The following is a 72,089-nucleotide window of genomic DNA, read 5'->3' as shown; positions in this document are numbered from 1 at the left end:
ACCCCGATTCTTACCCAGAGACATAAAAAAGCCAGGCTGGAGTTTGCCAAAACTTACCTGAGAAAGCCTAAAATGTTTTGGAAGAATGTTCTCTGGTCAGATGAGACAAAAGTAGAGCTTTTTGGGAAAAAGCATCAACATAGAGTGTACAGGGAAAAAAAAGAGGCATTCAAAGAAAAGAAAACTGTCCCTACAGTCAAACATGGCGGAGGTTCCCTGATGTTTTAGGGTTGCTTTGCTGCCTCTGGCACTGGACTGCTTGACTGTGTGCATGGCATTATGAAGTCTGAAGACTACCAACAAATTTTGCAGCATAATGTAGGGCCCAGTGTGAGAAAGCTGGGTCTCCCTCAGAGGTCATGGGTCTTCCAGCAGGACAATGACCCAAAACACACTTCCAAAAGCACTATAAAATGGTTTGAGAGAAAGCACTGGAGACTTCTAAGGTGGCCAGCAATGAGTCCAGACCTGAATCCCATAGAACACCTGTGGAGAGATCTCAAAATGGCAGTTTGGAGAAGGCACCCTTCAAATATCAGGGACCTGGAGCAGTTTGCCAAAGAAGAATGGTCTACAATTCCAGCAGAGCATTGTAAGAAACTCATTGATGGTTACCGGAAGCGGTTGTTCGCAGTTATTTTGGCTAAAGGTTGTGCAACCAGGTATTAGGCTGAGGGTGCCAATACTTTTGTCTGGCCCATTTTTGGAGTTTTGTGTGAAATGATTAATGATTTGATTTTTGCTTCATTCTCTTTTGTGTTTTTTTCCTTTCAAGCAAATTAAATGAAAATAATAATACCAAAGAATTTGTGATTGCAATCATTTTCAGGAAGAAACTGAGTATTATCTGACAGAATTGCAGGGGTGCCAATACTTTTGGCCACCACTGTATGTAAATGCTGCAATTAAACTTTTTTTTTTTTTTTTATGGGTATAAACTTCTTAACAAATAAAAATGTTTGTTTAATAGAAATCTAAAGGGTAACGTTTCTCCTTGTGGCAGTGACATACCCGCTCTGGCATGTCAAGATAAGGAGGCTTATTCGCCGTGCAATGCTCCTCTGGGGAAAGATTCTGATTTAGCTTTTATCCTAAGTCATATTGCACGAAACGTTAAAGGATTGATTGTGACTAGTGTTGAGCGATACCTTCCGATATCGAGAAATATCGGATCGGATTGGATCGGACCGATACCCCAAAAAAAATCGGATATCGCCGATTCCGATACCGGAAACCAATGCAAGTCAATGGGACAGAAATATTGGAATGAAAATAAACCCTTTCTTTCCTTGTAAGTTAATTCTACATGAAGGAAAACAACTAAGAATAATATAGAATGTATTGGGGGAGGTGGGGGAGACAATAAAGGCATAGAGGTTTAGCCCAATCAAATGGAATAGCAGGAATTAATATATTTTTTTAAGACGTTCTGAGCTACGGAAATATTGACTGTTAAGTTTTTTTATATTTTGTCAGATATTTATGTTTCACTACTTCCATGCTCTTCACCTTCTTTTTTACTTTTCCCACACTTTCTCCTTCATCATCCTCAGCATCTTTTTCATCAACTTCTTCTTCACCTTCTTCTTCTTCACCTTCTTCGTATTATTCTTTTTTTTTACATTCTTCATATTCAACTATTATTCTTCTTCATATTCTACTTCTTCATCTTCTTCTTCTTCATCATATTCTTATTTGTGACAGGCATTCCTGTAGTTGTTATCTATAAAAGTTTGAAGATTACACCTTTCGTTCTGCCTGTCACAAAAGATTTACAACAGGATTTGTCCGCATTCAGTTTGGCCTGCAGCAGCAGGTCTTTTCCAGGGGCACCATGAGGAGGAACGGACTCACCCCCATACACTGCTTAGTCTTCTTCTGCTTATAATTTAGATAATATCTTTTGCTCTGATTTTTAGTCTTATGCTTAATGTTCTTCCGCTTTTTGTTCTGCAGCTTCTTGTTCTTCTGCTTCTTGGTTTTCTGTCTCTTGTTCTTCTGTATCTTGGTGGTTGTCTTCTTGTTCTTTGTCCTCCTGGTCATCTTCTTCAGGGTCATCTTCTTGGTCTTCTTCGGGGTGGTCTTCAGGGTCGTTGTCTTCGGGGTCCTTGTCTTCTTTGCGGTGGTCTTCAGGGTCCTCGTCTTCAGGGTTGTCATCTTTGGGGTCCTCGTCTTCTTCGGGGTGGTCTTCAGGGTCGTCATCTTCGGGGTCCTCGTCTTCTTCGGGGTGGTCTTCAGGGTCGTCGTCTTCGGGGTCCTCGTCTTCTTCGGTGTGGTCTTCAGGGTCCTTCTCTTCAGGGTCGTCGTCAGGGAGATCCAGAGTGATTACCAAGAAGCATTTCAAAAAGCTTGAACTTAGAAATGTAGCAGAAGGTACAAGAAGGCTGAGGAACTGCCGAGAACCAGCTGACGGTACTGGAACTCGAATGGGTAGCAGAAGGTACAAGAGCCAATGGAACTACCGAGGACCAGCTGACGGTTCTGGAACTCGGTTACTAAGCAGGAGGTACCTGTGCCAGAAAGCACTACCAAGGACCAGCAGACGTTGGTGGAACTTGGATACCGAGAAGGAGGCACCTAAGCTAAAGGCACTGCCGAGAACCAGCTGACAGTACTGGAACTCGGATGGGTAGCAGAAGGTACCCATGAAAAAAAAAGTTGCAAGGCCGCGAGCCGGCCGCAGTTACCGAAACCCACAGTCCTACAGGGGGTGCTTGTCCTATAGGCACTATGGAACCAGCCTTCATTGCCAGATCCCGCAGCCCACATAGGAGTCACCTAAACTGCAGGCACCATAGAGTCGGCTAACCCGACCGCAACACGACAGGACAACGTATTGGAGGCAAAGTGACGTTGACACTACCCGGAAACAGCTGGCATGCTGGAACCAGGCTGGGCAGGAGGGAGTACCCGTGCCAAAGACACTGCCGGGAAACAGCTGACGGTACTGGAACCCAGATGGGTAGCAGGAGGTACAAGAGCAAATGGAACTACCGAGAACCAGCTGACGGTACTGGAACCCGGATGGGTAGCAGAAGGTACAAGAGCCAATGGAACTACCGAGGACCCGCTGATGGTATTGGAACTCGGTTACTAAGCAGGAGGTACCTGTGCCAGAAAGCACTACCAAGGACCAGCAGACGTTGGTGGAACTTGGATAACGAGAAGGAGGCACCTAAGCAAAAGGCACTGCCGAGTATCAGCTGACGTTACTAAACCCCAATAGCACTGGACCAAGTGTTAACTGTGCAGACAGCACTTCTGAGCAGCAACTGGCGGTGTTGGAGCTCAGGGTAAATACTGAAAACAGAGGAGCCAGAGGTGTAATGGGAGCAAGTTTTAAATCTGTAGTACAGTGGATGTGGACAGAGCAGGAGAATTTGCCGGACACACAGCAGGGGATCAGCTGACGATACTGAACCCCAATAACACGGCAGCAAGTGTTGACTGTGCAGACGGCACTTCTGAGCGTCAGCTGACGGTGTTGGAGCTCAGGGATAATACTGAAAACAGAGGAGCCAGAAGCCTAATTGGAGCAACTTTAAAATCTGTAGTAGTGTGAATGTGGACAGAGCAGGAGAAATTGCCGCACACACAGCAGGGGAACAGCTGACGTTACTGAACCCCAATAACACTGGACCAAGCGTTGACTGTGCAGACGGCACTTCTGAGCAGCAACTAGCAGTGTTGGAGCTCAGGGTAAATATTGAAAACAGAGGAGCCAGAGGTGTACTCGGAGCAAGTTTTAAATCTGTAGTAGTAGTGAGAATGTGGACAGAGCAGGAGAATTTGCCGGACACACAGCTGGGGATCAGCTGACGTTACTGAACCCCAATAACACGGGAGCAAATGTTGACTGTGCAGACGGCACTTCTGAGTGGCAACTGGCGGTGTTGGAGCTCAGGGTAAATACTGAAAACAGAGGAGCCAGAGGCCTAATTGGAGCAACTTTAAAATCTGTAGTAGTGTGAATGTGGACAGAGCAGGAGAAATTGCCGTACACACAGCAGGGGAACAGCTGACGTTACTGAACCCCAATAACACGGCAGCAAGCGTTGACTGTGAAGACGGCACTTCTGAGCAGCAACTGGCGGTGTTGGAGCTCAGGGATTACAGTTCAGGTGGTAAAAACAAGAACACAACAGGAGACCTGGATACTGTTGCCAACCAATTATTTATTCTGGAAGAGGACTGGCAAATTCACGTGAGATCCAGGCCTTGTTCATTTTCAGAAAAGTAAGCCGGTCAACGTTATCGGAGGATAGGCGCATGCGACGGTCTGCTAGTACACCACCTGCTGCACTAAAGATGCGTTCCGATAATACACTAGCAGCAGGGCAAGCCGGCACCTCAAATACATAATGGCTAAGCTCTGGCCATGTATCCAGCTTAGAGACCCAAAACTTGAAGGGGGAAGAGCCGTCTGGGAGTACACTGAGAGGGCAAAACATGTAGTCTGTCACCATCTGATGGAAACGTTGCCTCCTGCTGACTGGAGCCATCTGTGATGGTGTAGATATTTGTGGCGGCGGGGACACAAAACTTTGCCACATTTGGGCCATACTGGTCTTGCCTTGTGCTGAGGCGCTGCTTCTGCTCCCTCTTTGTGCAGAGCTTCCTCCACTGCCTCGACGCACTGAGCTGCTTTGTAAAGCACTAGCAGCACTGCTCTCGGTTGGAATGGAGAACATGATGGAATGCACCAGTGCGTCTTGGTACTCCCGCATTTTACGCTCCCGGTTCAATGGTGTTATGAGGCTTTGTAAGTTGTCCAGGTAGCGAGGATCTAGGAGGGTGGACACCCAATAATCAGCCATGTTGAGAATGTGGGCAATGCGGCGGTCATTTCTCAGGTACTGCAGCATGAAATCAACCATGTGCTTCAGACTGCCAACTGGCCAAGAAACACTATCCCGTGCTTGAGGCGTGATCTCTGTCTGCTCTGCATCACCCCACCCTCGCTCTAGAAACTGACTACTAGAGCATTGTGTACCTCCCTCCTCTGCACAGATGTCTTCCTCCTCCACTGACTCCTCCTCATCCTCCTCACAAAGTGTCCCCTGCCTAGGCCTTTGTGAGGAACCATGTTGCGCAGACTGTAGAGAAGCAGATGGCATTTGTGACTCCTCATCCTCCACCTCTTCAAAAACCTCCTCCCTTAGGAGCAGGCAGATAAGGGGGATAGTCATGCTGACTAGTGCATCATATGCACTAGCCATCCGCGTGGAATAATCGAAGGCACGCAAAACGTGGCAAATGTCCTTCATGGAGGCCCACTCTGGGGTGGTGAAGTGTGAACGGCGTGCACTGCGACTTGTTTGCACCTCCTGCAGCTGGTACTGAATTACTGCTGCCTGCTGCTCACACAACCTCTCCAACATATGTAACGTTGAATTCCACCTGGTGGGTAGGTCACATATGATGCGATGTTCCGGAAGACGTAATCGGCGCTGCAGAGCTGCAATGCGCGATCTTGCATTGCTGGAACGCCGCAAGTGAGCGCACTCTATGCAGACCTTGTGCAGCAGTGCATCAAGATCCGGATAGTCCCTCAAAAAACTCTGCACGACCAAGTTGAGCACATGTGCCAGACATGGGATGTGAGTGAGGTTGCCTAGGCCCAGACCTGCCACCAGATTTCGGACATTGTCACACATTACCATGCCTGGCTGGAGATTCGCTGGCACAAACCACACATTGCTCTGCTGCTTGATGGCATTCCAGAGCTCCTGCACTGTGTGGCTTCCATTCCCCAAAGAAATTAATTTTAATATTGCCTGTTGACGTTTGGCCACGGCTGTGGTCATATCGGTCATCATACCAGGTAACCGTTCATGGGTCGATGTGGAGATAGACCGTGACGGCTCCTGCAGCACTGATTCAGAGGAACTGGAGTATGAGGAGGAGTCAATGTGTACAGACTGGATTCCTGCAATCCTTGGAGTTGGCAGAACACGTACAGCGCCACTCTCAAGATCTGTTCCTGGCTCCACAATATTTACCCAATGGGCAGTGAGGGAAAGGTATCGTCCCTGTCCATGCTTACTGGTCCACGCATCGGTGGTCAGGTGGACCTTGCTACTGACAGCGTTTTGTAGCGCATGTTTAATTTCCCTCCACATGCTGTTGCAGGGCAGGGACAGCTTGCCTGCTGAAATAAAAGCAGCTGGGCACGTTGTATTGTGGGACTGCCAATGCCATAAAGTTGCAGAAGGTGTCAGTCTCCACCAGCCTGAATGATAGCATTTCAAGGGCCAGTAGTTTTGAAATGCCAGCATTCAGAGCCTGTGCTCGGGGGTGGTTTGCCGAGTATGGGCGCCTTTTCTCCCATGCCTGTGCTAACGATGGCTGTAGACTGGCCTGGGAGTGTGAGGATGACAGGGAACGTAGTGCTGTGGGTGGAATTACACTGTGTCTCTGTACAAGTGCCAGAGGTTCTTCCATGGCGATCCTGTGAGGTAGCCGAACTAGCTGTGTGTGAGCTGGAGGAAGAGGCTACAACACGAGCTGAAGAGGTGGTAGGTGGTGCTGTAGGTTGGCCTAGGTCTTCAGTGTGTTTTTGTAACTCCACCACGTGCTTGGTCCGCACATGTTTCCACATATTTGTGGTATTGAGGTTGCTGACACTTTTCCCTCTTTTCACCTTCTGATTACACAGCTTGCATTTGACAAAGCAAATGTCATCTGCAACTGTGTCAAAAAAGGACCAGGCACTGCAAGTCTTGGGAGCGCCCGCTTTGGATTTTGGAAGAGCCATGCTCCTAATGGGTGCCGAAGTGGAGGCTACAGGCAACCAAGTCTGCCCCCTACCTCTCCCTCCTTTTTGGGCTGTTCGGGGAATCTCTTCCTCAGAGCTGCTCCCACCACCTTCCTGTCCCTCACGCCATGATGGGTCAAGGACCTCATCATCTACACCACCCTCTTCAAACAACTGCTTCTCCTGGGTAGTCTCGACAGCACAGTACGCACCAGAAAGTGGCACCTGAGTCTCATCGTCAGATGCGTACTGAGATGTGCTGCTGACCATAGGCACTGGCCCACCCGCCTATTCAGATTCAGAGAGACAAAACGGTTGCGCATCACTGCATACTACCTCTTTTTCAAATTCTCGAATTCTGCTTGGCAGGCCACCTCTTTCCAAGCCAAGAGAATCAGAGAACAGAAGTAGAAAAGGCTCCTGTCCAGGGCTCTCTGACTGCCTGGGCAATTTGGCAGGTGGTGAAGAGACAGATGGGTGCTATTCAGTGCTCAGGACCTGAGAGGATCTGGAACTAATTGAAGTCGATGCGTTAGCTGCCATCCATCCGACAACAGCTTTAATTTGGTCCTCCCGCACCAGTGGGGTACGACTAGCTCCTACAAAGCTGGGCATAAAGGACTGTTCCCTGGTAAAACTGGGGGATGCTGAGTAGAGATGAGCGGTGTTCGACTCGAACTGTTCGCCAATCTCAAATTCAAGCTGTTTTGGGCGGTGTTAGAGCCGTTCGGTGAACACGAACAATTTGAAAAAAATTCAACTGTTCGAGGTTATGTTCGATAACTGTTCATGCACCAAAATCATAACTGGAATTTTTCTCAGTAATGCTGAAAATTAATGTTAATACGCAGTTTGAGTGTACAGCGGGGCGGGGGGAGGGGCAGGGGATGGATCTCTGCATAAATAATGAAGATCTCCATTTTTTTTTTCTCTTTCCTGCATTTACAGTGGGGAGGTGCAATCTGTCAGCCTATCAGCAGCGCACACACGGAGCGAACTGCTTTTTTTTCACACAAGCAAGGGCATGTGTCATTGGCAGTGTATGTCACATGTCCTTGCCCTATAAGACCCATCCATTTTCCCCATCGCCACCATTTTCTCACTGCTGCAGCTGCGTGTTAGACGGCACAGCTGTTGCTGTGTGCGCTATACTTTGTTAATTTAAAGCCAATTTTCGCACAAATCTACAGATAGCTTGGGAGTAGGGAATAGTTGTGATTGTAGTCCTTTTAAGGACTAGGTTACATCATTTCCTACGACTTTTATCAGTCAGGTCTGTGCTCTTAAATAGATTAATTGTAATTGCAGTCCTTTTCAGGGCTAGGTTACATCAGTTCCTATCACTTTTTGCCAGGCAGGTCTGTGCCAGTGCTGTGCAAGTATTTTTCACAGCATTTGGCTAAATCTAGCAAAGCAAATCCTTTTTGGCCTCTTGCAGTGTGTGTTAGTCAGTGGAGTAGCCTATCTGTGTTGCAAGCTACACCACCTGTGTATAGAATACAATTTTTTTTACTGCACCTAGTGAAGTAAAACCTTTTGGGCATAGCATCATTCTATTAGTCCATCTATACTAACCTCCACCAGGTTGCAAATTCAAAATAATTTTTATCTGCATCTAGCTCTGAAAAAATATTTCGGCTTGTAGAAGTGTGTGGGACTTGTTCTATTAGACTATCTATACTAACTTCCACCAGGTTGCAAATTCAAAATAATTTTTATCTGCATCTAGCTCTGAAAAAATATTTTGGCTTGTAGCAGTGTGTGGGACTTGTTCTATTAGTCCATCTATACTAACCTCCACCAGGTTGCAAATTCAAAATAATTTTTATCTGCATCTAGCTCTGAAAAAATATTTCGGCTTGTAGCAGTGTGTGGGACTTGTTCTATTAGTCCATCTATACTAACATCCACCAGGTTGCAAATTCAAAATAATTTTTATCTGCATCTAGCTCTGAAAAAATATTTCGGCTTGTAGCAGTGTGTGGGACTTGTTCTATTAGTCCATCTATACTAACCTCCACCAGGTTGCAAATTCAAAATAATTTTTATCTGCATTTAACCCAGCCAATACTTTTGGGCTAATACCACAGTTTGGCAACTCAACTCTGCTCGGTTCCCATCCATTGTTTTTTGTGCAAACAACTCCAGAGTTGTGAATTAGTTAACCACCAAAATGAGTGGAAAAAGGCCTGCTGCTGGTGGAAAGGGGAATAGGCGTGTTGGGAAGGGAAAAAAAGGTTGTGTCCGTGGGGTAGGTGTTAAAGCAACAGTAACATCTGCAGAAGAAAGACCATCTTCCAGCCAAACTAAGATGTCTACTTCTTTTAGCGGACAATGTGATAAGATTCCTTTCTTACGGCCACGCCAATCGCTACAAATTCCAGATGAGGCACAAAAACAGCAGGTGCTTCAACGGATATCAAGTGCTCCTTTAAGTGGGCTCTCCTCCACCTCAACTTCAACATCACAAATACTCCAGTCCTCAGGTGTCACCCCAATAGCACTTGCTTCCTCACAGCTCCCAAGTCTCCAGCTGCCCGTCTGAGTATGGGGTAGAACAGATGGTTGAGTCTGCAGAGCTGTTTACTCATACTATCGCCTGGGAATCAGAGGTCGGCTCCAGAGCTTCTGTGAATCCAGACGAGGAAATGATCTGCACTGATGCCCAGAATCTTTGAGTCGGATCCAGGACCAGACGCAGAAGGTTCTGACCATAATGTAGACCCTCATTCCCAAACTGTAACTCCTGTTGGTGGAGACAATGAGGAAGACGATGATGAGACTCAAATACCTGATTGGAGCGACAACTTGAGTTTTTTGTCAGGGCAGGAAGAGGTTGGCTCTGAGGACGACGGGTGTGATAATACACAGGGTGATGATGACGAGGTTGGAGATCCCACTTACTGTCAACCCACAGTCAGCCAGTCGATGAGGTCAGCAGAGGAGGTGGAGCAGGATGCTAGTGACGACGAGGTCAGGTTGCGCCTTCCTGGACAGAGGCGTAGTACTGGAAGCACGTCAACAACTGCATCCTCAAACAAAACTCTGCCTCTGACCACAAGTCGTGGTGGCTCTTCAGGTCGCATGGGTGCTAAGCCTTGCATAGCCTGGGCATTTTTTCAGATCGATAAAGATGACCCAACTCGTGTTATCTGTAACATTTGTCAGCAAAAGCTAAGTAGAGGCCAAAAAATACATAGTTTGAGTATTTCATGCATGAACCGGCACATGGATATGAAACATAAGTTGCAGTGGGAAGCTCACTGTGCTACAATGCGGCCTAGCCGGCCGGGCCAACCACCGTCTGCCACATCTTGTGCATCCGCGGCCTCTTCATCCCCTGTGACTGGGGGGACAGCAGTCACACCTGTTTTGGGACGCAGACCTGCCACCTCTTTACCCGCAACAGCCAGCGTGATTGGCAGGTCATCATTTTCTTTGGAAGTGGAAACACCAGCTGGTGTTCAGCGCTGTCCGACATTGATAGCACCACCTTTGGAACAAGGCAACCTAACATGTCTGCCTGTATCTCCCTCACAGACCGTCAGTTTGCCGGGGACACCCTTTTCAACCACGTCTAAGCACAACAGCCAGCCCTTGGTCCCTCAGATGTGGACAAGTAAAGACCATTTCCTCCTAGCCATGAGAAAGCTAAGAGGTTGAATTTCACCATCTGCAAGCTCTTGGCTACAGAAATGCTGCCTTTCCGCCTGGTGGACACAGAGGATTTTCGAGACCTTATGTCCGTCGCAGTGCCCCAGTACCAGATGCCCAGTCGGCACTACTTCTCAAAGAAAGGTGTGCCTGCGCTCCACCAGCATGTCGCACACAACATCACCACTTCTTTGAGAAACTCTGTGTGTGACAGGGTGCATTTCACCACAGACACTTGGACAAGTAGGCATGGACAGGGGCGTTACATGTCGCTGACTGGGCACTGGTTAACTATGGTGACAACAGGACAAGGGGTTGCTGTCCAAGTCTTGCCGTCCCCACGAGTTGTGCGTCAATCCTCTTTATCTCGAAGTTCCTCCACTGCTTCTGCCTCCTCAACCTCCTCTTGGTCCTCCACCTGCACCCAAAGCCTGTCTGGTCATGCCACAAGCTTTCTAACTGCGCAGAAGGGATCCTGCACACCTCCTTACTATGCTGGCAGCAGGGCTCAACGTCATCAGGCAGTTTTTACTTTGAAATGTCTCGGAAATGTGAGTCACACAGCTGAGGAGTTGTGGTCAGCTCTGGAGAACCAGTTTCATGAATGGTTGTCTCCACTGGACCTGAAACCAGGGAAGTCCGTGTGCGACAATGCTGCAAACCTGGGTGCGGCCCTTCGCCGGGGCAATGTCACACATGTGCCTTGTATGGCTCACGTGTTGAACCTGGTTGTCCAGCAATTTTTAGCCCACTATCCCGGACTAGATGGCCTTCTGCAGAGGGCACAGTCGCTGTGTGCTCACTTCCGCCGTTCGCATCCCGCAGCTCAGCAACTTACATCTCTACAGAAGTCGTTGGGCCTGCCACTTCACCGGCTAAAATGCGATGTGCCTACCCGGTGGAATTCAACTCTGCACATGTTGCAGCGACTGTGGCAGCACCGACAAGCCCTGGTGCAATACGTTCTGACGTATTGCCTGGGCCAACGAGATCCAGAGGTGGGACAAATCACGCTGGAGGAGTGGTCTCAGATCAGGGACCTATGCACCCTTCTGCACAGTTTTAAAATGGCGACGAAGATGTTTAGTGCTGACGATGCCATTATCAGCATGACTATTCCGGTGATTTACATGCTGGAGCACATGTTAAACAGAATTCGGAGTCAGGTGGTGGCACAAGAGGAGGTGGAGGAAGTAGAGGAGGAGGAGTTGTATGCGGAAGGGCTAACATCTGCAAGGTCCAGACGGTCGGCAGCACCAAGGCGGCAGGCATGTGAGGGTGGGGGAGATGGTTTTATCAGGGCGCATGGTAGCAGCCAAACTAGTGAGGAAGGTGCAGGAGCCCAGGAAGAAGTGGAGGACGAACTGATGGAAGACTCAGAAGATGAGGGAGACCTTGATCACATTTCTGTTGTGCGAGGTTGGGGGGAGAGGGCAGAGGAAGGAAGCACGATTGTTACCTCGCCACCAACACAACAGGGACTTGGTGCTCCGGGATGCGCAAGACGCATGAGTGCCTTCTTGCTGCACTACCTGCAACATGACAACCGAATTGTGAGAATTAGAAATAATCCTGACTACTGGGTTGCCACACTGTTAGATCCCCGGTACAAAAGTAAATTTTCAGAAATTATTCCTGCCATAGAAAGAGATGCACGCATGCAGGAGTATCAGGAGAGACTGTTGCAGAATCTTACATGTGCTTTTCCACAAAACACTAGTGGTGCACGTAGTGAATCTCAGTTCCAACTTGCCAACCGTGGGACCGTCAAGTGTTCAGCACTCAAAACATAACAGAAACACAGTATCTGCTGGTAACATCAATTTTGCGGAATCATTTCACCACTTTTTTAGCCCATCCTTTGCAATGCCACAGGAGACAAGAAGTCTGACACATAGTCAACGCCTAGAGACGATGGTACAGGAGTATCTCCAAGTAAACATTGAAGCCATGACTGTGTCACTGGACCCTTGCTCTTTTTGGGCTTCCAATCTGGATAAATGGCCGGAGCTCGCAACTTACGCCTTGGAGATCTTGTCATGCCCCGCATGTAGACAGACTCACGTTCATAAAGATGAACAAATCATGGATCCGAAATGACTTTTCTACCCCTGTGTCATCCTGGGGAGAGTAAAAGCTTGATGATTTGTTAAAATCACCTCACCAACCGTTTTAAGCTTTCAAATTACTAATCATGTTCATCTGTATCTTGGCTGGAAAATAATTTGGGCCTTGTAGCAGTGTGCAGTACTGATTCTATTAGGCCATCTAAACTAAACTCCACCAGATTTAAAATTACTAATCATTTTTATTTGTATCTTGGCTGGAAAATAATTTGGGCCTTGTAGCAGTGTGCAGTACTGATTCTATTAGGCCATCTAAACTAAACTCCACCAGATTTTAAATTACTAATCATGTTTATCTGTATCTTGGCTGGAAAATAATTTGGGCCTTGTAGCAGTTTGCAGTACTGATTCTATTAGGCCATCTACACTAAACTCCACCAGATTTAAAATTACTAATCATGTTTATCTGTATCTTGGCTGGAAAATAATTTGGGCCTTGTAGCAGTTTGCAGTACTGATTCTATTAGGCCATCTATACTAAACTCCACCAGATTTAAAATTACTAATCATGTTTATCTGTATCTTGGCTGGAAAATAATTTGGGCCTTGTAGCAGTTTGCAGTACTGATTCTATTAGGCCATCTACACTAAACTCCACCAGATTTAAAATTACTAATCATGTTTATCTGTATCTTGGCTGGAAAATAATTTGGGCCTTGTAGCAGTTTGCAGTACTGATTCTATTAGGCCATCTATACTAAGCTCCACCAGCTTTCAAATTAATAATAATTTTTAGCTGCATCTAGCCCGGAAAATAATTTTGGGGCTCCTAGATGTGCAAGACACATGAGTGCCTTCTTGCTGCACTACCTGCAACATGACCCTCAGATTGTCAGAATTCGAAATAATCCTGAATACTGGGTTGCCACACTCTTAGATCCCCCACACTCTTCGATCAACCTTTTCATTTTAATAAAGAACAAAAAAATGGTTTGAAATTATAAGCAATAGCAGGTTATTAGAAACTGAAATCAAACAGTTTTCAACTCAAAACTTTATTCTAGGTGATGTTACATTTGCACATAGGACCCCTTGTTCGAAAGGAGCTTCTGAACTCTCTCGTCCATTGAATTTGTCAGGTTTCGGATGGTTTCTGCTTCAATTGTTTTGCATGAGGACAGAATACCCTCCCAGAGCTGTTGCTTAGATGTGAACTGCCTCCCGCCATCATAGACACTCCTTTTGATGATGCTCCAGAGGTTCTCAATGGGGTTGAGGTCAGGGGAGCATGGGGGTCACACCATAAGTTTGTCCCCTTTTATGCCCATATCAGCCAGATATGCAGATGTGTTATGTGCAGCATGAGACGGTGCATTATCATGCATGAAAATGATCTTGCTGCGGAATACACGGTTCTTCTTCTTGAACCATGGCAGGAAGAGCTGTTTGAGAAACTCCACATACATTATGGAGTTCATCTTTACCCCTTCAGGGATCCTAAAGGGGCCGACAATCTCTCTCCCCATGATTCCAGCCCAAAACATTACTCCACCTCCTCCTTGTTGGCGCCGTAGCCGTGTTTGCATGGGGTGTCCATCAACCAGCCATCCTCCACTCCATCCATCTGGACCATCGAGCGTTGCACAGCACTCATCGGTGAACAAAACAGTTTTGAAGTCAGTCTTCATGTATTGTTTGGCCCACTGGAGCCATTTCTGCTTGTGTACAGTGGATAGAGGTCGACAGGATGGCTTACGCACAGCTGCAAACCTCTGAAGGACCCTGCATCTTGTTGTTCGGGGGACGTTGGAGGCACCAGCAGCTTCAAAAACTTGTCTGCTGCTATGACAAGGCTTTTTTGCCGCTGCTCTTTTAACCTGACGTAATTGCTTATAGGAAAGAGTCCTCAATTTTCCCTTATCAGCACGCACACATGTGTACTGTGAATCAGCTACATACTTCTTGATTGTGCGATGATCAGGATGAAGTGTCTTGGCAATGTTGATTGTAGTCATGTCTTGACCTAAACACTCCACAATTTGTTGCTTCTCAGCAGCCGACACATCCTTTTTCTTTCCCATTTTGGCAGAAAATGTAGGCTGCTTAATAATGTGGGACAGCCTTCTTAAGTAGTCTCGCCTTTCATTGGACACACCTGCCAAACTAATTAGCACAGGTGTCTGCAATTGCTTACAGTGATATAAAGAGCCCTGACACACATCACCATCAATGAGTTTAACTGACAAACCAAAAAATTCTTACCTTATCACTCCTAAACACTTTTTGCATAATAATTTGGAACACAGTGTACATGTGCTTTTCTACAAAACACCAGTGGTTCAAGTAGTGAATCTTACAGTTCTAACTTGCCAACCGTGGTCTGTATGGAGTTTGGGGAGGGAGACATTGAGGGCCTCAGACTTCGCTGCATTGATTTTAAAATTTGACCATGTAACAAAGTGATCTATTTCAGCCATAACAGCAGGGATGGATATATGTGATTGAGTGATATATACTAGGACATCATCAGCAAATGCAGAGCAGCACTTGTAATCGGTGCCTCCCACCTCAATCCACCTAATATTGGGGTTATGGCGAATTGATGAGAGCAGGTGCTCCGTCACTAGGATGTATAAGAGAGGGGACAGAGGACATCCCTGCCTTGTCCCATTGGTGATTATGAAAGGTGATGAAAATATTCCATTTATCTTCAGCCTAGGTGACGTATTGCGATACAGGGCTGTGATTTTGGCTATAAAAGGGTCCCCTAGACCCCTACCCCAAGCTTTTTAAGAGAATAATATATGGCGTGCCAGGAGACTCTATGGAATGCTTTCTCAGCATCCAACGAGAGTATCTAATTACAAATTTTTAACTGCATCTAGCCCAGGAAATACTTTGTGCCTAGTAGCAGTGTCTGCTAGTCAGTGGATTATCCCAGCTGTTAAGCAAGCTACACCACCTGTAGTTTGGACACTTAATTTTTTCAAAGGAAATGGTTCGGGCCCCCGGGACACTCAGTGAAGAGCATCGGGGAGGCACCCCAAGGCACAGGGGCTGGGACTGGCGGTAGGACGCCTTGCGGTGGACCGCCAAGCTCGATCCTTATAAAAGCTTTTTAACTGCAGCAGCTTTAGTGGACGCTACTGGAGCTGGAATTACCGCGGCTGCTGGCATGAGACTTGCCCTTCAATAGATCCTTGTAAAAGGATTTAAAGTGTACTCATTCAAATTAGAGAGACAATTTAAATTAAAAAGATTAGACCTGCCTCAACCCACCAGTGGACAGGCACCAGTATTGGGAGAGGGGGGCTGGCCGTCAGGGTCCACCTCGGCTCTGGCACGAACCCGGCGACACGGAGTTCGCACGGGCAGGAACGGACTGGCCGTGTCGGCTTCGCACTTTTTTGGTTTTAGAAGGGCATGACATGCCTATATCTGTGTCTCCCCCTCCTTTTACTCCTCCACCTCTTTTCTTTTCGCATGACTATATGTACTTGTCACTTTTCCATGTGTTGGTTGTGTCTTCTGAGCAGTTTGTCAGCTTTTGGACACCTTTGAAGGTGTTTTCTATGTGTTTCTGTGTGTTTTAGTTTGCCTGCCATTGGTTTTAACGGTGTTCGAAGGTGTTCGACGAACAGTTCGGCGAACATACGGGTGTTCGACGAACCAAACCGAACTTGAACACTACGGGGGTGGCTCAACACTAATGCTGAGTCACTGGTGCCAGCAGCAGGCACAGAATCCCCACGTCCTCTCACTGCAGGCACAGAATCCTCACGTCCTCTCCCTGCAGAAACTCCACACCCACGACCACGACCACATGCCTTACTCCCTGCCTTCTTCATCTTGGTAGACTGATAAAGATAGGCAGAAAAGTACTAAGGGCTTAGTGTGCTTATTCCTGAACAGCTGCTAACAGGTATAAGAAACACTAATTTTATAAAGTGTGGACTAGACTTTAATATGAGCTAATGTGGCCTACACAACTGTAAAGTGGAGTGTTTGGTGAACTTTATTTAGTTTTTTTTTGTCACAAAAAGACACTGGATGTGCCCAAAAATGTAATACCGATAGTATCACAAACTTTTTGTAGCTATTACAATGCAGGAAGGTAACCTACAATGCAATAGATGAGGCTACAAAAAATAGGCTAATACTAATCTGGCTGGGGCTGCAGGGCCCAATGCTGCAGAAAGGCTCCTCTATCTACTCCTATATAGTGTGTTTGGAACCAATGTAACTGGATAGGGATGGAACCACCACACTAATAGGAGAAATCAGGAAAAATTATCAATTAGCAAAAAAGGACAATGTATGAGGCAGTGACGCATGCTGAGCGCACTACAACCAGACGTGGCTGAAGCACACACTACAGGGTGAGCTGCACTCACACACAGAGACCTTGCAGTAGGCGGTGAACAGCACAGAGAACTGTGCACTAGCGCTGCAAGGCACAGCGATTTATAAAGTAGCTTGGGTAAAGCAGAATAGAGCAAATAGATAGCTAAAACTGTCCCTCAGAACAACAGCGTCCTATCCCTAACTGAATTCACAGCAGAGTGAGCTCAAAATGGCGGCGGCTTTTATAGTGCATCATGACATCATTTCAGCAGCCAATCACAGCCATGCCATTAGTCAACATGCCTAACAGGGTGTGCCCACACTTCTTAGGATCCTCATTGGCTGAATAAAATGAAACTGGCTCATTGCATTATGGGAACTTCCGATTCCGGTATCCGATATTCTAAAAGTATCGGAATTCTGATACCGCGAATATCGGCCAATACCCAATTTTTCAGTATCGGAATGCTCAACACTAATTGTGACTTGTAGGATTACTGCTTCCAATAGGTGGCGCTATAGAGTTCAAGTCCTCTTTTTCTCTGAAGATGCAATTTGCATGTTTAATAGAAAGTAATTTTTCATTTAAGCTCTGGAGTATTACTGTACATTTATAGGAAATTCCAAATACAAGACATTTTATTATGACGCTCTTCTATATGTTTCTTGAAGAGCAGAACTTCTTATTTTCAATCTAAGGATGTATAAAAAAAATTGCATTTGAATATTACAAATTGTAAATTCGCTTTTATCAAATTAAATAGTTTTTTAATTAATAAATTAACTTTTCACTCTTTCTTTGTAAACATTAGCGCAGGTATGAATAATTCACTTTCCAGCATATCTTAATGACTGAAGCCCCCATACATATCAGACTCATGTTACTCACAATGACCGATATCAAAAGACTCGGCCGAAACTCTAAGATATATGGGGGCACCGGCCAAATAAACTTTGGGGGAGGAATGTCGATCAGGCACGTACGATTTCGGACTGCCAATGGCTTTCTTCTACTGGATATTTCCCATTGGTAGAGACGTCTTTTGGAGACTTTCTCTTGGAGAACACAAGAATGCTCGGCCAAACAAGCACTTGTTTGCATAGGAAAGACAGCCAACATGGCTATTTTCCATATTATTGGCCAAGGCATTGTTCGGCAGACAGCTATCTTATATATATATGGAGGCCTTTAGGGTTCTATGATATCTGTTTTTGGTCACATCAAGTGAAAGTAGACCAATTTCCACCCTACAATCGACTGTCGTTTATTTTCGTGAAAATAACGTTTGTTTTGAACAAACAAATCACCGACAAATGATTGTTCAAAACAAAGATCTGGAAGGTTGGAATTTTTGGGGGCTGATGATGAGCACTGGCTGCGTCACTTATCGAAAATTGTTCAGTCTTGCAGCTCTGGGGTCCTGGGTTCAAATCCCAGCAAGGACAACATCTGCAAGGTGTTTGTATGTTCTCCCCATGTTTGCGTGGGTTTCCTCCGGGTTCTCCGGTTTCCTCCCACACTCCAAAGACTGATAGGGAATGTAGATTGTGAGCCCCGATGGGGACAGTGCCCATAATGTCTGTAAAGCGCTGTGGAATTAATGGCGGTATATAAGTGAGTAAAATAAATAAATAACACAGCTGAGGTGAATGTTTTCTATCACCGATGAACAATGAGGAATGATCATTTAGCAGCTCGCATTTGTCTGATGTGTATGGGGCACTCTATAGTGGTCAAGCCAATAGCAATAATGTTGAAAATTTGTCGTAATGGATGACAAACACAAGCCGGCCGTAATCTCCTTTGCTATACAATTTAATTTTAATAATAATAACTTATACCAAGTGCATAAGTAATGTCCTATAACAATGGTGGAGGGCAGAATCCATGAAGTTTATCAACTTATTCCAGGGAAAGATGAATATCTGAATATTTTCTTGCAAATGGGAAACCACGAGACAAAACAATAAATTCAAGTTTCCAAAGATCGGTGTAGGGGTTCAGTCTTTAGGAACATTTCCCCCCCCAGATACTACCCATAGCAAATTAGTCTACTGTAGGGTTCGGGGTAACCATTCACATAGTCAATGAGTCTATTCCATCGCTGTATAAAAATGAATAAATATTAGATAGGATAGAAATATGGGAAGTGCTTTAGTGGTTTATGATGTCTTCTTTTCCCTTTATTTTATTCTGTAAGTAAATATCTTTAATAAACCGTACAAAAAAGCCCTGGAGGAAAATTCAATAAATGACGATAAGATCAAGGAAAAAGTAACAAGTGTAAAAAAATATATAATCTCATCCAAATTCATTGAATAATGGGTTAAAGTGGAAAAGCCACAACCGACATTGTGGAATATAACATATTACTGAATTATTCATTAAAATATATATTTAAGAGAAATGATTGGTAATTTGGTCTGTAAGTGACTTTATTTATACAAACTCACAAAGTGTAAAATCTTTAGTAAAAGGCACAAACTGTTGTCCCTATGGGCTGTTTATTTCTTTCTTGGCCTCAGCATTACCTATGCGACTGATAATTGCTCATGCATAAGGGGCCGCATGGTATACACTCAAAATATACACAATATACACATGATATATACATGACAAAACACATTTTAAGGATGGATCACACCAAAGGACTGAAACTTTGTGTATTCATACTGCTATTGTCTTTATGGATCAAGGCCTTTCAATAACAGTTGATTGGTTACCATCAATGGGCTCCATCATGTTTTGGGGGTATTAACATGACAAAGCCTGAGGTGGAGGGATCACTTCCCTGGCCCATGGTCACATCAGATCTAATATTGGCATCTGTGAAGACATCTTTGAGACATGAACTCAAATCTCCAACCTTGGGAAACCACCAATATGCCAAAACCCAACGTGTTCAGTATTGACCATATGCTACAGGCGGCTAACAAAGCAACCTGGGCTTCCATAACCCCTCAGCAGGGCCACAGGCTGATCGCCTCCATGCCACATTGCCGCATTGATGCAGTAATTGATGCAAAAGGAGTCCGACCAAGTATTGAGGCATTTACTGAACGTACATTTCAGTAGGACAACATTACGGATTTTAAAAACAATTTTCAAGCTGTTGTTATAAAGTATTCTAATTTACTGAGATAATGACTTTTGTGTTTTCATTGGCTGTAAGCCATAATCATCAACATTAACAGAAATAAACACGTGAAATAGATCACTCTGTGTGTAATGAGTCTATATAAAGATCCCTCTGTGTGTAATGACTCTATATAATAGATCCCTCTGTGTGTAATGACTCTATATAATAGATCCCTCTGTGTGTAATGACTCTATATAATAGATCCCTCTGTGTGTAATGACTCTATATAATACATCCCTGTGTGTAATGACTCTATATAATAGATCACTCTGTGTGTAATGACTCTATATAGTAGATCCCTCTGTGTGTAATGACTCTATATAATAGATCACTCTGTGTGTAATGAGTCTATATAATAGATCCCTCTGTGTGTAATGACTCTATATAATAGATCCCTCTGTGTGTAATGACTCTATATAATAGATCCCTGTGTGTAATGACTCTATATAATAGATCCCTCTGTGTGTAATGACTCTATATAATACATCCCTCTGTGTGTAATAATGACTCTATATAATAGATCCCTCTGTGTGCAATGACTCTATATAATAGATCCCTCTGTGTGCAATGACTCTATATAATAGATCCCTCTGTGTGCAATGACTCTATATAATACATCCCTCTGTGTGTAATGACTCTATATAATAGATCACTCTGTGTGTAATGACTCTATATAATAGATCACTCTGTGTGTAATGACTCTATATAATAGATCACTCTGTGGGTAATGACTCTATATAATAGATCCCTCTGTGTGTAATGACTCTATATAATAGATCCCTCTGTGTGTAATGACTCTATATAATAGATCACTCTGTGTGTAATGACTCTATATAATAGATCAGTTTCACTTTTTGTATTGAAGTACTAAAATAAATTAACTTTTTGATGATATTCTAATTTAGTGAGAAGCACTTGTATACATTGTCTTGAAATACCACAAACAAAAATCAGAAATAGCCGGGCCTCTGCTGAAGGTCTTTGTCACCGCCATGTTGGTACTCCTGTGCAGCCCAGTGACAGGTTGGGCTTTGTACGAGAGTAATTCTTACAATCTACCACAATTCTGAAGTATTACATAATATAGAATAAGTGATCAAACAATGGCGGGATTATGTGCCCCAAGGGGACTAAAAAACTCAATGCAAAGTAAGAAAAAAATATATTAATGCTAAAAAATTAAAAAGGAAAAAAAACGTAACATTTAGAAAAAGCTCCACTTTTCCACATTCCAACATGAATGAAAAAGATAAAAAGTAACCATAATTAGTACTTCTGTGTTGAGAAGAAGTTCAGCCCATCACTAATCAAGATATTAAACTATATAACCCATAAGTTAAAAGAAAAAATTGAATCCCCAGATTTGCAATTTTTCAGTTGCTGCACCTCCCCTAAGCCTGGGTTCACAATTTACAACTATTGTCAGTGGCTCCATCAAGACTTAGGTCTGAACCCCTGCAAAACTGGATTCAGGCCGTTGACTATAATGATGCAGATGAAGTCATAATGGGCTCTATCGTGTATCAATTTCGGCCGTATACGCCTAATGGATCCGGGCAGCAAGTCTTAGTCCACGTGCAGTGTGTGTAATTGCCTGAACTAATTATACAAATATTCCCCCAAACTGTGACACCGAAACGGGAAACAAGATCTAAACTACAGAACTGTCAATTTTTGGTCACTGCAGAAAGTGTTTAAAATCTTGCATGTGCTCCAAAGTGGTGTCAGTAGATACATAATTTTGATATTTAAATTTTTTTCCTTAAACTGCTCCATCAACATGTAATGTACGCCGTAAGAACAAAACCCAAACTACAACTTGTATCAAACGAGCCTCATTCGCTACGACAACATATAAATGAAAAAAAATTATGGCTCGAGAGAAGGAAAAAGCACATTGGAAAAAGGAAAACCAATCTCTCAGGGCTTAAATAGTTAGTTGGGGTTGAAAACACTAAAATAAAGATTAAGATAAAATATGTTTAGCCTCTTAACTAGTGTTGAGCGAATTAGTTCGGCATTTCAAATTCGGGGTTCTGGCTTGTTCGCGCCACCAAAAAAATCGGCTCCGCCCACGAACATACCTGATTTGTCAACCATTAAGAACCTCTTTATTTACCTTTTTATTAAATACAAACAAGCTTAAATAGATTACCGTATTTTTCGCTTGATAAGATGCACTCCCCCCCCCCCCCCCCCCCCCCCCAGATTTGGGGGGTAAATAGGGGTGCATCTTACAAAGTGAAATCACCTTACCGGCTGCGGTGGAGCGGGGTCCCGGAGATGCTGTGGAGGCAGGAGATGCTGGGGGAAATGAGATCTTGGCGCCGAAATCTCAATCTGAGCATGCGATCGCTCCGGCGGCCATTTTCCCGGAGTCCACTGTATAGGAAAGTATGGAAGGTGCGGGGATCCGGTTGCCACAAAATGTCAGTGAAGCCCCCGCACCACCGAACACCTCCAGCAGAACATGGCAGACAGCATGGAGCCCGCAGCCATCTCCCACCTCCAAACACCCCGTCCTGCCTCTGCAGCATCTCCGGGACCCCGCAGCATCTCCTGCCTTTGCCAGCGGCAACCCTGGGACCCCGCTCTACCAACGTCGCCCCCAGGTAAGCTGATTATTATATGCACCGGATTATTAAAAAACATTTTTTTTCTATTTTCCTCCCCAAAATTTGGGGTGCGTCTTAAAAACCGATGCGTCTTATAATCTGCAAAATCCAGTATATATTTAATGATTTTTTCAGCCATTCTCTGTAATTCTTTAGTTCATTTATTAAATGACCTGCAGCTTCTCATCTCCATTCTATGATTCACTGTAACAATCATCTATGAAGAAGCATTTTACACCTCCAATATTAGATCAGATGAAAATGATATAAACATAAGACAACGCCAAAAAGTAATCTGTAATTGTAATAAGTTTTGTAGATTTATAAGATGATGGAAACATGGCTGGTGACTTATTCCTGCACTTTGTAATACTATGTAAATCTTCTGTTCCTCAGGAGCAGAAACATCGGGTGGGGAAGGTGTTACATGACAACAAGTCTTCTATTCTCAGCAGAGTCTGAGGGATCAGGAATATGGAGCCTCCTGCGGTGAGAAATCAGTGGAACAAGGGGGTCTTCATAGGGAGAGATTTGGGTCAATCACATTGTAACTGATGTAAATACACAGCAGCCGGAGCAGAAGACGACCGGAGCCGGACAGGGAGATCTTACACAGAAAATAATCACAGCTTTACTGTTACCATTGTCATATAGAGTTGAAAATTCTACATTAGTTGTAAAAACAAATTAGAGGTTCTGGTGAAGCTGCAGAGAAATTATCATTCAAGGCCATTTTCTGCACAGGACAATAACCATTTTGAAAAAAAAGTATTAGCGCAAGCAAAGTTTCCCAATGACTGTTGCAAAAGTGCAAATATCAAAAGATCAGTGAGAATTCGCACATTTCTCTGATTATATTATTTAAATCTACTCCAGTAAATCACAGAAAAAAATGGAAAAACAAATTCTCAAAAATTACTGTTTTATAAGTTCATATATTTTAAAGAGTAAAATTTGCTAAATTGTCAATTAACATTTTTACAAATTGATATTAACTAATGAATGAGACAAGGTCTATTTTTATATATTGTTTTCTGAATTTTATATGTAAATATTGGATTTAACTTTTTAAATGTTTTTTAAGGGTATAAACTTCTTACGTTTTTTTTAATAAGTAATTTTTCATTTAAGCTCTGGAGTATTACTGTACATGTATAGGAAATACCAAATACAAGACATTATATTATTACGCTCTTCTATATATTTCCTGAAGAACAGAACTTCTTATTTTCAAACTAAAGATGTATAAAAAAATTAGAATTTTAAAATTACAAATTGTAATTTTTTTTTTAAATAAAATAGTTTTTAAATTGGAAAATGAACTTTTCACTCTGTCCTTGTAAACATTAGAGCAGGTATGAATATTTCACTTTCCAGCATATCTTAATATGATGCCCCCCGTACATATCACACTCATGTTACCCACAATCACCAATATCAAAAGATTTGGCCGACACTCTTAGATATATGGGGGCACCAGCCAAATAAACTTTGGGGGAGGAATGTCGACAGACATCTCTTGTGTCTGTAGGCCTTTAGGGTCGTATATGTTTTTGGTCACATGAGGTGAAAGCAGAACAACATGAACATTTTTCACCCTACAATCGATCGTTTTTTTTTCAGTGAAAATAACGATTGTTTTCACCAAACAAATCACTGACTAATGATTGTTCAAAACAAAGATCTGTCCTATAACAATGGTGGAGGGCAGAATCCATGAAGTTTATCAACTTATTCCAGGAAAAGATGAAGAATATCTAAATATTTTCTTGCAAATGGAGAACCACAAGACAAAACAATAAATGAACCTCATGAATTCAAGTTACCAAAGACCGGTGAAGGGGTTCAGTCTTTAGGAACCTTCCCCCCGTATACTACCTATAGCAAATGAATCCGCTGTAGGGTCCGGGGTGACCATTCACATAGTTAATGACTCTATTCCATCGCTGTATAAAAATGAGTAAGTGTGTGCCGCTAAATAATACGGAGTTCTACTTATGTGTGAACAAGGGACTTACAAAATAAAATACAAGGAAAAGGAAGACATTATAAATCACGAAAGATAGGAAAAGAAAGGCATCGTAACCACTAAAGCACTTCCCATATTTATATCCTATATTTTATTTTGTAAGGAAATATCTTTATTGATACATGAAAAGTATGAACCATAAAAAACAAAACAAACCACAAACTATATGTTAGCCCATGGATGCCAGACGTAGTAATCCTGTATCCAAACTCCCCCACTGTGGAAACCCACTAACAATCTAATACCACCTTAATATTAATTTAGATAGAAGCAGGACGAAAACTCAATAAATGATAATGAGATCAAGGACAAAAAATATATATTATACTCATCCAAATACACTGAATAATGGGTTGGAGTGTAAAAGCCATAACCATCAATGTGGAATATATTAGTTTACTAGATTAATAATTAAAATATATATTTAAGAGAAATGATTGGTAATTTGGTCTGTAAGTGACTTTAGTTATACAAACTCACAAAATGTAAGATCTTCAGTCAAGGCTCAAAATGTTGATTATTTCCTTCTTGGCCTCAGCTTTACCTATGAGGTTGATAATTGTTAACAAACAAGGAGCCACATGGTATACACATGATAGACATGACCAAGGATGTTTTAAGGATGGATCACACCAAAGGACTGAAACTCTGTGTATTCATACTGCTATTGTCTTTATGGCTAAAGGTCTTTCAATAACAGTTGAGGTGTAACCAGCAATGGGCTCCATCTTGTTTTGGGGGTATTAACATAACAAAGCCTGAGGTGGGGTGATCAGCACTTATCAAGGCTACTTCCCTGGTCCAGGGTCACATCAGATCTAATATTGTGAAGACATCTGTGAGACATGAACTCAAATCTCCAACCCTGGGAAACCATCAATATGCCAAGTATTGAGAAGATACTGCAGATGGACTCCAACATGGACGGTGGTCCAGGAGAGGATACAAGTGCACAGGATGACCTAATGATGACACCAGGCCAGGAGGAGAAAACTGGGGAAAAGAAGAAGAATTACCAGCGATACCCCAAACCTCCATATTCTTACGTGGCCATGATTGCGCTGGTGATACAGTGTGTCCCAGACAAGAAGCTGAAGCTGTCGCAGGTAAGAGAAGGATGTTATAAAGGAATAAGATAGTTGGATATTGACTTAGGACTCCTAGAGTAGATCAACAAATCTTTTAAGCCCGAACTTCTGCTAAGTGGATACATTTTTACTTTTGCTAAAAATTTTTCTTAAGTCATGTACACAGATAAAAAACACAAAAATATTCATAAGACTTTCCCGCATTGTGGAAATATACTGTTACATGTTATAACAGCCAGAAATATCCAGGTAAAAAGAATTAGAAACTTCTTGCTGGTTCTCTACCCTCCATATAAATCGTAATTTTTAATAAATACTTATTAGGAACATTGAATTCACAATTTAGGATAAAAGACTTCACTGATATTAACTAATTTACAGAACTGAATGTTTTTTTGCCTTTAGATTTTAGAAAAGATCAGCAACTTCTTCCCCATCTTCAATGGACGATACCAAGGATGGAAAGACTCTGTCAGACACAATCTGTCCTCTAACGACTGCTTCAGAAAGGTGAGGACTCCGTGAGGTCATTTAGTGGGGGGATTCTCTTCTAATGGACATTGCTGGTTTTTATATATAAGGGGAGATTTATTAATATTGTAAAATGCATCATTATATGAGATGGTAGAAATGGTGGAAATCGTGAAAAATCATCAAAATGGTCCACGGGGTAAGTTACATCTCTAATGACTCTCGTCCTATTTTGAGCCTCAAATACGTCATGTTTCTAATACAAGATCTAAAAAAATTGGTACATTTTACAATTGTCTCTTAGACCAGATCTCACTTTCTGGACACTTTTTAAGTCTGGTGCGAAAAGTAATGTCAACATAATAACGTTAGCAGATTCCAGGTTCTCCTCCATAAACCTCATCACACACAGCGCTGTATTTCTCCTCTAGTGAGACAGGACTTTTCTTCATCTCACTAAATATTTATACGCTCACAGAAATAATTTTATATTTCATAAATCTCATCTGCTTAATTTTAAGTGTCTTTTTTATTACATTTAAATCAAGGATTTGACATTTTATAGAAGGTATCACTTTGTTGCATTTTCAGAAAAAATGTATTTCCCAATTCTAATATTATTGATACATTTTCTCTCCTAAACCCCCTATAAACAAACTTAAAGATCCCAGAGTTTTCAACAAAAGTTATTGTCACATAATCATTTCTTCTCTGTGACCTCTATATACAGTAGTGACTTTATATTGCAGAAATTACAATTTTATTTGAACTTTTATCTGAATTTATTTCATCTTTATTTCAGGTGCTCAAGGATCCTCACAGGCCTCAGGACAAAGGAAACTTCTGGACAGTGGATGTGAGTCGCATTCCTCCAGAGGCCATGAAGCTTCAGAATACGGCGGTCAGCAGGGAGGACATGTACCACCTTGACCTGGCCCCCTTCATTATCAATGGACATCCCTACAGGCCTTTAAATGACCATCATCCTCCTCTTACAAATGGCAAAGATCCCGTCATACCAGAAGCTGCAGCTCCATCCAATCCTCCAGACCCCGCATCGTCTTTCCCAATGATTCTATGGAATCTTCCCACGTCTAATTCAAGCTTTGTTCCTCCTAATGTAGTTGCCCCTCCCAGTATACACCCGCTTGTGCTTTACCCAAATTTCCCACCTATACCCCAGTTTAACTATCCATCACCATCTAACTTTTATTCACCCTTCCCATCTTAATCTTAACACCCATTACCAAAACCCCTCTACCCTACGACCACAATTACCCCTGGAAATGAATCACCCTCCTGTCCCCCTTCTCAATATTAGTGTTTGACATCCCAGGATGCTCCACAGATTCTGGGAACCAGCCCCACCAAGGTCCATACAGGGACCACCAAGGACACATCAAGCTTCCTGGGCTTTTGTAAATAGTTGTTCGTTATTTTCTTGCGTTTGTTGATTTATTCTTAATAAACTGCTTTTCACTATAAACAGTTATTATCCTGGTTCTTTATATGTAAATGTGACCCTAAAGCTTCCCGTGAAAATGAACGTTTTAGTCACCAACTATCTCTGTAAGATTCCGGCCTTAGTCATTTAGGTCAATATCTCCAGACAAATTCTCGTGAAGAGATTCTGTATGTCTCCAAATATAGAGGCGCAGAGGATCAGTATGGGGGCTCGTCTCTCCACATGTAGAACTGATATTTGGCTCAATAGTAATAATATTTCTGCAGAATACATGAAATTAGCAGATTACAAAAATGTAGAAAAAAACATAAAACAATACTGACCGGGAGTTTTCACGATGTGCTAGATCAAATTTTCATTAATGAATAGCTCACTTTGTTATATCGGTCGGTATATTTATTCTGATGCCAAATATAAACAATTTTATGTTTTACTACTTAAAAAGATAAACTATATCTATATACAGTGCCTTGCAAAGTTTATGGGGTATGAATACTTTTTCAATATTTTCTCACGTTACACCCACAAACTTAAATGTATTTTATTGATATTTTATTTGATGCCAACACAAAAAGTAACAGGTATTTGTGAAGTGTAAAGGAAACGATATGAGGTTTTCTAAATATTTTATACACTTTTGGCCATGACTGTGTTTGTGCGTATGTATGTGTATATAAATATATATACTAGCTATTGAGCCCGTTCTATGCCCGGGTGGCGAGCATTTTTATTGGTATATGGTCTCCCATGCTGGTATGTGCTGCCCCCCCTCCTGGTATTTGTGCTGCCCCGATCCTCGTATTTGTGCTGCCCCCATTCTGGTATTTGTGCTCCTCAATCCTGTTATGTGCTGCCCTCATCCCTATCCTGGTATGGATGGCACGCCTCATCCCTATCCTGGTATGCATGGTACCCCTCATCCCAAATCCTGGTATGCATGGCACCCCCCATCCCGAATCCTGGTATGCATGGCACCCCTCATCCCCCAATCCTTGTATGTATGGTATCCCTCATCCCCCAATCCTGGTATGTGTGGCCCCTTCATCCCCCAATCCTGGTATGCATGGTACCCCTCATCCCCCAATCCTGGTATGTGTGGCCTCATCATCCCCCAATCCTGGTAAGTGTGGCCCCCTCTTCCCCCAATCCTGGTATGTGTGACCCCCTCATCCCCCAATCCTGGTATGTGTGGCCCCCTCACCCTCCAATCCTGGTATGTGTGGCCCACTCACCCTCCAATCCTGGTATGTGTGGCCCACTCATCCCCTAATCCTGGTATGTGTGGCCCCCCATCCCCCAATCCTGGTATGTGTGGCCCCCTCATCCCCCAATTCTGGTATGTGTGGCCCCTTCAACCACCAATCCTGGTATGTGTAGCCCCCTCACCCACCAATCCTGGAATGTGTGGGAACCCTCATCCCCCAATCTTGGTATGTGTGGACCCCTCACCTACCAATCCTGGTATGCGTGGCACCCCTCATCCACATTCCTGGTATGCATGGCACCCCTCATTCCGAATCCTGGTATGCATGGCACCCCTCATCCCTAATCCTGGCTTGCATGGTCCCCTCACCCCCCAATTCTGGTATGCATGGTACCCCTTATCCCCCCATCCTGGTATGCATGGTACCCCTCATCCCCCAATCCTGGTATGCAAGGCACCCCTCATCCCCAATTCTGGTATGTGTGGCCCCCTCATCCCCCAATCCTGGTATATGTGGCCCCCTCATCCCTTTCATGCTGCACACATACTAAAAAAAAACTTATACTCATCTTTCTTCCCTGTTCTCCAGCGCTGCTGTATCCTGTTCTGCCGGAGGGGAGGAGTACGTGCGTGCCCATACCGCGCTGTCCGGCGCAATTTTGCTGAAGACACCATGCAAATGTGTCTTCAGCAAAATGGTGTCGGATAGCGCTATGCACATGCGCCGATTCCGATGGCACATTCATCTCCCGGCTACCGGCCCGAAGACAAAGCGCGGACTCCTGGCTAGGTTAGTTGTTAGGGGGCCGGAGATCGCGGTATACGTTCAGTGCTTACGCATACCACAATCTCCGGGGCCACAATCCTCATCCTAAACTCCTCTTTTAGGATGTGGTTGCATTCCTCTGTGGGGTCCAGACTGCAGGCGCGTAGCGCTTGCGCAGTCTATAGAGGCTTCAGACAGAAGGACGCTTCTACGATTATATTATTGATATACAGGTGCATCTCACTAAATTAGAATATCACCAAAAAGTTAATTTATTTCAGTTCTTCAATACAAAAAGTGAAACTCCTATATTATATAGAGTCATTACACACAGAGGGATCTATTATATAGAGTCATTACACACAGAGGGATCTATTATATAGAGTCATTACACACAGAGGGATCTATTATATAGAGTCATTACACACAGAGGGATCTATTATATAGAGTCATTACACACAGAGTGATCTATTTCAAGTGTTTATTTCTGTTAATGTTGATAATTATGGCTTACAGCCAATGAGAACACAAAAGTCATTATCTCAGTAAATTAGAATACTTTATAACAACAGCGAGCAAAATCGCTTGTCCTTAACCCTATAGAGAATCTATTATAGAGAATCTATGGGGTATTGTCAAGAGGAAGATGAGAGACCCCAGACCCAACAATGCAGATGAGCTGAAGGCTGCTATCAAAGCCACCTGGGCTTCCATAACCCCTCAGCAGGGCCACAGACTGATCCCTCCATGCCACACTGCCATATTGATGCAGTAATTGATGCAAAAGGAGCCGACCAAGTATTGAGGCCATTTACTGAACAGACATTTCAGTAGGACATTTTGGATTTTAAAATAATTTTTCAAGCTGTTGTTATAAAGTATTCTAATTTACTGAGATAATGACTTCTGTGTTCTCATTGGCTGTAAGCCATAATCATCAACATTAACAGAAATAAACACTTGAAATAGATCCCTCTGTGTGTAATGACTCTATATAATAGATCCCTCTGTGTGTAATCACTCTATATAATAGATCCCTCTGTGTGTAATGATTCTATATAATAGATCCCTCTATATATGACTCTATATAATAGATCCCTCTGTGTGTAATGACTCCACATAATAGATCCCTCTGTGTGTAATGACTCTATATAATAGATCCCTCTGTGTGTAATGACTCTATATAATAGATCACTCTGTGTGTAATGACTCTATATAATAGATCCCTCTGTGTAATGACTCTATATAATAGATCCCTCTGTGTGTAATGACTCTATATAATAGATCCCTCTGTGTGTAATGACTCTATATAATAGATCCCTCTGTGTGTAATGACTCTATATAATAGATCCCTCTGTGTGTAATGATTCTATATAATAGATCCCTCTGTGTGTAATGACTCTATATAATAGATCCCTCTGTGTGTAATGATTCTATATAATAGATCCCTCTGTGTGTAATGACTCTATATAATAGATCCCTCTGTGTGTAATGATTCTATATAATAGATCGCTCTGTGTGTAATGACTCTATATAATAGATCCCTCTGTGTGTAATGACTCTATATAATAGATCCCTCTGTGTGTAATGACTCCATATAATAGATCCCTCTGTGTGTAATGACTCTATAGAATAGATCCCTATGTGTGTAATGACTCTCTATAATAGATCACTCTGTGTGTAATGACTCTATATAATAGATCCCTCTGTGTAATGACTCTATATAATAGATCCCTCTGTGTGTAATGACTCTATATAATAGATCCCCCTGTGTGTAATGACTCTATATAATAGATCCCTCTGTGTGTAATGACTATATAATAGATCCCTCTGTGTGTAATGACTCTATATAATAGATCCCTCTGTGTGTAATGATTCTATATAATAGATCACTCTGTGTGTAATGACTCTATATAATAGATCCCTCTGTGTGTAATGATTCTATATAATAGATCCCTCTGTGTGTAATGACTCTATATAATAGATCCCTCTGTGTGTAATGATTCTATATAATAGATCGCTCTGTGTGTAATGACTCTATATAATAGATCCCTCTGTGTGTAATGACTCTATATAATAGATCCCTCTGTGTGTAATGACTCCATATAATAGATCCCTCTGTATGTAATGACTCTATAGAATAGATCCCTATGTGTGTAATGACTCTCTATAATAGATCACTCTGTGTGTAATGACTCTATATAATAGATCCCTCTGCGTGTAATGACTCTATATAATAGATCCCTCTGTGTGTAATGACTCTATAATAGATCCCTCTGTGTGTAATGACTCTATATAATAGATCGCTCTGTGTGTAATGACTCTATATAATAGATCCCTCTGTGTGTAATGACTCTATATAATAGATCCCTCTGTGTGTAATGACTCTATATAATAGATCGCTCTGTGTGTAATGACTCTATATAATAGATCCCTCTGTGTGTAATGACTCTATATAATAGATCCCTCTGTGTGTAATGACTCTATATAATAGATCACTCTGTGTGTAATGACTCTATATAATAGATTACTCTGTGTGTAATGACTCTATATAATAGATCCCTCTGTGTGTAATGACTCTATATAATAGATCACTCTGTGTGTAATGACTCTATATAATAGATCACTCTGTGTGTAATGACTCTATATAATAGATCACTCTGTGTGTAATGACTCTATATAATAGATCGCTCTGTGTGTAATGACTCTATATAATAGATCCCTCTGTGTAATGACTCTATATAATAGATCCCTCTGTGTGTAATGACTCTATATAATAGATCACTCTGTGTGTAATGACTCTATATAATAGATCACTCTGTGTGTAATGACTCTATATAATAGATCCCTCTGCGTGTAATGACTATATAATATATCACTATGTGTGTAATGACTCTATATAATAGATCCCTCTGTGTGTAATGACTCTATATAATAGATCCCTCTGTGTGTAATGACTCTATATAATAGATCCCTCTGTGTGTAATGACTCTATATAATATAGGAGTTTCACTTTTTGTATTAAAGAAGTAAAATAAATAAAATTTTTGATGATATTCTAATTTAGTGAGATGCACCTGTAAATCTGATAATTGTGATGTGCATTTGTATTCAGCCCCCCGAGTCAGTACTTTATATATACAAGGGTTGCCAATGTCCTAATAAACCATAAGGGGAAACACTTTATCAAACATATAAGAGTGAGACACCCAAAGGACACTAACTGCTAGGAACACAGCTGAAGAGACGGAGAAGGAGCAGAAAAGATGGTGATAACAAATATAATCATTTATTGAAAAATATCACAAGAACAAAATGATAATGGACAAGCAAAGGGAGGTTCACCAAAGAAGCTTAAATGTACAGAATAAACCACAGAGTAACAGAATAACATGTCAATATATAATTCATATACCTCTGCTCCATGTTGTACCTATTGAAGCTAATTTTGCAATATGGCCTCAGATTATCACATCAATATCTAAATATGCCCATTAACCTCATGGCCTCAGATACCAACGATATATATCTTCAATATATGATTTAATGGTAAGCCCAGTGGCAATTAATCCCAAATAAGGGCTAGAAAATGGGCCAGGGGAAAGGGGACAGGTGGAGAAGAGGCAGATTCTTACCAAATGTATGCACCAAGGTGAGGGCGAGAGAATGGAAGACAGACAGATTCAATAGCCCGACGCACGTTTCATGTTGTTGTAGTCTGGTTTTTCAAGGGCCAGGACATGGGGGCAACAGACATGGGGACCATGGACCAGAGACATGGGGGCTAGGGACCAGAAACATAGGCACCAGAGAAATAGGGCTCAGGGACAAGCGACATGAGGGCCAGGGACTTGGGGGCTAGAGACATGGGGGGCTAGGGACATGGGGGCCAAGGTCCAGAGACATGGGGGCCAGGGAAATGGGGCACAGGGACTAGAGATATGGGGGACAGGGACTAGAGATATGGGGGTCAGGGACAAGAGACTTGGGAGCCACGGACATGAGGACCAGAGACATGGAGGCCATGGATATGGGGCCAGAAACCAGGGACATGGGGGCCAGGGACCAGAGACATGGCGGACAAGGACATGTCTCTGGTACCTGACCCCCAAGTCTCTGGTCCCTTGCCCCTATGCCTGTGGCCCCTATGTCTCTGGTCCCTGGCCCCCATGTCTCTGGTCCCTGGGCCGCCATGTCTCTGGTCCCTGGCCCCCCATGTCTGGGGCCAGGGACATGGGGGCGAGGGACATGGGGGCGAGGGACATGGGAGCCAGGAACATGGGGCCCAAGACAGGGAACATTATTAATTAAAGGGGCCAGGTTGAGGAACTTAATTACTGTATGGAGGCCAAAATGAGGAACATACATTATTAGTTTATGGTGGCAAGTGGTGGACATTATTACTGTAGGGGCCAATTAGGGGACATTAATACTACAGTAATATAATTTACGTTTTAGAATACTGTTTTCCATGGGGGGGACAAAAGGGAGCCCCTGTTACTGTGCAGGGCGGCACTATGTCACCTTTTTTCTTCCACTGGCGTAGTGTATAAGTAAGGGAAAAATTGGGGAATGTGCTCTGGAAGCGGTGCTCTAGATAACTATTATTTTCTGCAGAGACAAGTCCTGGCTGGAAGAAGAGATGGCGGTCTGTGCCAGATGAAGAAGAAAAGCGATGAAAGACTTCAACTATAGACGTCACTGGTGAGTCAGTGTGTTACCTGTACATTTACACTATATACAGGGCTCCTGTGTATAATGTCACTGGTGATCACTGTATTACCTGTATAATGACACTATATAAAGAGCTCCTGTGTATAATGTCACTGGTGATCTTTGTATTACCTGTACACTATATACAGAGCTCCTGTGTATAATGTCATCAATGATCCCTGTATTACCTGTACACTATAAACTATATATAGAGTTCCTGTGTCTGTCTCTGATGATCCCTGTATTACCTGTACACTATATACAGGGCTCCTGTTTATAATGTCACTGATGATCACTGTATTACCTCTACACTGACACTATATAAAGAGCTCCTGTGTATAATGCCATTGGTGATCCCTGAATCACCTGTACACTATATACAGAGATGCTGTGTATAATGTCACCGGTGATCCCTGTATTACCTGTATACTATACACTATATACAGGGCTCCTGTGTATTTCATCGGTGATCCCTGTATTACCTGTACACTATATACAGAGCTCCTGTGTATAATGCCATTGGTGATCAATGTATTACCTGTACACTGACACTATATACAAAGCTCCTGTGTATAATGTCACTGGTGATCCCTGTATTACCTGTACACTATACACTATATATGGAGCTCCTGTGTATAATTTAACCATTGGTAATAGCAGTGTTGTTAGTATTGTGGTTTATATTAATGATCAGTATTGTAATATTCTGTCACTATGTCATAATATGTGGTCTGGTCATGGTGTGGTGGTATTTATCCCTTGTATGTGGAATTATTTGGTCGCTATATGCTGGTAATGTCTGGTCACGGTGTGGTGGTATTTCTCCCTTGTGCAGTATGTATTATTTGATCACTATGTGGTGGTAATATGAGGCCTGGTCAAGGGTGGCGAAGTATATCTCCCTTGTATGTAGTATTATTCAGGCACGATGTGGTCTGAACATGGTATGGTGGTATTTATCCCTTGTATGTGGAATTATTTGGTCGCTATATGCTAGTAGTATTTGGTCTGGTCACGGTGTGGCGGTATATCTCCCTTGTGCAGTATGTGGTATGATTTGGTCACTATGTGGCGGTAATATGTCATCTGGTCATGGGTGTTAAGTTATTTCTCCCTTGTACGTAGTATTATTCAGTCACTGTGGTCTGGTCATGGTGTGGCGGTATTTGTCCTTTGTATGTGGTATTATTGGTCTTTGAAATAGTGGACTGTGTTGTGTATGGCGGTTATTTGTTCTTTCTGATATTAATTAGGAGAAGATTCTTTTTTTTCCATTAGTGATTAAATACTTGGAACAAGATGCACTTACAGGGGTTCTCTGGTGAAAAAAGTAATCCTTATCCTCTCTACAGGATAAGTGATAACTTATTGATTGGTGGGGGACTGACTGCTGGGAACCACACCGATCGGCAAAATGAGGAGCTTTTATCCTCATTAGACTGGAGCGGCATGTGCAACTTGACCACGGATCCATTCATTCCCTCAGTGGCTGTGAACGTTGTTCTTGTTTTTTTTCTGGAAGCCCCAAAGAGAATGAATGGAGCTACGGTCAGACGTCCCACCTGCCACTCCATTTTAAAATGAGGGTAAAAGTGTCCTGACAGCGATAAAACTTCCCCATTCTTCCGATCGGTGCATTTTCCAGTGGTCAGACCCAAACAGTCATCCTCTATCCTGTGGAGCCCATGGATCGGTGATAACTTGTTTTAACCACAGAAGCCCTTTAATGCAAACTACCGTAATTGTACATCCTAGTTATGGTGGGTACATAGTAGATGTGCAGGAGCCGCCTGTGTTTTACAGTCCACGATTCACTATAATAGGGATATCAGCTAGCAGATATTTGCATATAGCTGTAGGGTGGGCCCCTGGAGCTCATTCCTCCTATGGACCCCAGACACCCCAGTCCCACACTGGCTGCCATTACTGCTGCAGTCTTTTGGCGTCTGTCTCTTCTAGCTTTGCACCTCTAGAGTTGACATTTTGCCCCTTCTTCCCTGCGCTCTCACTCAGTGAGATTGGATGGAGACGTCTGTGATCAGCAGTTTTCACGTCTTGTTACAGATTCTCTGGGATTTGGGTCTGGACTGTGACTGCGCCGTTCACACTCAGGAATATGCTCTGATCTAAACCCTCCATTGTAGCTCTGGCAGGAGGTTTATGGTCGTTGTCCTGCTGGAAGGTGAACCTACGCCCCGGTCTCAAGTCTTCTGCAGCCTTTAACAGGTTTTCCTCCAGGACTGTCCTGTATTTAGCTCCATCCATCTTCTCATCAGCTCTGACCAGCTTCTCTGTCCTTGCTGTTGAAATGCAAACATTATATACACATTGCCTTGAAAAACCACAAACATAATAAACAGAAAAAGCGTCTGCTGAAGGTCTTTGTCACCGCCATATTGGCACTCCTGTGCAGCCCAGCCACAGGTTGGGCTTCGTACGAGACTGAGTTTTACAATCTACCACAATTCTGAAGTATTACATAATATAGAATAAGTGATCAAACAATGGCGGGATTATGTGCCCCAAGGGGACTAAAACATTCAGTGCAAAGTAAGAAAATATATATTTAATGCTAAAAAAAGATACAAAAACCATAAAAATTAGAAACAGTTCTGCTTTTCCCCGTTCAAACATGAATGAAATAGATAAATAACCATATTTGGTATTTCTGTGTTGAGAAGTTGTATCTATCAATATATAAAACTATATAACCCAGAAGTTGAATGCCGAAATGGAAAAAAGAAATTAAATCCCCAGATTTGCAATTTTTTAGTTGCTGCACTTACCCCAGTGTCACTTTATGTGGTAATAACCCTGGAACACTTCAAAGTATCCCAGTGATTTTGAGAAGGCTTTTCTTGCAACAGATTGCACTTTATGTTAGTGATAAACTTAGGTCGATATTTTATTAACTATTTTGTGTGATAAAACTCTCTGATCTAAGGGCATAAAAGTATAAGTTTGAAAATTGCTAAATTTTTGCCAAAATTCAGATTTTTTTCACAAATAAATGTATAACATTTATCACATGTCTACTTTATATCAGTAGATTTTTTGAAACATAATTATTTTTTTTTAACTTAGAAGGGTTAAAAGTTCAGCAATTTTCCAACAAAATTAGGGGCCTATACGACAGAAAATACCCAAAAGTGACACTATTTTAAAAAAGGCACCCTTTAAAGTGTTTAAAACCACATTCAAGAAGTTTATTAACCCTTCAGGTGCTTCACAGGAACTAAAGCAATGTGGAAGAAAAAAAGTGAAATTTTTACTGTTTCCTGCAAAAATGTTCATTTAGCCCCAAATTTTGCATTTTCACAAGGGTAACAGAAGAAAATGGACAGTATAATTTGTTGTGCAATTGTTTTCTGAGTATGCCAATACACCATATGTTGTGGTGAACTACTTTTTTGGCACAAGGCAGGGCTTGGAAGGGAAGGAGCACCAACTGAATTCTGGAGCCCAATTTTGGCTGGAATAGATTGCGGATACCATATCCCATTTGAAGAGCCCCTGACATGCCAAGACAGCAGAAACCCCCACAAGTGACTCCATTTTGGAAACGACTAGTGATGAGCGAGTATGTTCTGTTAACCCTTTCGGCGAGTATGCTCGGGCGAGCACTGAGTAGTTACAGCTGCTCGGTGTTATGTTTGAATCGCTCCCATATGCATGATTTGCGACTGTTTGACAGCTTTAGTACATGTAAGGAATGTCTATTTTTTACACATTCCTCACATGTATTAAAGCTGTCAAACAGTCGCAAATCATGCACACGGGAGCGATTCAACCATATCACCGAGCAGCTGTAACTACTCAGTGCTCGCCCGAGCATACTCGCCGAAAGGGTTAACAGAACATACTGCTCATCACTAGAAAAGACACCTCTCGATAAATTCATCTAGGGGTGTAGTGAGCATTTTTAACATTCAGGCAATTCACAGAATTGTATAACAGTAGAAAACCTACAAAGCTAAAGGACCTCCAGCAATGCAGTGCACCCCTGGGTGGTGCATCTTAGATCCAGTCTCCCTCAGTGTTTTTTCATTTTCTGTCTGCTGCTATTGGCATATCTGCATTTTAAGTGAATTTTATCCCTTGTTATGTCAATAAAATGTACTAATTTAATCTTTTTTCTTTGTAGATTTTCTTTATGATTTTTGGCCTTCTAGGTACTGTCTAGGGCATCATAGGTTTTTATAACATTAGGTTGAGCAAATGGAAAATTATAATTTTTCCAATAAAATGTTGCTTTAGCCTCAAGTTTTTTTTTTAAAAGGGCTGGTGAGAGAAAAAGAACAATACAATTTGTTACACAATTTCTCCTGAGTACGCCAGTACCCCATATGTCATCGAAAACTACTTTTCAGGCGCAGTGCAAAGCTCAGAAGGGAAGGAGCGCCATATTGGAGTTCAGATTTTGTTGGAATGGTTTGGGGGTGCCATGTCACATTGTCAGAACCCCTGAGGGGCCAAAAAAACTATTTTTTTACATTCAAATGTAAGGCTGTTCTTAATAAAATAGGCTTTGTAAATTTGTTGGAAAAATTAAAAATTGCAGCTAAACTTTTCACCCTTCTACATTCCTAAAAAAAATATGTCTGAAAAATAATGCTGATGTAAAGCAGACACGTGAAAGAAGAAAGAAAGATGTTTCTGTTTAGTGGTAATGCCATCAGTTTTAAAGGCAAAACAATTCAATGTTCGAATATTGCAGAGTTTTGAAAATTTTCATTAAATTTCAAAAATGAAATCACAAATCACATAAAGTGATACTGACCAAAATTAGAAAGAGAGAATAACACACTGGCGCTCACAAAGTACTGGCATAGTGAAGCTGCTGGTAGTAGGACCGGCTCTGCGTGTTAGTCGGTCAGTAAAGTGGATGAGGTGGTGACAAAATATATTAATGCGCTACTAGAAAAGATAGTGCACATGAGATAAGGAGCAGAGTAAAATTAAAATAAATCAGATCTGTGAATATACCACATAGGATTGTGCTGGACATATACTGGTGAGCCACCAAGGACTCGGGTGTGCTCAGTATCCCTATGCTGTGGGGTAGCACAATCCAGTGGCTTTAGATATCGCCACTTATTAAAAAGTAATATATGCCCAAAGTAGATAAAATTTATTCATTGATTTTAGGGGATCAAAGGTGCATGAAGGTGTCCCCTGATCAGCCGCAGGGACAATGCTTCGGTGCGGCTCTAGACAGTGAATATAGCACAGTTACGGTGACTGTTGTGAGTGGGGACTTACTGGTAACAGTCATGCAGCTCCCAAATCGGCGAAGTGCTGACGGCAAGGTTCTGTTAAGTGAAAGTCCCATGGATGTCCCTCTCTGTGTTTGTCAGGAGATGTTCAAATGGTGGCGCGCTCCGGACAGAAACGCTGCTGACAGACTGCGGCACGAGTGGGGGGCATGTCTGGTGTGACATCACTGCCAAAAAGGCTGCGGGACCTCAGTGCGGCCACAAACCGACGAGCTTCAAGGGAGACATAGTCCTTCTTCCTCAGGGTGTCCTAATAATTAGTGGACATATCTACAGCATGGCATAGGTATACTGAGCACACCCGTGTCCATGGTGGCTCACCAGTTTATGTCCAGCACAATCCTATGCGGTATATTCACATAACTTTACTCTGCTCCATACCTTATGTGCATTATCTTTTCTAGGAGCGCGGTAGTATATTTTGTTATCAACTCTCAGGTCAGGAAGGTGAAAGCTTCAGTGTTAAGGTCTTAAATGGGAAAAGCGAGGTTAAAATAAATGATTACTTTAATTTTTTTCCCCCTTGGAGACTTGAACCTACGATGATTCGATCGATTTCTCTGCATACTGCAATAGTTCACCAAGCAATGAACAAGGAGCAATGGACGTCTGAATGGCCCCATCTTGTTGATGACACTTAACTGCCACGGTCATTGACAGTTCAAGAGTTATGAGCAGCGATCGGACCTGGCTCTGATCGGACCTGGCTCTGATCGGACCTGGTTCTGATCGGACAAAGCTCTGATCGGACCTGGCTCTGATCGCTGCGGTTAGAAGCAGGTGTCAGTTATATAACGCAGACAGTACCAGCGCCTGAGCCCTCAACATACCCGCATCATGACATAATAATATATCACAGGGCACAAAGGGGTTAATATCTATAATTCTGGATTACACAGGAATTTACAAATTAAAAATATCTGGAGGAAATCGAGCAATAGGGAGAGATTTAGGATTGTTCTGTGGTTATACCCCAATATCTTCAGCCTCTACTACAACTTTCTCGTGTCAGGGAGAGAAACATCTGAGTTTTATGGTAACATAAATGAAATGGGAAATTGATGTAAAAGTGTCATTAGACAATTTTTTTAAGGAAATCCAATCAAATATTACAAATATTCTCATCGCTTTATCCAGTTTGTTAATTCGCAAACTTTATTTTACACCTCACTTAGTAAAAAAAAGGTAAAAAAACCAATGTTTATCCTAAATGTGGCCAGATATATGTAGAATGTATCCAGAGGAAAACTGGATTGGCCGATCCATAGATAAAACTTCATTTTTATTTCATCTTTTTTAAAAAGGGATATTCAAGGTTTAAAGATCATTGTGATCTGACGCGTTTCAGGCTCTGCAGCTCCATTCACACGGTGAGGCGTTTCAGTTTTTTTCTTTTGCAGAATTTATCAACTTTGCTTGGAAATGACTAAAGATTTATAATTTATTAGAAAATCATTGAGGCTATTAAAGAAGTAATCAAGCAGGAAATCCCGATGAATCCCATATTATGTGCTGGGAGAAAACGGAAGTTTATAAGCCAGGGACAAACAAGAACATTTATTGGACATAGGTTGTGCTAAGCTAAATTTTTTTTTTCTGTCGCTTAGATAGAGAAATACAAAGAAAAGCTACATATAAATGGACATGTTTATTAAAGATTTATAATTAACTCTATAAAGAACTCTCAGGGTTCTTAATTATTTTTGTTGTTCTCATCTCAAAGATACAAAATTTGTTTTGAAATTTTTTTAAAAAACATAGAACAGGGAAAAAAAAAAGAGGACTACTATATCAGCGGCTACTAAATCATGGTTTCTAAGGAAACATATATCCATATATAAAAAAGTGCCTAAATGGCAGCAACAGGAGGATGTTGTGCATTTTGCTGTTAAAGATTAACTAAACAATTGTACTGAAAGTTCTATATTTTGGTCTTTAATTTCAAGCAGATCGGGGAGGTCCGAGTCTTGAAACCTCCAAGAAATGCGCAGCTCAGGAGATTGACACCGTACATCTCAGGAGACCAACACCAGACATCTCAGGAGACCGGCGCCGGACAGCTCAGGAGACCGGTATTGCACAGCTCAGGAGACGGGTATCGCACAGCTCAGGAGACAGGCACCGGACACTCAGGAGGCAGGCGATGGACAGCTCAGGAGGCAGGCGACGGACAGCTCAGGAGAAAGGCACCGGACAGCTCAGGAGAAAGGCACCACACAGCTCAGGAGACCGGCGCCAGACAGCTCAGGAGGCCGGCGCCGGACAGCTCAGGAGACAGGCGCCGGACAGCTCAGTAGGCAGGCGATGGACAGCTCAGGAGGCAGGCGACGGACAGCTCAGGACGCAGGCGACGGACAGCTCAGGAGGCCGGCGGCGCCCAGCTCAGGAGGCCGGCGGCGCCCAGCTCAGGAGGCCGGCAGCGCCCAGCTCAGGAGGCCGGCAGCCGCCCAGCTCAGGAGACCGGCACCGGACAGCTCAGGAGACAGGCACCGGACAGCTCAGGAGACAGGCACCGGACAGCTCAGGAGACAGGCACCGGACAGCTCAGGAGACAGGCACCGGACAGCTCAGGAGTCAGGCACCGGACAGCTCAGGAGACATGCGACAGACAGCTCAGGAGACAGGCGACAGACAGCTCAGGAGGCAGGCGACAGACAGCTCAGGAGGCAGGCGCCGGACAGCTCAGGAGAAAGGCACCGGACAGCTCAGGAGACCAGCACCACACAGCTCAGGAGACCGGCACGCTCAGGAGACAGGCACCGGACAGCTCAGGAGACCGGCACCGGACAGCTCAGGAGGCCGGCAGCGCCCAGCTCAGGAGGCCGGCAGCGCCCAGCTCAGGAGGCCGGCAGCGCCCAGCTCAGGAGGCCGGCAGCGCTCAGCTCAGTAGACCGGCACTGGACAGCTCAGGTGGCCGGCAGCGCCCAGCTCAGGAGGCCGGCAGCGCCCAGCTCAGGAGACCGGCACCGGACAGCTCAGGAGGCCGGAACCGGACAGCTCAGGAGGCCGGCAGCGCTCAGCTCAGGAGACCGGCAGCTCCCAGCTCAGGAGGCCGGCAGCGCCTAGCTCAGGAGGAGGGCAGCGCCCAGCTCCTGCTTGGGAGCACGCAATATGTATTAAATAGAAAGCACACGCTGCCTGTCTTCTGTCTCCACATTTCTCAAGGAAGCTTTGAGTGATCTGAGACCTGAACCCACCAATCTGCAAAAAATGAAAGACAAAATTAGATGTAGAATTTAATGCCAAAGTTTAGATACTCTTAAGGGAAGGAAGGCACAATCCCCTCCTGCTAACATTTAGACTTTTTGGATGATGAATGTGCAGTAATATCTTTCCTTAGGTGCAATGTTAAATTCTATGACAACAGAAAAAATAAGAGTTCTAAGCGGCTGGTATATTATAGGGGCCAATAAAAAGTATCAACCACTAAGAATTCTCTTTTTTTTACCTTTTTATTAAATAAAAACAAGCTTCAATATATTATATTTTTAATGATTTTTCAGCCATTCTCTGTAATTCTTTAGTTCTTTTACTAAATGACCTGCAGCTTCTCATCTCCATTCTATGATTCTCTGTAACAATCATCTAAGAGGAAGCATTTTACACCTCCAATATTAGATCAGATGAAAATGCTAAAAAAAAAAAAGACAATGGCAAAAAGTAATCTAATTGCACTAAAATAATGTGTAGATTTATATGAAGATCTTACACAGAAAATAATCACAGCTTTACTGTTACTATTGTCATGTAGAGGTGAAGATTCCACATCAGTTGTAAGAAATCCAACAAATTAAAGGTTCTGGTGAAGCTGCAGAGAAATTATCATTCAAGGCTCTTTTCTACACAGGGCGATAACTATTTTGAAAAAAAAAGTATTAGCGCAAGCAAAGTTTCCCAATGACTGATGTAAAAGTGCAAATATCAAAAGATCAGTGAGAATTCGCACATTTCTCTGATCATATCATTAGGGACAACCTGAAAATGATTAAAAAAAAAGAAATCTACTCAAGTAAATCACAGAAAAAAAGGAAAAACAAATTCCAAAAATTACTGTTATAAAAATTAATATTTTAAAGAGTAAAATTTGCTAAATTGACAATTAACATTTTTACAAATTTATATTACCTAATGAATGAGACAAGGTCCATTTTTATATGTTGTTTTCTGAATTGTACACGGAAATGTTGCATTTAACTTTATAAATGGTGTTTGAGGGTATAAACTTCTTAATAAATATTTTTTTAATAATAAGTAATTTTTCATTTAATCTCTGGAGTATTACTGTACGTTTATAGGAAATACCAAATACAAGACATTTTATTACGCTCTTCTAAATGTTTCCAGAAGAGCCGAACTTCTTAGTTTCAATCTAAAAATGAAAAAAAAAATTAGATTTTTAAAATTACAAATTGTAAATCGCTTTTCTTAAATTAAATAGTTATTAAATTGGAAAATTAACTTTTAACCCCGTTCATGTAAATTAGAGGAGATATGAATAAATCATTTTCCAGCATCTTAATGACTGAAGCCCCGGTACATATCAGATTCATGTTACCCACAATCATCGATATCAAAAGATTCGGCCGATACTCTTGAAATATATTGGGGCACCAGCCAAATAAACTTTGGGGGAGGAATGTCTATCAGGCACGAATGATTTCGGACTGCCAATGGCTTTCTTCTACTGGATATATCCCACTGGTGGAGACGTCTTTTGGTGACCTTCTCATAGAGAACACAGGAATGCTCGGCATAACAAGAGGTTCTTTGCATGGGACAGACAGCCGACATAGCTGATTGGCCAAAGCCTCGTTCGGCAGTAACCTACATTATATGTCTGGAGGTCTTTAGGGTCCTATGATATCTGTTGTTGGTCACATGAGGTGAAAGCAGACCAAAATGGCCAATTTTCACTCTACAATCGATCGTCTATTATTTCAGTGAAAATAACGGTTGTTTGTTTTCACCAAACACATCACCGACAAATGGTTCAAAACAAAGATCTGGAAGGTTGGATTTTTTGGGAATGACAAACACAAGCCGGCTGTAATTCCTTTTACTTATGTACTTGAGAAAAGTTATTAAGATTAAATTGTACACCGCGTGCAGAATTATTAGGCAAATGCGTATTTTGATCACTTCGATACTTTTTATACATGTTGTCCTACTCCAAGCTGCATAGGCTTGAGAGCCAAATACCAATTAAGTAAATCTGGTGATGTGCATCTCTGTAATGAGGAGGGGTGTTGACTAATGACATCAACACCCTATATAAGGTGTGCTTAATTATTAGGCAACTTCCTTTCCTTTGGCAAAATGGGTCAGAAGAGAGATTTGACGGGCTCTGAAAAGTCCAAAATTGTGAGATGTCTTGCAGAGGGAGGCAGCAGTCTTGAAATTTCCAAACTTTTGAAGCGTGATCACTGAATAATCAAGCGTTTCATGGCAAATAGCCAACAGGGTCGCAAGAAGCGTGTTGGCCAAAAAAGGAGCAAAATAACTGCCCATGAATTGAGGAAAATCAAGCATGAAGCTGCCAAGATGCCATTCGCCACTAGTTTTGCCATATTTCAGAGCTTCAACGTTACTGGAGTATCAAAAAGCACAAGGTGTGCGATACTCAGGGACATGGCTAAGGTAAGGAAGGCTGAAAAACGACCACCTTTGAACAAGAAACATAAGATAAAACGTCAAGAACGGGTCAAGAAATATCTTAAGACTGATTTTTCAAAGGTTTCATGGACTGATGAAATGAGCGTGACTCTTGATTGGCCAGATGGATGGGCCAGAGGCTGGATCTATAAAGGGCAGAGAGCTCCACTCCGACTCAGACGCCAGCAGGGTGGAGGTGGGGTACTGGTATGGGCTGGTATCATCAAAGATGAACTTGTGGGACCTTTTAGGGTTGAGGATAGAGTGAAGCTCAACTCCCAGACTTACTGCCAGTTTCTGGAAGACAACTTTTTCAAGCAGTGGTACAGGAAGAAGTCAGTGTCGTTCAAGAAAAACATGATTTTCATGCAGGACAATGCTCCATCGCATGCATCCAACTACTCCACAGCGTGGCTGACCAGTAAAGGTCTAAAAGAAGAAAAAATAATGACATGGGCCCCTTGTTCACCTGATCTGAACCCCATAGAGAACCTGTGGTCCATCATAAAATGTGAGATCTACAGGGAGGGAAAACAGTACACCTCTGGGAACAGTGTCTGGGAGGCTGTGATGGATGCTGCATGCAATGTTGATCGAAAACAGATCAAGCAACTGACAGAATCTATGGATGGAGGCTGTTGAGTGTCATCATAAAGAAAGGTGGCTATATTCATCACTAATTTTTTTGTTTTTTGTTTTTGCATGTCAGAAATGATTATTTCTAAATTTTGTGCACTGATATTGGTTTACCTGGTGAAAATAAACAAGTGAGATGGGATTATATTTGGTTTTTATTAAGTTGGCTAACAATTCTGCACAGTAATAGTTACCGGCACAAACAGATATCCTCCAAAGATAGCCAAATCTAAGAAAAACCCACTCCAATTTCCAAAAATATTAAGCTTGGATATTTATGAGTCTTTTCAGTTGATTGAGAACATAGTTGGTGACCAATAATAAAAATAATCCTCTAAAATACAACTTACCTAATAATTCTGCACACAGTGTATAACAATGTCCTATACCAATGGTGGAGGGCAGAATTCATTACATTTATCATTTTATCCAAGGGAAAGATGAATATCTGAATATTTTCTTGAAAATGGGGACCACGAGACAAAACAATAAAAGAACCTCATGAACTCAAGTTTCCAAAGTCCGGTGTAGGGGTTCAGTCTTTAGGAACATCTTACCCCCCTTTCCCCTGATACTACAAGTTAGTCCATTGCAGGGTTTGGGGTAACCATTCACATAGTCAATGAGTATATTGCATCGCTGTATAAAAATGAGCAGGTGGCACCCCTAAATAATATGGAGTATTCAGTGATTTATAATAAAGACATTATAAATCACTAAAGATAAAAAAAACCTATACATTAGCCTGTGGATGTCAGACGTAATAAGATTGTATCCAAAAGTCACACTGCGGCAACCAATTAAAAATCTAATGCCTCCTTAATAATATTATAGATGGAAGCAGGAGAAAAACTTAGATGATGAAACCAAGGACAAAGTATAAAATATATATATATATATTCATCCAAATATATTGAATAATGGGTTGGAGTGGGAAGAGCCAAAACCATCAATGTGGAATATATTAGTTTACAGGATTATTAATTACAATATATATTTAAAAGAAATGATTGGTAATTTGGTCTGTAAGTGACTTTATTTATACAAACTCACGAAAGGTAAGATCTTCAGTCAAGGCTCAAACTTTTGTCCCTATGGGCTGTTTATTTCCTTTTTGGCCTCAGCATTACCTATGTGACTGATAATTGTTAATACACAAGGGGCCACATGGTATACACTATAGATATACACGCTATACATGACAAAGGATGTTTTAAGGATGGATCACACCCAAAGACTGAAACTTTGTGTATTCATACAGCTATTGTCTTTATTGATCAAGGTCTTTCAATAACAGTTAAGATGTTACCAGCAATGGGCTCCATCTTATTTTGGGGGTATTAACATAACAAAGCCTGAGGTGGGGTGAGCACCATTTATCAAGGCTCCTTCCCTGGTCCAGGGTCTCATCAGATCTAATATTGGCATCTGTGAGACATAAACTCAAATCTCCAACCCTGGGAAACCATCAACATGCCAACACCCCACGTGTTCAGTATTGAGCAGATACTGCAGATGGACTCCAAAATGGACGATGGTCCAGGAGAGGATACAAGTGCACAGTGTGACCCAAAGATGACACCAGGTCAAGAGGAGAAAACTGGGGAAAAGAAGAAGAATTACCAGCGATACCCCAAACCTCCATACTCTTACCTGGCCATGATTGCGCTGGTGATACAATGTGTCCCAGACAAGAAGCTGAAGCTGTCGCAGGTAAGAGAACGATGTTATAAAGGAATAGGTTAGTGGGATATTGACTTAGGACACCTAGCGGGGGACAACAAATCTTTTAAGACTGTACTTCTGCTAAGTGGATACATGTTTAGTTTTGCTACATTTTTTTTAAGTCATATACACAGAAAAAATGCTAAATTTTCATAACAAGACTTTCCCGCATTGTGGAAATATACTGTTACATGTTATAACAGCCAGACACATCCAGGTTTAGAGAATTATAAGCTTATTGCTGGTTCTTCTCCCTCCATATAAATTGTAATTTTTAACGCATACTTATTATGAAAGGAGAATTCACAATTTAGGATAAATGGGGTTCCCCAGTTTGGGAAATAATAGATATGTATTCATAAGTCCCACCTACAATAACCTTCTCCTGCTGTTTTTAAGATTAGTGACCTATTATGTATAGGCTGTTTTTTGTTCAAGTTCACACCTATATATTATATATCAAGTAGTGAAAGATTATCGTCTTCAGTAAGAAGGTGTGAAAATAGGAAAAATTAATCATGATGAATGTATATTTCTGCCTGCACTAGGTCACTTTTTATGGGCACTTTACGGGCACTTTTTGTATGTTATATTTGTCAAATATGACTATTAAAGATTATCTTTCATAATAAATAGATAAAAGGGCTTTTTGTGTTAGTTGGTAAAAGATATTCCCTTTATATATGGAATCAAGACTTTGTGATCTTATGTAAATGGGGTTCCCTGACTAATGTGCAGAACGGAATTTTTTTTTTCTTTTGGCCTTCAGATTTTAGAAAAGATCAGCGACTTCTTCCCCATCTTCAATGGACGATACCAAGGATGGAAAGACTCTGTCAGACACAACCTGTCCTCTAACGACTGCTTCAGAAAGGTGAGGACTCCGTGTGGTCATTAACTGGAGTGATTCTCTTCTAATGAACATTGCTGGTTTTTACATATAAGGGGAAATTTATTAATATTGTAAAATCATCACAATGGTGCATTGGGTAAATTACATCTCTAATGACTCTCTTAGTAGATTCCAGGTTCTCCTCCATAAACCTCATCACACACAGCGCTGTTTTTCTTCTCTAATGAGGCAGGATTTTTCTTCATGTCACTAAATATTTATATCCTAAGTAACAATTTTCTATTTCATAAATCTCATCTGCTTAATATTAGTTGTCTTTTTTATAACATTTTTAAAGGATTTGACATTATTTTAGAAGGTATAACACTATTACATTTTCAGAAAAAATGCATTTCCCAATTCTAATATTACTGATAAATGTTACCTCCTAAAGACTCCTATAAACAAACTTCAAGATCCCAGTTTTCTACCAAAGTTATTATCCCATAATCATTTCTTCTGTGACCTCTATATACAGTAGTGACTTTATATTGCATAAATTTGAATTTTATTTCAACCTTTATCTGAATTTATTGAATCTTTATTTCAGGAGCCGAAGGATCCAAAACAGACTCAGGCCAAAGGGAACTTCTGGACAGTGGATGTGAGTCGGATTCCTCCAGAGGCCATGAAGCTTCAGAATACGGCGGTCAGCAGGCAGGACATCTACCACCTTGACCTGGCCCCCTTCATTATCCATGGACATCTCTACAGGCCTATAGATGACCATCATCCTTCTCTTACAAATGACACATCCCATCAGACCAGAAGCTGCTGCGCCATCCATTATTTCATCTCCAAACCCCGTATCGTCTTTTCCAATGATCCTATGGAACCTTCCTACATCTAATTCAAGCTTTGCTCATCCTAATGTATTTTTCCCTCCCAGTGTACATCCGCTTGTGCTTTACCCAAATTTCCCACCCATACCCCAGTATAACTATCCATCACCATCTAACTTTTACCCCCCCTTCCCATCTTATTCTCACCCACATTACCAAAACCCCTCTACCCTACGACAACATTTACCTCTCCCCCACATACCCTGGAAATGAATAATCCTCCCGTCAATTTCCCACCAAACTGAACAATGTTCGGTATCTCAGGATGCTCCACACACGCTGGAATCCTGACTAGAGATGAGCGTTGTTCTACTCGAACTGTTCGCCAATCTCAAATTCAAGCTGTTTTGGGCGGTGTTCGAGCCGGTCGGCGAACACGAACAATTTGAGAAAAATTCGGCTGTTCGAGGTTATGTTCGATAACTGTTCGTGCACCAAAATCATAACTGGATTTTTTCTCAGTAATGATGAAAATTAATGTTAATACGCAGTTTGAGTGTACAGCGGGGCGGGGGGAGGGGCAGGGGATGGATCTCTGCAGGAACAATGAAGATCTCCATTTTTTTTTCTCTTTCCCGCATTTGCAGTGGGGAGGTGCAATCTGTCAGCCTATCAGCAGCGCACACACGGAGCGAAGTGCTTTTTTTCACACAAGCAAGGGCATGTGTGATTGGCAGTGTATGTCACATGTCCTTGCCCTATAAGACCAAGCCATTTTCCCCGTCGCCACCATTTTCTCACTGCTGCAGCTGCGTGTTAGACGGCACCGCTGTTGCTGTGTGCGCTATACCTTGTTAATTTCAAGCCAATTTTCGCACAAATATACAGATAGCTTGGGAGTAGGGAATAGTTGTGATTGCAGTCCTTTTAAGGACTAGGTTACAGCATTTCCTACGACTTTTATCAGGCAGGTCTGTGCTCTTAAATAGATAGATTGTGGGAGTAAAGACTAATTGTAATTGGAGTCCTTTTCAGGACTAGGTTACATCAGTTCCTATCAGTTTTTGCCAGGCAGGTCTGTGCCAGTGCTGTGCAAGTTTTTTTCACAGCATTTGGCTGAATCTAGCAAAGCTAATCCTTTTTGGCCTATTGCAGAGTGTGTTAGTCAGTGGAGCAGCCTATCTGTGTTGCAAGATATACCACCTGTGTATAGAATACCAATTTTTTTACTGCACCTAGTGAAGTAAAATCTTTTGGGCATAGCATCATTCTATTAGTCCATCTATACTGACCTCCATCAGGTTGCAAACTGAATATAATTTTTTTCTGCATCTAGCTCTGAAAAAATATTTGGGCTTCTAGCAGTGTGTGGGACTTGTTCTATTAGTCCATCTATACTGACCTCCATCAGGTTGCAAATTAAAAATAATTTTTTTCTGCATCTAGCTCTGAAAAAATATTTGGGCTTCTAGCAGTGTGTGGGACTTGGTCTATTAGTCCATCTATACTGACCTCCATCAGGTTGCAAATTAAAAATAATTTTTTTCTGCATCTAGCTCTGAAAAAATATTTGGGCTTCTAGCAGTGTGTGGGACTTGGTCTATTAGTCCATCTATACTGACCTCCATCAGGTTGCAAATTAAAAATAATTTTTTTCTTCATTTATCTCTGAAAAAATATTTGGGCTTCTAGCAGCGTGTGGGACTTGTTCTATTAGTCCATCTATACTGACCTCCATCAGGTTGCAAATTAAAAATAATTTTTTTCTGCATGTAGCTCTGAAAAAATATTTGGGCTTCTAGCAGTGTGTGGGACTTGGTCTATTAGTCCATCTATACTGACCTCCATCAGGTTGCAAATTAAAAATAATTTTTTTCTGCATCTAGCTCTGAAAAAATATTTGGGCTTCTAGCAGTGTGTGGGACTTGGTCTATTAGTCCATCTATACTGACCTCCATCAGGTTGCAAATTGAATAAAAAAATTTTCTGCATGTAGCTCTGAAAAAATATTTGGGCTTCTAGCAGTGTGTGGGACTTGGTCTATTAGTCCATCTATACTGACCTCCATCAGGTTGCAAATTGAATAAAAAAAATTTCTGCATCTAGCTCTGAAAAAATATTTGGGCTTCTAGCGGTGTGTGGGACTTGGTCTATTAGTCCATCTATACTGACCTCCATCAGGTTGCAAATTAAAAATAATTTTTTTCTGCATCTAGCTCTGAAAAAATATTTGGGCTTCTAGCAGTGTGTGGGACTTGGTCTATTAGTCCATCTATACTGACCTCCATCAGGTTGCAAATTAAAAATAATTTTTTTCTGCATCTAGCTCTGAAAAAATATTTGGGCTTCTAGCAGTGTGTGGGACTTGGTCTATTAGTCCATCTATACTGACCTCCATCAGGTTGCAAATTAAAAATAATTTTTTTCTTCATTTATCTCTGAAAAAATATTTGGGCTTCTAGCAGCGTGTGGGACTTGTTCTATTAGTCCATCTATACTGACCTCCATCAGGTTGCAAATTAAAAATAATTTTTTTCTGCATCTAGCTCTGAAAAAATATTTGGGCTTCTAGCAGTGTGTGGGACTTGGTCTATTAGTCCATCTATACTGACCTCCATCAGGTTGCAAATTAAAAATAATTTTTTTCTGCATCTAGCTCTGAAAAAATATTTGGGCTTCTAGCAGTGTGTGGGACTTGGTCTATTAGTCCATCTATACTGACCTCCATCAGGTTGCAAATTAAAAATAATTTTTTTCTTCATTTATCTCTGAAAAAATATTTGGGCTTCTAGCAGCGTGTGGGACTTGTTCTATTAGTCCATCTATACTGACCTCCATCAGGTTGCAAATTAAAAATAATTTTTTTCTGCATGTAGCTCTGAAAAAATATTTGGGCTTCTAGCAGTGTGTGGGACTTGGTCTATTAGTCCATCTATACTGACCTCCATCAGGTTGCAAATTAAAAATAATTTTTTTCTGCATCTAGCTCTGAAAAAATATTTGGGCTTCTAGCAGTGTGTGGGACTTGGTCTATTAGTCCATCTATACTGACCTCCATCAGGTTGCAAATTGAATAAAAAAATTTTCTGCATCTAGCTCTGAAAAAATATTTGGGCTTCTAGCAGTGTGTGGGACTTGGTCTATTAGTCCATCTATACTGACCTCCATCAGGTTGCAAATTGAATAAAAAAAATTTCTGCATCTAGCTCTGAAAAAATATTTGGGCTTCTAGCGGTGTGTGGGACTTGGTCTATTAGTCCATCTATACTGACCTCCATCAGGTTGCAAATTAAAAATAATTTTTTTCTGCATCTAGCTCTGAAAAAATATTTGGGCTTCTAGCAGTGTGTGGGACTTGGTCTATTAGTCCATCTATACTGACCTCCATCAGGTTGCAAATTAAAAATAATTTTTTTCTGCATCTAGCTCTGAAAAAATATTTGGGCTTCTAGCAGTGTGTGGGACTTGGTCTATTAGTCCATCTATACTGACCTCCATCAGGTTGCAAATTAAAAATAATTTTTTTCTTCATTTATCTCTGAAAATATATTTGGGCTTCTAGCAGCGTGTGGGACTTGTTCTATTAGTCCATCTATACTGACCTCCATCAGGTTGCAAATTAAAAATAATTTTTTTCTGCATCTAGCCCAGCCAATAGTTTTGGCCTAATACCACAGTTTGGCCACTCAGCTCTGCTCGGTTACCATCCATTGTTTTTTTGTGCAAACAACTCCAGAGTTGTGAATTAGTTAACCACCAAAATGAGTGGAAAAAGGCCTGCTGCTGGTGGAAAGGGGAATAGGCGTGTTGGGAAGGGGAAAAAAGGTTGTGTCCGTGGGGTAGGTGCAGAAGAAAGACCATCTTCCAGCCAAACTAAAATGTCTACTTCTTTTAGCGGACAATGTGATAAGATCCCTTTCTTACGGCCACGCCAATCGCTACAAATTCCAGATGAGGCACAAAAACAGCAGGTGCTTCAACGGATATCAAGTGCTCCTTTAAGTGGGCTCTCCTCCACATCAACTTCAACATCACAAATACTCCAGTCCTCAAAGGTGTCACCCAAATCGCACTTGCTTCCTCACAGCTCCCAAATCTCCAGCTGCCCGTCTGAGTATGAGGTAGAACAGATGGTTGAGTCTGCAGAGCTGTTTACTCATACTATAGCCTGGGAATCAGAGGTCGACTCCAGCGCTTCTGTGAATCCAGACGAGGAAATGATCTGCACTGATGCCCAGAATCTTTATGAGTCGTATCCAGGACCAGACGCAGAAGGTTCTGACCATAATGTAGACCCTCATTCCCAAACTGTAACTCCTGTTGGTGGAGACAATGAGGAAGACGATGATAAGACTCAAATACCTGATTGGAGCGACAACTTTAGTTTTTTGTCAGGGCAGGAACAGGTTGGCTCTGAGGACGACGGGTGTGATAACGCACAGGGTGATGATGATGAGGTCGGAGATCCCACTTACTGTCAACCCACAGTCAGCCAAGAGATGAGGTCAGAAGAGGAGGTGGAGGAAGATGCTAGTGACGACGAGGTCAGGTTGCGCCTTCCTGGACAGAGACGTAGTACTGGAAGCACGTCAACAACTGCATCCTCAAACACAACTCTGTCTCTCACCACAAGTCGTGGTGGCTCTTCAGGTCGCATGGGTGCTAAGCCTTGCATAGCCTGGGCATTTTTTCAGTTCGATAAAGATGACCCAACTCGTGTTATCTGTAACATTTGTCAGCAAAAGCTAAGTAGAGGCCAAAAAATACATAGTTTGAGTACTTCATGCATGAACCGGCACATGGACATGAAGCATAAGTTGCAGTGGGAAGCTCAGTGTGGTACAATGCGGCCTAGCCGGCCGGGCCAATCACCGTCTGCCATATCTTGTGCATCCGCGGCCTCTTCATCCTCTGTGACTGGGGGGACAGCAGTCACACCTGTTTTGGGGCGCAGACCTGCCACCTCTTTACCCGCAACAGCCAGCGTGATTGGCAGGTCATCATTTTCTTTGGAGGTGGTAACACCAGCTGGTGTTGAGCGCTGTCCGACATCGATAGCACCACCTTTGGATCAAGGCAACCTAACATGTCCGCCTGCATCTTCCTCACAGACCGGCAGTTTGCCGGGGACACCCTTATCAACCTCGTCTAAGCACAATAGCCAGCCCTCGGTCCCTCAGATGTGGACAAGTAAAAGACCATTTCCTCCTAGCCATGAGAAAGCTAAGAGGTTGAATTTCACCATCTGCAAGCTCTTGGCTACAGAAATGCTGCCTTTCCGCCTGGTGGACACAGAGGATTTTCGAGACCTTATGTCCGTCGCAGTGCCCCAGTACCAGATGCCCAGTCGGCACTACTTCTCAAAGAAAGGTGTGCCTGCGCTCCACCAGCATGTCGCACACAACATCACCGCTTCTTTGAGAAACTCTGTGTGTGACAGGGTGCATTTCACCACAGACACTTGGACGAGTAGGCATGGACAGGGGCGTTACATGTCGCTGACTGGGCACTGGGTAACTATGGTGACAGCAGGACAAGGGGCTGCTGTCCAAGTCTTGCCGTCCCCACGAGTTGTGCGTCAATCCTCTTTATGTCAAAGTTCCTCCACTGCTTCTGCCTCCTCAACCTCCTCTCGGTCTTCCACCTGCACCCAAAACCTGTCTGGTCATGCCACAAGCTTTCTAACTGCGCAGAAGGGATCCTGCACACCTCCTTACTATGCTGGCAGTAGGGCTCAACGTCATCAGGCGGTTTTTACATTGAAATGTCTGGGAAATGTGAGTCACACAGCTGAGGAGTTGTGGTCAGCTCTGGAGAACCAATTTCATGAATGGTTGTCTCCACTGGACCTGAAACCAGGGAAGGCCGTGTGCGACAATGCTGCAAACCTGGGTGCGGCCCTTCGCCGGGGCAATGTCACACACGTGCCTTGTATGGCTCACGTGTTGAACCTGGTTGTCCAGCAATTTTTAGCCCACTATCCCAGACTAGATGGCCTTCTGCAGAGGGCACGGTCGCTGTGTGCTCACTTCCGCCGTTCGCATCCCGCAGCTCAGCGACTTACATCTCTACAGAAGTCGTTGGGCCTGCCACTTCACCGGCTAAAATGCGATGTGCCTACCCGGTGGAATTCAACTCTGCACATGTTGCAGCGACTGTGGCAGCACCGACAAGCCCTGGTGCAATACGTTCTGACGTATAGCCTGGGCCAACGAGATTCAGAGGTGGGGCAAATCACGCTGGAGGAGTGGTCTCAGATCAGGAACCTATGCACCCTTCTGCACAGTTTTGAAATGGCGACGAAGATGTTTAGTGCTGACGATGCCATTATCAGCATGACTATTCCGGTGATTTACATGCTGGAGCACATGTTAAACAGAATTCGGAGTCAGGTGGTGGCACAAGAGGAGGTGGAGGAAGTAGAGGAGGAGGAGTTGTATGCGGAAGGGCTAACATCTGCAAGGTCCAGACGGTCGGCAGCACCAAGGCGGCAGGCATGTGAGGGTGGGGGAGATGGTTTTACCAGGGCGCATGGTAGCAGCCAAACTAGTGAGGAAGGTGCAGGAGCCCAGGAAGAAGTGGAGGACGAACTGATGGAAGACTCATCAGATGAGGGAGACCTTGATCACATTTCTGTTGTGCGAGGTTGGGGGGAGAGGACAGAGGAAGGAAGCATGATTGTTACCTCGCCACCAACACAACAGGGACTTGGTGCTCCTGGATGCGCAACACACATGAGTGCCTTCTTGCTGCACTACCTGCAACATGACCCTCGAATTGTGAGAATTAGAAATAATCCTGACTACTGGGTTGCCACACTGTTAGATCCCCGGTACAAAAGTAAATTTGCAGAAATTATTCCTGCCATAGAAAGGGATGCACGCATGCAGGAGTATCAGCAGAGACTGTTGCAGAATCTTACATGTGCTTTTCCACAAAATACCAGTGGTGCACGTAGTGAATCTCACAGTTCCAACTTGCCAACCGTGGGACCGTCAGGTGTTCAGCACTCAAACCGTAACAGAACCACAGTATCTGCTGGTAACATCAATTTTGCGGAATCATTTCACCACTTTTTTAGCCCATCCTTTGCAAGGCCACAGGAGACAAGAAGTCTGACACATAGTCAACGCCTAGAGACGATGGTACAGGAGTATCTCCAAGTAAACATTGAAGCCACGACTGTGTCACTGGACCCTTGCTCTTTTTGGGCTTCCAATCTGGATAAATGGCCGGAGCTAGCCACTTACGCCTTGGAGATCTTGTCATGCCCCGCAGCCAGCGTTCTGTCTGAACGTGTGTTCAGCGCTGCTGGTGGTGTGCTGACAGATAAGCGCACGCGGCTCTCCACTGATAATGTAGACAGACTCACTTTCATAAAGATGAACAAATCATGGATCCGAAACGACTTTTCTACCCCTGTGTCATCCTGGGGAGAGTAAAAGCTTGATGATTGGTTAAAATCACCCTACCAACCGTTTTAAGCTTTCAAATTACTAATCATGTTTATCTGTATCTTGACTGGAAAATAATTTGGGCTTTGTAGCAGTGTGCAGCACTGATCCTATTAGGCCATCTATAATAAGCTTCACCAGATTTAAAATTAAAAATAATTTTTAGCTGCATCTAGCCCTGAAAATAATTTTGGGGCTCCGAGATGCGCAAGACACATAAGTGCCTTCTTGCTGCACTACCTGCAGCATGACCCTCATATTGTCAGAATTCGAAGTAATCATGACTACTGGGTTGCCACACTCTTAGATCCCCCAAACTTTTCGATCAACCTTTTCATTTTAATAAAGACCAAAAAAATGGTCATTTTTGAAATTATAAGCATTAGCAGGTTGTTAGAAACTGAAATCAAACAGTTTTCAACTCAAAACTTTATTCTAGGTGATGTTACATTTTCACATAGGACCCCTTGTTCGAAAGGAGCTTCTGAACTCTCTCGTCCATTGAATTTGTCAGGTTTTGGATGGTTTCTGCTTCAATTGTTTTGCATGAGGACAGAATACCCTCCCAGAGCTGTTGCTTAGATGTGAACTGCCTCCCGCCATCATAGACACTCCTTTTAATGATGCTCCAAAGGTTCTGAATGGGGTAGAGGTCAGGGGAGCATGGGGGTCACACCATAAGTTTGTCCCCTTTTATGCCCATATCAGCCAGAGATGCAGATGTTTTATGTGCAGCATGAGATGGTGCATTATCATGCAGAAAAATGATCTTGCTGTGAAATACACGGTTCTTCTTCTTGAACCATGGCAGGAAGTGCTGTTTGAGAAAATCCACATACATTATGGAGTTCATCTTTAGCGCCTTCAGGGATCCTAAAGGGGCCGACAATCTCTCTCCCCATGATTCCAGCCCAAAACATTACTCCACCTCCTCCTTGTCGGCGCTGTAGCCGTGTTTGCGTGGGGTGTCCATCAACCAGCCATCCTCCACTCCATTCATCTGGACCATCGAGCGCTGCACGGCACTCATCCGTGAACAAAACAGTTTTGAAATCAGTCTTCATGTAATGTTTGGCCCACTGGAGCCGTTTCTGCTTGTGTGAAGTGGATAGAGGAGGTCGACAGGATGGCATATGCACAGCTGCAAACCTCTGAAGGACCCTGCATCTTGTTGTTCGGGGGACGTTGGAGGCACAAGCAGCTTCAAAAACTTGTCTGCTGCTATGACAAGGCTTTTTTGCCGCTGCTGTTTCAACCTGACGTAATTGCCTGTAGGAAAGAGTCCTCAATTTGCCCTTATCAGCACGCACACGTGTGTACTGTGAATCAGCTACATACTTCTTGATTGCCAAGACACTTCATCCTGATCATCGCACAATGTTGATTGTAGTCATGCCTTGACCTAAACACTCCACAATTTGTTGCTTCTCAGCAGCCGACACATCCTTTTTCTTTCCCATTTTGGCAGAAAATGTAGGCTGCTTAATAATGTGAGAGAGCCTTCTTAAGTAGTCTTGCCTTTCATTGGACACACCTGCCAAACTAATTAGCACAGGTGTCTGCAATTGCTTACAGTGATATAAAGAGCCCTGACACACATCACCATCAATGAGTTTAACTGACAAACAAACAAATTCTTCCCTTATCACTCCTAAACACTTTTTGCATAATAATTTGGAACGCGGTGTACATGTGCTTTTCCACAAAACACCAGTGGTTCACGTAGTGAATCTTACAGTTCTAACTTGCCAACCGTGGTCTGTATGGAATTGTTCAATAAAGGGCCCAAAATTAAGATAACATAGATGGGAGAGGTCTCTATGAATAGGAATTCCTAAGTATTTGATACCCTGTGAGGGCCAGGCAAAGGGAAAGTTGGACTGGATGGAATCCTATATGGATTTAGGGAGGGAGACATCGAGGGCCTCAGACTTCGCTGCATTGATTTTAAAATTTTACCATGTAACAAAGTGATCTATTTCAGCCATAACAGCAGGGATGGATATATGTGATTGAGTGATATATACTAGGACATCATCAGCAAATAGAGAGCACTTGTACTCGGTGCCTCCCACCTCAATCCACCTAATATTGGGGTTATGGCGAATTGATGAGAGCAGGTGCTCCGTCACTAGGATGTATAAGAGAGGGGACAGAGGACATCCCTGCCTTGTCCCATTGGTGATTGTGAAAGGTGATGAAAATGTTCTGACGCACCCCCTGGGCCTTGGGACACCCGGAGCCGGACACTTTTTGGTGGATGCTGGTGGTTGTAGTCTTCGTGGCGGCGATCCGGTTCCGTGGCTCAGGGCGGTCAAACCAGTGGCGGAACTATTTATGTGGTTTTGATGTTTAAATGTCCGACTACGCCACCCGTGGATTGCGGTCAGAGTGAACCGCCGCTACAGGGCAGACCGCTAAGGCTGGTGTTGTGGGTGCAGCAGAGCGTAGCATAACTCCCCACGGGAGGAGTATAGCCTCAGGGCAGTGTATGCGGAGGATGGGGGTGATGGTGCAGGGCAGCAGCAGTAACGACACGGAGTCAGTGATGCAGTTCAGGGCCTTTACTCACAGTTCTTATTATCCAGACCACGTCTGCAGGTAACGGCTGCCCACGTCGTACTGTGCTCACCAGGTGAGGGGCTCAGACAACTCCCAGATAACTTTGGAGCGCTTCACAGGACCCCCTTTGTGTGTCCTTTGTCTGGCCTTTCTTACCAACACTTCTGTCCGGCTGCCTCGGGCCTCCTCTTGGTAAACTTGGCGCCAGTTTCCCTGACCCTATGTGGTGCCTTCCTAGCGGGTGGAGCAAGGGGCTGCGCCACATAAAATGTCAGAGCCTCCGGTTTCTAGCTGAGGGTCGTTTCCTGCCTCCACTAGTTCGGGGACCGGTCTCCCCCTTTGGCCTGACCCCTCCATGCAGGTGGATTCGGGCGTGCGGTGGCGACTCGCCCGTCCGCACCCCTGGGATCCCTTCATTCCTCGTTCCTGGAGCCTTCTCCGCTCCTCTTCCTTCCTTCTCCCTCTTGCAGGCCTGGGCCTCTGTTACTAGGCCCGCCTCCGGAGCAGAGCTCATGGAGAGCCCCTGCTCCCTGCCACTTCTGCTCAGACTTCTCTGCACTGAACTAAGATGGTGCCCACCTTTTATACTCCCTTCTCAATGCACCCAGGAACTGCTTCCTCCCTGCTCCTGCACTGCAGGGTTCCCCTTCCTCAGTGTTCCCTCCCCCCACTCCAGCCAGGGACAGGGACTGTCGTGCCCATCTCAGGGGCATATTGGTCGCCCTGCCCCACGGCAATGTGGTGTAATGCATGCAGGTGTCGGGTCCTGATCCACACTCCATCCTTATCTGAGAGTGAGATATCACACCTCTGGGTGAGGTGCAATACGTCTGTAGCAACCGAGCCCTCGGTGCTACAGTTCCATTTATCTTCAGCCTAGGTGACGTATTGTGATACAGGGCCGTGATTTTGGCTATAAAAGGGTCCCCTAGACCCCTACCCCAAGCTTTTTAAGAGAATCATATATGGCGTGCCAGGAGACTCTATGGAATGCTTTCTCAGCATCCAACGAGAGTATCTACTTACAAATTTTTAACTGCATCTAGCCCAGGAAATACTTTGTGCCTAGTAGCAGTGTCTGCTAGTCAGCGGATTATCCCGGCTGTTAAGCAAGCTACACCACCTGTAGTTTGGACACTTAATTTTTTCAAAGGAAATGCTTCGGGACCACGGGATACTTAGTGAAGAGCATCAGGAGGCACCCCAAGGCATAGGGGCTGGGACTGGCACTAGGATGCCTTGCGGTGGACAGCCGAGCTCGATCCTTATAAAAGCTTTTTAACTGCAGCAGCTTTAGTGGACGCTACTGGAGCTGGAATTACGCGGCTGCTGGCATGAGACTTGCCCTCCAATAGATCCTTGTAAATGGATTTAAAGTGTATTCATTCAAATTAGAGGGACAATTTAAATTAAAAAGCTTAGAGCTGCCTCCACCACAGGGGGGCTCTCTCGACCCACCAGCGGACAGGCACCAGTATTGGGAGAGGGGGGCTGGCCGTCAGGGTTCACCGCGGCTCTGGCACAAACCCGGCGACACGGAGGTGGCACGGGCAGGAGCGGACTGGCCGTCTCGGCTTCTCACTTTTTGGATTTTAGAAGGGCATGACATGCCTATATCTGTGTCTCCCCCTCCTTTTACTCCTCCACCTCTTTTCTTTTCGCATGACTATATGTACTTGTCACTTTTCCATGTGTTAGTTGTGTCTTCTGAGCAGTTTGTCAGCTTTTGGACACCTTTGAAGGTGTTTTCTATGTGTTTCTATGTGTTTTTGTTTGCCTGCCATTGGTTTTAACGGTGTTCGAAGGTGTTCGACGAACAGTTCGACGAACAGTTCGGCGAACACACGGGTGTTCGACGAACCGAACCGAACTCGAACACTACGGGGGTGGCTCAACACTAATCCTGACCCACCAAGGTCCATACAGGGACCACCAAGGACACTTTAAGCTTTTGTAAATAGTTGTTAGTTGTTTGCTTATATTTGTTGTTTTACTCTTAATAAACTGCTTTTCACTATATACAATTACTCTGATTCTTTATATGTAAATGGGAGTGTAAAGCTTCCCCAAGGAAATGAAAGTTCTATTTGGTCAACTATCTTTGTAAGATTCCAGGTTTAGTAATTTTGGGTCAATATCTCCAGACAAATTCTTGTAAAGACATTTATTGTTTCCAAATATAACCAGAGACGCAGAGGACCAGTATGGACGGATTGTCTCTCTCCATTTAGAACTGATATTTGGCTCATTATTAATAAGGATGGGCGGACCCGTGGATGTTTGGGTCTGTCAAGTTCAGCCGAACTTTATAACAAACCAAAACGGTACCCAAACTTGAACCTAAACCCCATTCAAATGAATGGGGGGCCCAAATTTCCGGCAGTTCCCATGCTGTCTTCTGTTTGACAGTGTGGTAAACACAGACTCTGACCTGCAATAACCTTAATGATTTCACCGCTGGTCACAGCTGCAGGGTATCACAGTTCCCACGCTGTCACACAGAGGACAGCATGTGAACCAACAGCTGTGACGGGCAGGGACAAGGTTACCATCGGTGAGATGACTACTACTGTCATCAGCGTCGCCTGCTGTCACTAAGAGAATTTACCAGCTGGCGCCTGTGCATAGAGGTAGCTGTCCGTTTTGCCTTTGCTAGTTATAAGTGATAAGCGAGCGTGCTCGCCCGAGCATCTCACTGCTCGAGATGCTCGGTGCTTGCAGAGTATTTCCGGGATTGCTCAGCGGGAGCTCGGGTCTCTTCCCTGAACATGTAGGGATTGTCTGCCACACAAAGTAATGCCGCAGCCATGTTGGTTGTGGCATTACAGAGATTGGCTGGCCGCACAACGTCATCAGGTCTATATCAGGCCTGGCGCCGCCATGCTCATCACAGTCTAATCCGGAATCAGACAGTGTAGGAAGAGGTGCTGCTGAGCTAGGGAGAGATTTGCTTGTTTCTTAGTTAGTGTAGGTATACCAGCATAAATTATTCACATACTCATCTCAACTAACAGTCCTTCTGAGGACTAATCCAGCTGCATAGATATCAGTGCTAGGCAGGAAGGCAGTGTATGTGGCAGACAACAGTGCATATAGCAAGAGGATCCATTCCAGTTCAGTCAGCTTCTTTCAGGAAGTGGTGGAGGCGGAGCCTGCAGCGAGCTGAGTGCAGTGTGCTTCCTGAACTGTGTGCTGCTGTGGAGAGAGCTCCTGGGAAGGGAGGTAATCTTTTCCATCTGGGACTTTTTGTCTGCCCCCTTCCCAGGAAACAAGGGTCATAGTGGGACTGGCCTCCGGGGCTGGGTGGGAGGAACACCAACCAGGCTAAGGCGACAACATCAGGCCGAGGCAGCAAGGGGTCTGCCATGAGGACCCGGAGGACCCCCGAGGCTACGACCGTGGCGGCTCCTCCCTCCGGAGGTGGGTCGAGTGCCAGCAGAGGTGCTGCAGCGGTGCCCCCTGATTGGGGTACCAAGGTGGCGAGGGAGGCAACCGTCACCTATGCCTCCCGTATCCATGCGCACCTCTGTGAGTAGAATCATAGAATGGTAGAGTTGGAAGGGACCTCCTGGGTCATCTGGTCCAACCCCCTGCTCAAAGCAGGATTCACTAGATCATCTCAGACAGATGTCTGTCCAGCCTCTGTTTGAAGACGTCCATTGAAGGGGAACTCACCACCTCTCGTGGCAGCCTGTTCCACTCATTAATCACCCTAACTGTCAAAAAGTTTTTTCTAATATCTAATCTGTGTCTCCTCCCATTTAGTTTCATCCCATTGCTTCTAGTCTTTCCTTGTGCAAATGAGAATAAAGATGATCCTTCTACAATGTGACAGCCCTTGACATATTTGTAGACAGCTATTAAGTCTCCTCTCAGTCTTCTTTTTTGCAAGCTAAACGTTTTTTGCAAGCTAAACATTGAGGACACCTCAAAGAAGCTAAGTTCCCTCTGGGGGGAGTTGAGGGTAGCTCAGGAGAGGTCCGAAAGGGCCTCTGGCAGCAAGAAGCCTGAGCTATCCGCCGCGGTCCGGAAGATCAGGCAAGCCATCCGTGAGCTGGAGGACCGCCGTGGTACCATCTTGGCAGGCAGTGGACCGTTCAAGGAGAAGCTGGAGAACGGTGACCGGTTCAGAGCCATGACCGGTGGGGCTCTGGAGGGGTCGCAGGGCCCCGGCCAGGCGGTGGAGGAGGAGGAAGAAGAGGTATGCGTGGAGGAGGTCGCACCCTACCCACCGCCTGGTGGCCTGGTAAGTGATCTCCAGGCATCGCATAGCGGGATAGCCCCTGAGCAGATGGCTCTCCCGTCTGATTCTAGCCCTTCAGAGGGCAGCGGGAGCGAGGGGGAGGATGGGAGTAGCAGCAGTGAGGGGGGCTGCCTTATCATGCAGCAGATCCAGCAGATCGAGTCCCCGGTACGTTTTGGTCAGCTTACGTTCGGGGATGAGATCTGCGAGGATGAGGCACCCGGGAGGGGGACGAAGAGAAAAGTAAAAAAAAAAGAAAAAAGAAAACATCTATTGCACATAAATTTGTGTATGTCCCCCTCTCTGGGGCCCCCCTGTCCCGTTGTGCGGCACCCGCCACCCACCCCGGCTTGGACTCTGTTGTGGGTCCACAGCGAGGGAGCGGGGAGAACATAGGCCATGGCACGCAGAGCGCTGCCTCTGTTTGTGGTAATGGAGGCAGTGGGTCCGAGGTGTCTGATATGGAGCATGGCGTGGAGGACGGCCCGACGGTGGGTGTCATTGGTGGTGGTGCTCGTGCTGGAGCCCCTGTAAAAAGGGGGTCTGGCCTGGCACCTGGTGGTCCTGCTGGCGTGCAGGAGGCGGCGTGTACATCTGCCGCTGCCTCCTGCGCTGCCGGCGGCGCACCGACAGCCGGGGCCGCGTCTCCGGCGGCGTGTGCTGGGGTGTCTGGGTCCCTCACACACGGATCCACTAAAAAATCTGGATCACTTTTAGGGACCCAGAAACCTGGTAAGGTAAAGGGCGCGGGGCCTGCGGCTCCGGCAGAGCCGGCTCATAAGCGTAAGGTGGGGCTTGCTCCCCTGGCAAAATCCGTGGCGAGGTCGGGGCCCCCTGCGCAGGGGCCCAGTAATGGGTCAGCGCGGGGGGGCTCCACCGCCGCTGGGTGCCGAGGGGGAGTGGCCTAGCCTGGGGCCGGCCGCCGGAGCTGGGGTGGCCAGGCTTTTTGTGGCAAAAGGTGTGACGGTAGGGGGTGCTATGCCCCTGAGAGCTGGTGCCGCTGGTCCAGGGACCCCTGTGAGTAGACCCGGTTCTGGGTCGGCTTCGGGGGTCCCGGCGCGGCCGGCTTCGGGGGGCGTGGCCTCCCAGCCGTCCACGGCACCAGTGGGAGTGGCCTCTGGGGCCCCCACCGTGCTGCCTGGTGCGGGGGCGTGGCCTCACAGCCGTCCACGGCGCCAGTGGGAGTGGCCTCTGGGGCCCCCACCGTGCTGCCTGGTGCGGGGGGCGTGGCCTCTCTGTCATCCACGGCACCGGTGGGAGTGGCCTCTGGGGCCCCCACTGTGCTGCCTGGTGCGGGGGGCGTGGCCTCCCTGTCACCCACGGCACTGGTGGGAGTGGCCTCCGGGGCCCCCACCGTGCTGCCTGGTGCGGGGGGCGTGGCCTTACAGACAAAACCCGCTCTGCCCAAAAAGGGGCGGGGCTTAGCGTTGGCAGCTGCTGGGAGCAGTGGTGCCACAGCTGTAACAGACAGCAGAGGTGGTGCCTGCCTGTCGGTGTCCCCTGTGCTCGTGGGCTTATCTGGGGCAGGGGCACCGGCAAAAGTCTCAGCACCTGGCTCCCAAATCCCCCCGGCAGGGAAGGTGCTGCCAGCAGGTGGCAGCAGTGGAAAAACTGCTGGCAAAAAATGCTTGCAAAAAATTAAAAACTGTGACCCCAGTGTGCATGTGAGTGAGAGTGGCCCAAGTGGGGTGACTGTTGACATGGATGGGGATGGCGTGGGTATGAATGTGGCTGTGGTTGAGGATACGAATGTTGGCGTGTCTGTGGCCGGGGGTAAGAATGGTATGTCTGTTGGTAGTGGGGGGAGTGGGGACAGGGCTGGTCCATCTGCCCCCCCGGCTGCTGGTCCTCGGAGTTTTGCGGGGGTAGTAGCCGGGGCCTCGGGGTCTTCTCGGGGGGCTTCCTCACCTCTGGACCTCAGGGATGGTGACTTGCGGCGCCGTTTCCTGGAGGCCCTCAAGAAGGGAGAACGGACGATCCAGGTAGAGGGAAGAGAGGTGGACCTGGCCTTTTGGCTGGATAGACACGGCCAGGCCGCCTTCCAAGATAAAAGGGAGGGGGAGACAGTGTGGTCCCTCCCGACAGCCGGGCAGGGGGTGGCCAGGAGGAATGTAGTCCGTCTTCCTTGGAAGGGCAGTGAAGCGTGCCCGCAAAGAGCGAGAGTCGTGGAGCTCCTCCTGAAGATGGACTTCAGGGCGACTGACATCTTTGCCCTGATCCATCCTTTTGGTACCCCCGTCTTCGACATCAGTTTTGTTCGACCAGAGGGCCTAGAGCTTTTCTGGTCGAATTTTGAACTGGTGAAGGGGGAGCCCGGCTGGCGAGACTTTGCCGTGCAGGCGGTGTCTCGCCAAAATGGCGTAAAGAGGATGACCGTTCTAACCAATAACGAGTCACTCTCTGGGGTCGATATCTTGACGTGGCTTTCTCGCTATGGGGAGGTCACGGACATCCCAAAAAAGAACAGGGACGAGTTTGGCATTTGGTCAGGGGGCTGGACCTTCATGATGAGGTTGAAGGTCTCAGGCGGTACTGTCACCCACATCCCTTCCTCAGCATTTCTGGGGAGAGACAGGATCCTGATCTTCTACCAGGGGCAACCGAAGGTCTGCCACAGGTGCGGTGATCCCCGTCACTTCAGCGCGGGCTGCAAGGTGCAGAAATGTGCCTTGTGTGGTGGGGTAGGTCATCTTGCCGCGGCCTGTGGTGACATTAGGTGTCATCTGTGTGGTGACCTAGGTCACCCGTATAGCCGCTGCCCCCGCTCCGTTTCTAACACCATCTCTGGTCAGGTGGGGGAGAGCCGTGGGGGGGTCCCCAGCGGTGCATCCTCTGCTGGAGCTGGAGGTGGGGGCGGGAGAGGAGCTGAGGGGCCAGTGAGGGAAGGCCAGGCCAGTTCATCTGCCCACCAGTGGCAACAGGTGAGGCGCCGTGGGGGTAAGGGGCAGGATAAGCCTCAGGCGGCTGGGGTGATGTCTGTCCCCACCCCAGAAGCGGCAGCCGGAGCCCCTGAGGCCCTGGGGGAGGAGGCGGTGAACGAGGAGATCAGGAGGATGGAGAGGGAGGAGGTGGCTGCTTCTGATGATTCCTCCCAGTATGAAAGTCTGGACGAGGAGGTGGTGGAACAGCCTAAAAAATCAGGTGACAGTAAGGCCGGTAAGAGTCGGAGGAGGAAGAACCGAAAAGGGGCAAAAACATCTAAAGCCCCCCCCTTGGCCGCTAAGGTGCCTACGGAAGGGCTCACCGTCTCCCCTCTGATCCCCCTCTCCAACCGGTTCCATGCCCCCGATGACTCTGCTGTGTCGGAGGTCGGGGGCGAGGGACCGGCGGTAACATCTGAGGTGCCTTCAGGGAGCGGCGGGGTCCGTCCTCCGGGGGGCTCTCTTTCCTCTGGGGGGGGGGGGACTGCACCGGGGTCCAGAGGTGAGGAAACCAGTACTGGGAAGGAGGTGTCTAGTACTATGGACACCTCTGTGTCACTGAAGAGGAGGGGAGAGTCTGGCTCCTCCTCTGAAGGTGAGCACAAAAAATCTGGGGGTACGGTCAAAAAGAAGGCCGTCTAACTCAATCACCCATGATGGCGGAACCTACCCCGTTGACTCTGGCGTCGATTAATGTCGCCAGTATAAAGTCAGATACGGCCAGATTTATGGCCTTTGATTTTTTCAACCGAGTTGAGGCTGACATTTTATTTTTGCAGGAGACCAGACTAACGGACATGGGGGCCATTTACAAAGCAAGGAGGGAGTGGAGGTGCGGGCCCTCATACTGGTCTCTTGCGGCCGAGCCGTATAGCGGGGTAGCGGTCCTTTTTAAGGCCGCTTCGGTGGAATGCAGACGGGTGATCGAGGTAGAAATGGGGAGGTGCTTGGTCCTTGACGTCTTCATGGGGGGACAGGAGCTCCGGCTCATTAACATCTATGGTCCACAGTCAAGGTGGGACCGTAAATGTCTCTTCCTTAAGATCAAGCCCTATGTTTTTACCAGCCGGCAGGTGGCCTTCGGTGGGGACTTTAATACTATAACTAGATCCCGTGATAGGGGAGGCCCCGGAGACCGAAGGCTGGCTTTTGATAGTAATACTCTTAATGGCATAGCAAGCGAAGCTCGCCTGGTGGATGTCCACATCCGGCACACCCCAGGTCACGGGGGTTTCACCTTTCATAGGGGTAGTTGTAGGTCTAGGATAGATAGGTTTTTTTTAAAGGAGGAAGCCGTCTCTTCTGCAGTGTCCGCTGTTGAGGTGGAATTCTCCGATCACTGTTTCATTTTCTTTTCCTTGAATGTTACGGAGACTCCCCGGATAGGGAGAGGCCTATGGAAGCTGAATTCGTCCCTGTTGGAAGAAGCGGATGTAAGACAATCCTTTGAGGATTTTCTTCAGAGCCAGGTACCTCTCTTGGGTCTCTGTAGCAGTAAGTCTGAGTGGTGGGAGATCTTCAAAAGAAGGGTTGCGGGGTTCTTCCGTCAGCTCTCGAGCCTCAGAGGCCTGAACAGGTACCGCCTGTATCGGGAGCTGGGGAGGAAACTCGAGCAGCTCGTCTCGACTGGAGGGGACCGTGAGGAAATCTCCAGGGTGAAGGCCTTGCTCAAGGGGTGCCAGTATGATAGGCACACATCCTTAGTTTTTGAGAGGGATTTCGGGAGGTACCGCTCGCCCGACCCCTACAGGAACTGCAGGATGTCAGTGAGTTGCAAGATGGTAACAGGACTGATTGACAGTACGGGTTCCCTGAACAGATCCAAATCAGGGATCCTGGAGGTGGTCAGATCCTTCTACTCGCACCTCTTGGGAAGGAGGGATCCAGATCGGGATGAGATGTCGGCTTTCCTGGCTGAAACCATCCCTGAGCCAGGGGATGACCCCTCTCTTCATGTTTTGGCAGAAGCAATCAGGGAAGAGGAAGTGAGACGGGCCATTGATGGGCTCCGGCCCAAAAAATCGCCCGGTCCGGATGGCTTAACATCCCAGTTTTACAGGACTTTTAGGGACTCTTTGGTCCCCCTCATGACTGAGATTTTTAATGAATGTCTCTCCTCGGACTTTCTGCCCGGTTCAATGAGGAAGTCCGCACTGATTATTCTGTCGAAGGGTAAAGACTCGTCCCGTATTGAGAATTGGCGTCCCATAGCGCTTCTCAATACGGACCGAAAGGTTCTGGCAAAGGTGCTTTTCAATCGGTTGGTGAAGTTTGCACCCCGGTTCCTTTCAGGGGCCCAGCACTGCTCTGTTCCAGGCCGCAGTACTTTTAGTGCTGTGCTCGGTGTCCGGGAGGCAGTGGAGCAGAGCAGGGCAGGTCACTGGAAGGGGTACTTGCTGTCCTTAGACCAAGCGAAGGCCTTTGACCGGGTTAACCATGAGTACCTCTGGTCCGTCCTTCTGAGGTACGGTCTGCCCGGGAGGTTTGTTGATTGGTTGAGAGTATTATACAATGGGGCAGAGACTTTTCCGCTTGTGAACGGTTGGGTCGGACCCCCTTTTGAGGTGAAGTCTGGTGTCCGCCAGGGCTGTCCTCTGAGCCCACTGTTATACGTGTTCGCGATCGACCCCTTTTTAAGGAGAGTGGAACGCGGACCGTTGGTGGGAGTCGGGATGGACCGGGCGGAGCCAGAGGCCACCTTGAGGGTAGTGGCGTACGCCGACGACGTTTCCCTTTTTGTATCCTCGAGAGAGGAGGCAGACTGGGTCATGTCTGAGGTTGAGCGCTACTCTGTGGCATCTGGGTCCATGATCAACCGGGATAAGTGTGAGAGTCTCTGGCTGGGAGGGGGAGATCCTAGTTTTGATCTCCCAGACACCCTTCCAGGGCCTCAGGCCACAGCAAAAATTTTAGGCATCAGTTTCGGCCCGGGGGACTATCCCCAGCAAAACTGGGAGGGCAGACTTAAGATTGCCGCCCAGAAGGTGGATCAGTGGAAGGGTTGGTCCTTTACCCTGAGGGAAAGGGTTAACCTGGCCAAGGGGTATTTGCTCCCTTTATTAATATACCTGGGCAGCGTCTGCATCTTGCCAGAACCTCTTTGGACACGGGTCTACAGCCTGTTCTTCCAACTATTATGGGGGAATAGGCTGAACCTAATAAAGAGGGAGGTCACGTACCGCACGAGGAGACTAGGAGGGTTGGGTATGGTCAACCCAGTGGTGTTTCTAGTAAACACCTTTCTTAAGGCAAACATCGCCAACCTCTGGTTAGAGAGGGCTCCTCCGTGGGTATTCTCCTGTAGGGGGTGGTTTCGGCCTTTCTTCCAGCAATGGGAGACAGGAGGGTGGGTGAAGGACCTTCGCACGCCTCATGGGCATCTTCCGGCTTATGCTACCCTGGTTGTGAAGGTGATCCGCCGGTGGGGTCTGGGAGTGTGGGAGATCAGGACCTTGTCAAGGAGGTTACTTGACAATAGGGTTCTGTTGACCCACTTCCAGAAGCCCCTGGCCCTCAAGGATTGCCCAAGCCGGGATCTAGAGGTGGGGCTCGGGTTATTAAACTCTAAGCGGATCCCCTTGAAGTTTTGGGACTTGGCTTGGTGCTGCTTCCATGGGAGACTGTATGTGAGGGACAACCTGAAGTACAGGAACTCTGATGACCGGGATTGTCCCCGCGAGGAGTGTGGCGGCATGCTTGAAAGCATGGAGCACTTACTGCTTCGGTGTCCTTTTAATACAGAGGTCTACAAGAGGGTGGGTGCTTCCATTGGCTGGCCCAGGCTGGCAGGCCTTTCCTATGCGGAGTGGGCCTATGGGGCATTCAGGTCCCTTGGTGGTCGAGATCGGGGCACTGTTTTCTTAGTTAGCTTAGTGACTAGGTTTTACACGTGGAACGCACGGTGTTTAGTGTCCACCCAGCAGAAAGTCCTCCCCCGGGAAGAGGTGATTAGGAACATCCTGGGTGACCTGGCAAAAGTGCGCTCGCTGGAGTATGAGAGGCTGGGTGCAGGGAGGGCTTCCCTTCTATGGAGGGGGTTCTCATTTAATGTGCCCTAGGGAGAGTTAGGGAATGTGTGTCTGTGATAGGGTTAGTTTAGTCCCTTTCTATATTTTATATTTATTTGTAGGGTCAGATGGATGTGTAGGGTCAGGGAGGGACAGACAGGGACAGTCTTTAGGGATAGGTAGTTAGCATTAGGTTGGTATTGAGGGTCAGAGAGGGACATGTAGGGAAAGATTGGTAGGGCGGTAGGGACAGGTTTTTCTTTTTCTTTAATAGGGAGGGACAGGCTGTTTGTGTGTTAGATTAGGGTGAGAGCCTCGGTAGTCTCCAGTTTCCTGGTGGTGGGCTGCTCCCCTCACATTGTAGTTTTTTGTTTTACAGTATCAGAATCTGAATATAGGGCTTGCAAGCACTGAACTTGGGTCTGATCTTTTGGTACAAGGTTAGTGGTCTTATGGTTAAGTTGTTATGTCATGTAGGTATATGGTTAGTCTTTGTTATATTGTTATTGTTATGTTGTGTATTGTTGTTACTGTTATGTTGTGTACTGTATTTAAATTATGTATGTGTATTGTGCGTGTGGGGGGGTTAGTTTAGGTTGGGTGGGGGGCTTTAGGGGGGTGGAGGGAGGTGTTGTGGTGGTTTTGTGTGGAAAATTGGACGTCCTGCGGGATGCCAGAAAAGGCAAAAGGACCTTTTTTTTTGTATAGGCCACAAACTTTCGTGGTACCTTGCTGTGATAAGGCCACAGACTTTCGTGGGACCTTGGGTGTTTTAAAAAATGGAGGTGGGAAAAAACAAACAAAAAAAAAACAACAAAAAAAATGTTTGCTGTGTATTAAGCTTTCGGCCAGGTGGCCTATTTCTTTAAGTTTTTGGCAGTGGGCCAGTTTTGTTGTTTCTTTTGGGGGTTAGGTATGAATGTGATTGGATGTTGGAAGGGGTTTTTCTGGATAAAAAAAAAAAAAAAAAGAGGTTAAGATTAGTGTTGAGCCACCCCCGTAGTGTTCGAGTTCGGTTCGGTTCGTCGAACACCGGGATGTTCGAGGAACTGTTCGTCGAACTGTTCGTCGAACACCTTAGAACACCGTCGAACACCGTTAAAACCAATGGCAGGCAAACAAAAACACATAGAAACACATAGAAAACACCTGCAAAGGTGTCCAAAAGCTGACAAACTGCTCAGAAGACACTCTCTTTAAAAAAGCCGGCCGGCAAATTCAGCAGCGGCATACACCGGTACCCGACAATTTAGACAAGAAGGAATAGAGCATCACACATAGATTAGATAGATAGAAACATGTCAGTCACACATATAAGAAGCACAGTGACAGTGTTGGTTACTGCACTTGTCATTTAGTGTAAAGGATTTATTAAAAAAAATATTAGTGTTTTCATGCACCGTCTCTTTAAAAAAGCCGGCCGGCAATTCAGCATCTGTACCCGACAATTTAGAACAGAAAGAATAGAGCTTCACACATAGATTAGATAGATAGAAACATGTCAGTCACATATATAATAAGTACAGTGATAGTGTTGCTTACTGTACTTGTCATTTAGTGTAAAGGATTTATTTAAAAAAATAATAGTGTTTTCATGCACTGTCTCTTTAAAAAAGCCGGCCGGCAA

General features: G+C 44.7%; 1 protein-coding gene and 1 pseudogene across 1 annotated transcript; both read left to right on the top strand.

Moving 5' to 3' along the window:
- Positions 1–25,450: 25,450 nt before the first annotated feature.
- On the top strand, positions 25,451–27,395 carry LOC141229496 (forkhead activin signal transducer 3-like). Its single transcript, XM_073667482.1, has 3 exons — positions 25,451–25,711; positions 26,099–26,203; positions 26,967–27,395. The coding sequence occupies exons 1-3, from the start codon at positions 25,451–25,453 to the stop codon at positions 27,393–27,395; spliced, it is 795 nt and encodes a 264-aa protein (XP_073523583.1).
- Positions 27,396–47,349: 19,954 nt separating this feature from the next.
- On the top strand, positions 47,350–49,548 carry LOC141229495 (forkhead activin signal transducer 3-like; annotated as a pseudogene).
- The last annotated feature ends 22,541 nt before the right edge of the window (positions 49,549–72,089 follow it).

This window comes from Phyllobates terribilis, unplaced genomic scaffold (genome assembly GCF_046119375.1).
Source record: "Phyllobates terribilis strain yellow unplaced genomic scaffold, ASM4611937v1 Scaffold_482__1_contigs__length_1377538, whole genome shotgun sequence".
NCBI lineage: Eukaryota > Metazoa > Chordata > Amphibia > Anura > Dendrobatidae > Phyllobates > Phyllobates terribilis.
This window is presented reverse-complemented; position numbering and strand designations above follow the sequence as displayed.

Coding starts and splice junctions, on each gene's coding strand:
- LOC141229496 (XM_073667482.1), top strand. CDS start 25,451: ATGAACTCAAATCTCCAACCCTGGGAAACCATCAATATGCCAAGTATT. Junction 25,712..26,098: donor AGAAGCTGAAGCTGTCGCAG/GTAAGAGAAGGA, acceptor TTTTGCCTTTAG/ATTTTAGAAAAGATCAGCAA. Junction 26,204..26,966: donor CTAACGACTGCTTCAGAAAG/GTGAGGACTCCG, acceptor TCTTTATTTCAG/GTGCTCAAGGATCCTCACAG.